The 72,089-nt window shown below is 36.7% G+C and overlaps 1 protein-coding gene across 1 annotated transcript; it reads right to left on the bottom strand.

Annotated features, from left to right (window-relative positions):
- Window positions 1-38,700: 38,700 nt before the first annotated feature.
- Window positions 38,701-60,313, bottom strand: C4H1orf115 (chromosome 4 C1orf115 homolog). Its single transcript, XM_053709363.1, has 2 exons — window positions 59,559-60,313; window positions 38,701-39,089 (listed from the first exon to the last, which is right to left on the bottom strand). Exons 1-2 carry the CDS (start codon window positions 60,237-60,239, stop codon window positions 38,967-38,969), a joined length of 804 nt encoding a protein of 267 aa, XP_053565338.1. The 5' UTR covers window positions 60,240-60,313; the 3' UTR covers window positions 38,701-38,966.
- Window positions 60,314-72,089: the final 11,776 nt, after the last annotated feature.

Here is a 72,089-nt window from a genome sequence, read left to right as displayed (position 1 = left end):
ACCAATGCACAAAATGTGCATTCTTGTAGGTACGTTTAATCATAGCCTGAACACCTGCATGCTGACCACTCATCACGCTTGCACCGTCGTAACTCTGGGATATCAATTTCTCTGGGTTGTCTAGAACTTTTTCCAAAGTAGCTTGAATACATGTAGCTATAGATTCTGCATCATGTCCAGCTGGATTAGTGAATTCCCAGAATCTCTCAACCGGTTGTCCGTTACCTATAATGTATCAAAAAACAACAACCAATTGGAAGGCAGATGAAACATCAGTAGTTTCATCTGCTATCACTGCTACAAAACTTGCATTTGAGATTTCCTTCTTTATTTGGTTCTGGCAAACAGTAAGCATACAGTCTAATAAATCGTTTTGAATTTCTTTTGACGTTCCTTTAAAAACAGTGGCACTAGCGAGATGTTCTTTTAGAGATGCATCAAGTTCTGCTGAGAAGTTCATAAGACCTCGGAAAATGCCTGGATTTAATGAATCATCGCGTTCGTCATGTCCTCGAAGTGCAAGCTCAAATGCGCCACAAATCAAAATACAAGTAATTATTTTTGAAAGAACATAACGATTTTTCGTTACTTGCTCATTATGTTTTTTAATATTCAAACGATATGCACTGTCAAGTTGTTGCCGAATATCAACCATTCCTAGCAAATTAAACTCTAATGTGGAGTTTAAATGTGATTGGGAGCAATTATGTTTATTTGTTTTTTGACTTAAATGTGATAAATCGCTCGGCGACACCATAACTCACCCAGCTTGAATCCCCACTTTGTTTTGCAAACAGGAGACAATAAAAACAAAAGTGCCTGTTAGATAATTCACAGCCACAAATCCATGGATATTTATCATATACCTCGGGTTTGAATTCTCTTTTGAAATCTCTAGTTTTACATTTTGTCACCTGGATAAGGTTAAGCCTAGGTGTTGGCCTGAGCATTTTAATTTCAATTTTTCTTTCCATGGGCAACGTTGAAAAATGTAATTGCTTTAGCTCAAACACACTAATTTTACTAAGTGCCATCTTAACTGTTAGTTTACACACAAAGAACAGTCCTTTGCTGTTATAAAATATATAACTTGTAGGTAAGTAGCTCTGCAGCTGTTAGAAAATATACAACTAGAACTAATAGGTAAGTAGTTTTGTGGTTGTTATCTAATATATAACTTGTACGTAAGTAGCTTTGCAGCTGTTATAAAATATTCAACTAGAACTAATAGGTAAGTAGTTGTGCGGTTGTTATCTAATATATAACTTGTAGGTAAGTAGCTCTGCAGCTGTTAGAAATTATACAACTAGTAGGCAAGTAGTTTTGCAGTGCCGGTTGTTATAAAATATATTGCAGCTGTTAGAAAATATCAACTAGAACTAATAGGTAAGTAGTTTTGCGGTTGTTATCTAATATATAACTTGTGGGTAAGTAGCTCTGCAGCTGTTACAAAATATACAACTAGTAGGCAAGTAGTTTTGCGGTGCCGGTTGTTATAAAATATATTGCAGCTGTTAGAAAATATCAACTAGAACTAATAGGTAATATCTTATAATAATTATAATAATATAGCTCACTAGAGATAAAATATAAAATGTTAAATATGCAGGTTTACTGTCTAATTTTAGTATCAGCAGCAGCACAGCAGTTACTGCTTTTGTAAAAAAAAATTTTTAACTTTTCTTGCAAAACTTCTACTTGCAATCTGCTAATTAATTAATCTGCTAAAACACTTACAGCTAGATTTAGAGTTTTGTCAGTAACGACCCGCATAGCTAACGCTGGCTTTTTTTCCCCCGCATCTTTTAAATACCACTGGTATTTAGAGTTCACAGAAGGGCTGCGTTAGGCTCCAAAAAGGGAGCGTAGAGCATAATTTACCGCCACTGCAACTCTCAATACCAGCGGTGCTTACGGACGCGGCCAGCTTCAAAAACGTGCTCGTGCACGATTCTCTCATAGGAAACAATGGGGCCATTTGAGCTGAAAAAAAAACCTAACACCTGCAAAAAAGCAGCGTTCAGCTCCTAACGCAGCCCCATTGTTTCCTATGGGGAAACACTTCCTAAGTCTGCACCTAACACTCTAACATGAACCCCGAGTCTAAACACCCCTAACCTTACACTTATTAACCCCTATTCTGCCGCCCCCACTATCGCTGACCCCTGCATATTTTTTTTAACCCCTAATCTGCCGCTCTGTACACCGCCGCAACCTACGTTATCCCTATGAACCCCTAATCTGCTGCCCCTAACACCGCCGACCCCTATATTGTATTTATTAACCCCTAATATGCCGCCCCCAACGTCGCCTCCACCTACCTACAATTATTAACCCCTAATCTGCCGACCGGACCTCGCCGCTACTCTAATAAATGTATTAACCCCTAAAGCTAAGTCTAACCCTAACCCTAACACCCCCCCTAAGTTAAATATAATTTAAATCTAACAAAATAAATTAACTCTTATTAAATAAATTAATCCTATTTAAAGATAAATACTTACCTGTAAAATAAATCCTAATATAGCTACAATATAAATTATAATTATATTGTAGCTATTTTAGGATTAATATTTATTTTACAGGCAACTTTGTATTTATTTTAACCAGGTACAATAGCTATTAAATAGTTAATAACTATTTAATAGTTACCTAGTTAAAATAATTACAAAATTACCTGGAAAATAAATCCTAACCTAAGTTACAATTAAACCTAACACTACACTATCAATAAATTAATTAAATACAATACCTACAATTATCTACAATTAAACCTAACACTACACTATCAATAAATTAATTAAATACAATACCTACAAATAAATACAATTAAATAAACTAACTAAAGTACAAAAAATAAAAAATAACTAAATTACAAAAAATAAAAAAATATTTACAAACATTAGAAAAATATTACAACAATTTTAAGCTAATTACACCTACTCTAAGCCCCCTAATAAAATAACAAAGCCCCCCAAAATAAAAAAATGCCCTACCCTATTCTAAAATAAAAATAGAAAAGCTCTTTTACCTTACCAGCCCTTAAAAGGGCCTTTTGCTGGGCATGCCCCAAAGAATTCAGCTCTTTTGCCTGGAAAAAAAAAACATACAATACCCCCCACCAACATTACAACCCACCACCCACATACCCCTAATCTAACCCAAACCCCCCTTAAATAAACCTAACACTAAGCCCCTGAAGATCTTCCTACCTTATCTTCACCACGCCGGGTATCACCGATCGGTCCAGGCTCCGATGTCTTGATCCAAGCCCAAGCGGGGGCTGAAGACGTCCATCCTCCGGCTGAAGTCTTGATCCAAGCCCAAGCGGGGGCTGTAGACGTCCATCCTCCGGCTGAAGTCTTGATCCAAGCGGCGGCTGAAGAAGTCCATCATCGGGCAGAAGTCTTCATCCTATCCCGGCAGAAGAGGAGATCCGGACCAGTAGACATCTTCATCCATCTAAAGAAAAGCTATTAAAAAGCGCAGGGTTAAAACACCAAACTCCTGATATACCTAAAAAGTCCCTAATCTAGGTGTATAAAAATCGATAAATTAATAATAATAAGCAGGAGCGCTATAGCTAAAGGTATAAAAATAAAAGTGAAGGAAGGTAGTATATAAAATTATATAAGTTTATAGGAAACTTAGGATATATGTGTATTACTAAGAGTGACTTAGTGAAAAAGTGATTAGTGCTGATTCTAAACAGTGTTAAAGTCTAATAGCTCAAAATTTATCACATAAGCTCAAGTAGGCTCAAAATGAGAAAAAACAGTGACATACAAAGTGGTTTGTATGTATTTAATGCAACATATACAGATTAAAAACACAATATCTATAAAAACGGACGTCTCCGTATGTGGCAAATTATACCGGTACTTTCATAGATTATCTCCTTATGGCCCGATAAGGGATCAAACAGTCCAAGTCTCTAGTATTTATGAATAGTTAATGCAGGCTTACCCCCGGATAGATGCAGTTCTCAGTGGGGGAAAAAAGGAAAAGTTACCGCCGTAGCGGAAGTGACGTCACTTGTAGGGGCGCTGGTCTGATTGAGTACTCTGATTGGTCCTTGTTCCGATCGTTCTCAGATGTCGGTTTGTTTGTTCCACAATAGCGAAGTATCCGCTCTTTATGTGCTCAAATGCACGCAGGATACTATTGGAGGCTATTATATGTGCAATAGAGCCATTAAATACAAAGTTCCATATGAAACCTTTATTCAAGCTTATAATAACGGTACAGCAGCAGGTACCAGGTAGTCGTACAATATTGAAAATCCACAGATGACAAGCAGCATCAATCTGATACAGCAACTGGAGGCTGTGAAATAATCCTTGTAGTTAAAAGTTGGCAACAAATATCAACGCGTTTCTCCCTCTGTTTGAAAAAGCCCTGCAGGTCTTGAAGATGGAGCCGCTCGTCGTCGGATGGAAGAAGATAGAAGATAACGCTTGGATGAAGATGTCTTCCGGTCCGGATCTCCTCTTCTGCCCGGATAGGATGAAGACTTCTGCCCGATGATGGACTTCTTCAGCCGCCGCTTGGATCAAGACTTCAGCCGGAGGATGGACGTCTTCAGCCCCAGCTTGGGCTTGGATCAAGACTTCAGCCGTAGGATGGACGTCTTCAGCCTCTGCTTGGGCTTGGATCAAGACATCGGAGCCTGGACCGATTGGTGATACCCGGCGTGGTGAAGATAAGGTAGGAAGATCTTCAGGGGCTTAGTGTTAGGTTTATTTAAGGGGGGTTTGGGTTAGATTAGGGGTATGTGGGTGGTGGGTTGTAATGTTGGGGGGGGTATTGTATGTTTTTTTTTCCAGGCAAAAGAGCTGAATTCTTTGGGGCATGCCCCGCAAAAGGCCCTTTTAAGGGCTGGTAAGGTAAAAGAGCTTTTCTATTTTTATTTTAGAATAGGATAGGGCATTTTTTTATTTTGGGGGGCTTTGTTATTTTATTAGGGGGCTTAGAGTAGGTGTAATTAGCTTAAAATTGTTGTAATATTTTTCTAATGTTTGTAAATATTTTTTTATTTTTTGTAACTTAGTTCTTTTTTATTTTTTGTACTTTAGTTAGTTTATTTAATTGTATTTATTTGTAGGTATTGTATTTAATTAATTTTTTGATAGTGTAGTGTTAGGTTTAATTGTAGATAATTGTAGGTATTGTTTTTAATTAATTTATTGATAGTGTAGTGTTAGGTTTAATTGTAGATAATTGTAGGTATTGTATTTAATTAATTTATTGATAGTGTAGTGTTAGGTTTAATTGTAACTTAGGTTAGGATTTATTTTCCAGGTAATTTTGTAATTATTTTAACTAGGTAACTATTAAATAGTTATTAACTATTTAATAGCTATTGTACCTGGTTAAAATAAATACAAAGTTGCCTGTAAAATAAATATTAATCCTAAAATAGCTACAATATAATTATAATTTATATTGTAGCTATTTTAGGATTTATTTTACAGGTAAGTATTTAGCTTTAAATAGGATTAATTTATTTAATAAGAGTTAATTTATTTCGTTAGATTTAAATTATATTTAACTTAGGGGGGAGTTAGGGTTAGACTTAGATTTAGGGGTTAATACATTTATTAGAGTAGCGGCGAGGTCCGGTCGGCAGATTAGGGGTTAATAATTGTAGGTAGGTGGAGGCGACATTGGGGGCGGCACATTAGGGGTTAATAAATATTATATAGGGGTCGGCGGTGTTAGGGGCAGCAGATTAGGGGTACATAGGGATAACATAGGTGGCGGCAGTGTGCGGTCGGCAGATTAGGGGTTAAAAAAATTTAATAGAGTGGCGGCGATGTGGGAGGACCTCGGTTTAGGGGTACATAGGTAGTTTATGGGTGTTAGTGTACTTTAGAGCACAGTAGTTAAGAGCTTTATGAACCGGCGTTAGCCCAGAAAGCTCTTAACTCCTGGCTTTTTGCTGCGGCTGGAGTTTTGTCGTTAGATTTCTAACGCTCACTTCAGCCAAGACTCTAAATACCAGCGTTAGAAAGATCCCATTGAAAAGATAGGAATACGCAAATGGCGTAGGGGGATCTGCGGTATGGAAAAGTCGCGGCTGCAAAATGAGCGTTAGACCCTTTCCTGACTGACTCTAAATACCAGCGGTAGCCCAAAACCAGCGTTAGGAGCCTCTAACGCTGGTTTTGACGGCTAACGCCAAACTCTAAATCTAGGCATTACATTTTTTAATAGTAAGCAGCCATGACAGCCGTCAACGGTCAACTAGTAAAATCAAAATGTCTCACAGTTTTCTGCTGGCCTGCTGTTCAGGCAGCCTCTCTCAGTCATAAAGAATCAGAAATTAATAAAGCAAATTGTTTTTAAAAAAAAAATTATTATTTTATTATTCCCAAATTACTCCACTCCCTGCTCTAATCTGTATCTGCTAAGTATTTTCTTGTTCAGGCAGCTGTTAGAAAATATACAACTAGTAGGCAAGTAGTTTTGTGGTGCCGGTTGTTATAGAATATATTGCAGCTGTTAGAAAATATCAGCTAGAACTAATAGGTAATATCTTATAATAATTATAATAATATAGCTCACTAAAGATAAAATATAAAATGTTAAATATGCAGGTTTACTGCCTAATTTTAGTATCAGCAGCAGCACAGCAGTTAACTGCTTTTTAAAAAAAAAAAAAAAAACTTTTAACTTTTTTTGCAAAATTTCTAATTGCAATCTGCTAATTAATCTGCTAAAGTACCTACATTTTTTAATAGTAAGCAGCCGTGACAGTCGTTACTATTTTATTATTCCCAAATTACTCCACTTAAAGCAAATTGTTTTAAGAGAACTCCCTAGTACTATTACCTAAGTACTCCTAATCTGTTAATTTAAAGTAAAAATAAAAATGAACAGTTTTTTTTCCACTGACATTCACTGTCTAAGCACTGTCTACTCTGTTCGCTCTCTGACTACTTCTTGTCTTAAACTGTCTCACTCTCTCTCAAGTCAACTAATAAGCTGCAGGCCTGCAGCAAAAAAATTATCTGCCCAAGTCAGATCTTCCTATCTCACACAGTCACTACACAGGCAGCAGTAGATAGATTGCTTGCTTGCTAATATGCAAAAAGCACAGCAGGGCTAGCAGCAGCAATATTATAGTATAATAGAAACAACACAGAGCTCTGTAAATTAGGCTCCTCTCCGCTCAACGGCTATCTCCACAATGAGATTTTCACGCCGTTGAGGGGGAGGAGCCTCGTGGGGGCCATGACATCACAGTGGCTGGTTCAGGCTGAAGTCCAACTCGCACACTTCAGCCTGTGCGATTAAGCCTCTATAGACAATGGCGGGCTGGGAGGAGCTACGCCTGCACAGTGAATGCATAGATCACTGTGCAGGCATAGGGGCTCTCTACCGCACGTGCGATGTGTGGATTAGCTTAGGTTAGCAGTGCACACAGCAGCCTGATGTTGGAGACGGAGTAAGAAACTAGTGATGCATGGTGACGTCAGCTGTCAGTGTCAGCCGAGCCAAATACTGTCTGTCATCTGCCCGGTCCTAGCTGCTGCCTTCTACTCCTTTTGCCTTTTGGCTTGTTTGGTTAATTGTAATTGTATATTTGTAGTGTACTATGTATACAATAATAAGTTAGTGTCTGAATTTCTTGGGGATAATAATAAAATATTATTTTTCAGATAGGAGGCTATTTGAAAAATTATATTTTATTCAACAAAATTTTTTTTTTTTTGCTCCTTACCCCATGGGGGTTCACGTGCGAAAGTGCACAAATGGAGGATCCTCCACTGCTCGTAATACTGGCGCTGTGGAAGTCCCATTGAAAAAGGACTTTTTGAAAGCTGCGGTAGTTACGTTGCATTCTGGCCAAAAAAGTGTGCGGTACAGTTGTACCTGCAAGACTCATAATACCAGCGGTAGTGAAAAAGAGCCTTAACGCTGCTTTTTCACACATAACGCAAAACTCGTAATCTAGCCAAAAGTATATTAACCCATAATCCGCCGAACCCCTACATCGCAATATGCCTAATTAAACTATCAACCCCTAATACGCCATTCACCTAAATCACAAACTACCTAATAAAGTATATTAACCCCTAAACTGCCAACCCCCAAAATGCAATTAACCTAATTAAGCTATTAACTCCTAAACCGCCAACCCCCCACAAAATAAATAGCTAATTAAATTACTAAGCCGCCTAACCTAACACCCCATAAATTAACCTAAATTACCTAAAATTAAAAAATACTAAATTACAATTACAATTAAAAAAACTAACAATTAAAAAAATAAGTTTCAATTAATCTAAAATTACAAAGAATAAAAAAGTTTAACATTACAGAAAGTAATAAAAAAAATTATCAAAAATAAAAAATTTAAACCTAATCCCTATGAAAATAACCCCCCCAATACCCCCCCTATTCTAAACTAAATTACCAATAGTCCTTAAATAAACTAAACTACCAATAACCACCAAACCCCCCCCCAAAATAAAAATAAAAACATAACACTAAAAAATCCTAAACTACTGATTGCCCCTAAAGGGGCATTTTTATGGGCATTGAGCTCTTTTTACAATTGCCCATTAAATCCCTAATAAAAAAAAAAAGCTTAAGGGGCCAATTTATCATGCTCCATATGGAGCTTGATGCCCCATGTTTCAGAAACACAAGATATGAAGCAGCGGTCTAAAGACCCCTGCTCCATAACCTGTCTGCCTGCTCTGAGGCAGCAGACAGACATCGCCAAAAATTAACCCGATCCAATACGATCGGGTTGATTGACACCCCCTGCTAGCGGCTGCGAATCTGCAGGGGCGGCATTGCACCAGCAGTTCACAAGAACTGCTTGTGCAATGCTGAATGAGGAGAGCGTAATGCTATCCGCATTCAGTGATGTCTGTCGGACATGATCCACTAATCGGATCATGTCGGACAGACATTTGATAAATCGGCCTCTAAGTCTAACCGCCAGATAGGTACTCACGGTTCCTGAAGTCCGACGGTGAACAGTTAATAGGATTTCAGTAGCTCTTATCCTATTGGCTGATTTGAATTTGAAGATTCAAATCAGCCAATAGGTAAGGAAGGTACGCCATATTTAAACGCGTAACTTGAATTCAATATTCAGTGTACAGCATTGATCGTACGAAGATGATCCTCCACGCTCCATGGCTCAGCGGTTGCCGGTCTTCAGTTCTGCGGTCCTGGATGAAGATAGAAGAGGTCACCACAATAGAAGAAGATGTCGCCGCTTGGAAGAAGACTTCACCGCAGGACTTCAGGAACCGTGAGTACCTATCTGGGGGTTAGAGTTAGGCTTTTTTTATTTTTTGGGGAACTTTACATTTTTTAGATTAGGGATTTAATGGCAATTGTAAAAGAGCTGAATGCCCTTTTAAGGGCAAAGCCCATACAAATGCCCCTTTAGGGGCAATGGGTAGTTTAGGACACGGCATGAGAACTAGCACAGTGAAGGGGGTAAGTCACGCAGCAATGGGCAGCAAATATAAATATATATGCATATGCTTATATACATATATATTTATGTGTTAATATGTGTATAAATATATATGTATATAAGCATATAAATATATATTTACAGAAATAACACAGTCCCCGTAAACCGCAATGTAAAGGCACTTTTCAGTGGCTTTTTTTCTAACACCCCACAAATTACACTTTTACCCTAATAACTGCTTTTAGAAGTTTAAAAAAAAAAATAAAGATGCTTATTTTATTATTTTTCTATTAAACTGAAACAGACCACTTTATTTTAGGGGCAATTGGGGGACATTTAAAAATTAACCAGAGATCTGATCCCTGGTTAATTTTCTGAGCACTAATTGCTACCATGAGCTCGCGGTAGCAATAACCAGTCACTTGTAATGGCTGGTTATTTATTGCTCGCCCGCAAACAGGCGAATTTTCCTGTTTGCGGGCGTGCAATAAATAGCGCTCCACTTGTAATCTAGCCATTAACCCATAGTAAAAAATGACTACAATATGCTTCTACTTTATCTTGCCCCATTCTATACAGTTTACCTTTTTCAGATGGCATTTTTTAGTCTATTGCGTTAAATATACACTGGGGTTCAAAAGCTTGGGGTCACTTAGACATTTCCTTGTTTTTTCCATTAAAATAATATCAAATTGATCAGAAATACAGTGCATACATTGTTATGTTGTAAATGACTATTGTAGCTGGAAACAACTAATTTTTAATGGAATATCTACATAGGCGTACAGAGGACCATTATCAGCAACCATCTGACGTGTTCCAATGGGACAATGTGTTTGCTAAACCAAGTTTATCATTAAAAAGGCTAATTAAGGGGGGAACTTTCGGGCAGTGGCCATGATAGGTCACAAGACTGTCTGCTGCTTCAGACCTTTACATTAATTTGCACAAAATCTTATCCCTAACACTTCAAGTATTGCTGTATTGCTTTCTACTAAATATTTTGTAGCAGAGAAAGCTCTTTTTGATGACATTTCACTTTTTCGATTTCTTACCAGATTCAGCCTACCGAAGCTCATCAAAGGTTGAGGCCTATTAACCCCCCGGCAGAGTGAGACACTGCTAGCCCTCTTCTGACAATATTTGCTAACACTTGCTTCTTGCATATTTGACCTACTTCAGGAAATGGAAGTCTACCTACTCACTGAGATCTGTAAACTGCCAGAATGAGTTTACCAAGGCCTTGAATGCAGCCTTCAGCTCATCTGATACACATACCTTTGTGCAGATCAATTGCAATGCCATGCACCTATGGGTGGGAATAACAACAGCGGCAGCGCTTTGGGGCCCCAGCAGCTGCCACCCACAAAAAGCAAACAAGAGTCTGCCCTATGGGAGCTTAGCAAGCTCTTGGAGAAAGCTTGGAACAATAGTGCAGGGGAGCCAATGAACGTGACTAGCTACAGTAAGCTAAAGAGCGACCAAGACCACACTAGAGTATAAAAAAAGTTTTTAATTCATCTGTCAGCCAAACATATTATGATACAAAAAAAATAGTAAAACATTTTAAAACCAAATACATAAATATGTGACAAAATGTCCTTGCAAATATCTTCAGTGGGAACAAGACCACAAATGCCTGGAAATGACAAAGGAGAACATTAGTGCAAAAGCACGCTCCCAGATTTGTATCCTTTATCCCTCTTGTGGAAAGTTAGTAGCAGTGAGACACACAGAGAAGCCGGTTATGACTTTCAAGTAATGCGTTAACCACAGTATATTCAGGCGTGCATGTAGAGGGAGAAACAGCCAGCAGCACAAGCCTGAATCACAGAAGCAGGTAAGGTATGGCTCCCCTCTCAATAGCAACTACTGCCCTCTATTAAAGCTGATCCCCATAACGCTTGCTCACCATCAGATGCTCCATCCCTCAAGGTGAGTACTTTACCGACTCTTAGTCCACCTTTTGCGGTCACCGATCAGGAAAAATTGCAGGGTAGTTTCATCACATACTACCGATCCACACCATGTGCCAAACAATTGCCAGGATGACGCGTTTTGACCCTCCCACTTTGGGTCTGGCCGGGGCTTCGTCAGATGTCTTGCAGTATAGCTGAGCCATCCTTAAAACAGGTACTCAGTCACACCTCCATTATCTGATTACAGGTGCCACACACTTTTTTAGAACCGCTGTAAGAGTGGTTTCATGATTATTACTTTGTTGCTCATATTTCACTATTGCAATGTATCTTAAATAGATCAGCATGGCATAACATCTAACCGGTTACTATATTACATCATAATAGGAACTTTTATACAAATATATACAAACATTAGAATGATGCATATTGTGATACATATGATTCATTAATTGATACATTCAATATACATTTCCACATCGAAAGATGTTATTAGGCAGTTTGTTTCCTGACTGCAGGGAATAAAATATGTATTTTCTTTAAAAGCAGGTGAAAAAAATGCTTAATTCATCTTCATAAGAAAATGTTGTGATTATTTATAAGAAGCATAAATATTCAATCTTTTCATTTAACCCTTTAAGAGTTATGGTCTCTAACAAATACATCCACCAGGTTTCATGTTGAAGTATCATTTTGTCTAAATTGCCACCTCGAAACTGAATGGACTTGATACCCGTACAGCGCTTCACATAGAGGAGTTGGCAGAGTACTACAGACTGATACTGGAGCTTAATAAATGGCAGGGTTTGTGATGAGATCTCGTTTACTGCCTTCGTTAAACTATCATAAAGATTTTTGTTCCTCTTTGAAGTCAATACAGCTGAACGGACCTGGCTGTCAATATACTGGGCCTTGTTCCTGTGACTCATTGAGAATTATTGCAGTAGCTTTAGTGTGACAGGGGTTGGGTGAATGTCTACTTGGGCATATTCCACTTTTATTTAAGGCCACTGTCTCAGTTTTCACACTTTATAATGTAGCTTCTATGTCTCTTTTTCCCCACATGATGGCTATTATGCTGGAAACTAGTGGATATATAGAGTCATAGAGTCTAAATAATTGTTAGATTTGTATAAGCTTATCATCAAGTTATCACTATGAAAGTGTTTTCTTGTCCAGCTCTCTAAGGTCCCCTTTATTAACTGTCACAACTTATGCTGCAGCCTCTATGCCCCTTGTTTTCCTTTTATGGGCTATGCTGCTAGAGATTGGAGAATTCTTAGAGCTATGGACTTCATGTGGTCATCTTATGTTTACAAGCTAATATCAGAAGACCTATTTTATTCCTTCCCTGTTTCTTTTATTAAGCAGTATTTGGTTCCACTGCTTACTCTCTCATGCATTAACTGTTGCGTGTGTTATGTTCCACTCTATAGTCTAGTGCATTATTTTATGAAGCATGCTGTCCACTATTGGAGAACTCCATTTGTTTATACCATGATTAGTGGTTAAAGTTAACATAGTAATTCAGATCATACAAGATCTTTGTCACCTATGCTTTGCTTTATATACTTACAGCAGCTATCTAGGGAATTGTCCCAATGGGATGAATATTGCAACAACCTCAGTAGCAAGGGAATTGTGTATCAGTCCGAATGTGTGGGGTTCACAGTGAGTTTAGTACCACATTCACTCAACACAAGGCAGTTCTGTCTGTTTTTTCCCCATTGTTTCCCACATATTACTTTCAATCTCACCACTATAGTTTTGTCCCCTTTGGTCAGTCATACTATGGATTTTTGTGGATATATAAGGACACTGATATTACCTAACCGTCAGAACTTTAGGGCTTCCGGATGATTACAAATTGTAAAGCTGTTTGGCTGTTTGATTTTGCCGGTTTGTCTTATGCCCATTTAGTATCTGACTAATACAGTCTGTTTTTCTGTCCTTGATTTTAATAACATATTTTAACTACTACATCGTGGGAGTATCCTTGTGAGCCGTGGGGCTTTAAAGTTACCTACTTTAAAGCTTAGTTATAGCTCTCTCCAATGTGAGTATTGTTCCCTGTGGGATTGGATTAGTTGATCCATACATACTTCACTATATTTGTCCTTTTCCTTCGTCTTCCTGTGATCCTGTGATTATCTGCAATCAAGCACATCTAACTGGTTACTATATAACATCTTTCCACATCGAAAGATGTTATTAGGCCGTTTGTTTCCTGACTGCAGGGAATAAAATATGTATTTTCTTTAAAAGCAGGTGAAAAAAAAGGTTAATTAATCTTCATAAGAAAATGTCATAATTATCTCTAAGAAGCATACATATTCAATCTTTTTATTTAACCCTTTAGGAGTTATGGTTCCTAACAAATACATCCATCGGGTTTCATGTTGAAGTAGCATTTTGTCTAAATTGCCACATCTTCTTTTTAGCTTCAAGAGCTCAATTCCAGTCACCCTCAGTCCTGAGTAGTCTGAATTATGATACTCCCTAAAGTGCCTCGCTACAGGACTGTCACAATCTTTACTTTTGATATAATTTCTGTGTTCCCGTACCCTCTCTTTCAATTCTCTTGTGGAAATGTATATTGAATGTATCAATTAATGAATCATATGTATCACAATATGCATCATTCTAATGTTTGTATATATTTGTATAAAAGTTCCTTTTATGAGGTAAGTAACCGGTTAGATGTTATGCCATGCTGATCTATTTAAGATACATTGCGATAGTGAAACATTAGCAACAAAGTAATAATCATGTAACCACTCTAAGGCCTAGATTTAGAGTTTGGCGGCCAAAGGGGTGCGTTAGCTACGCGTGCTTTTTTCCCCCGCACCTTTTAAATACCGCTGGTATTTAGAGTTCACAGAATGGCTGGGTTTTCAGTGCGTTAGGCTCCAAAAAGGGAGCATAATTTAACGCCACTGCAACTCTAGATACCACCGGTGCTTACGGACACGGCCAGCTTCAAAAACGTGCTCGTGCACGATTCCCCCATAGAAAACAATGGGGCCATTTGAGCTGAAAAAAAACCTAACACCTGCAAAAAAGCAGCGTTCAGCTCCTAACGCAGCCCCATTGTTTACTATGGGGAAACACTTCCTACGTCTGCACCTAACACCCTAACATGTACCCCGAGTCTAAACACCCCTAACCTTACACTTATTAACCCCTAATCTGCCACCCCCGCTATCGCTGACACCTGCATATTTTTTTTAACCCCTAATCTGCCGCTCCGTAAACCGCCGCTACCTATATTATCCCTATGTACCCCTAATCTGCTGCCCCTAACACAGCCGACCCCTATATTATATTTATTAACCCATAATCTGCCCCCCTCAACGTCGCCTCCACCTGCCTACACTTATTAACCCCTAATCTGCCGAGCGGACCGCACCGCTACTATAATAAAGTTATTAACCCCTAATCCGCCTCACTCCCGCCTCAATAACCCTATAATAAATAGTATTAACCCCTAATCTGCCCTCCCTAACATCGCCGACACCTAACTTCAATTATTAACCCCTAATCTGCCAACCGAATCTCGCCGCTACTGTAATAAATGGATTAACCCCTAAAGCTAAGTCTAACCCTAACCCTAACACCCCCCTAAATTAAATATAATTTAAATCTAACGAAATAAATTAACTCTTATTAAATAAATTATTCCTATTTAAAGCTAAATACTTACCTGTAAAATAAACCCTAATATAGCTACAATATAAATTATAATTATATTATAGCTATTTTAGGATTTATATTTATTTTACAGGTAACTTTGTATTTATTTTAACCAGGTACAATAGCTATTAAATAGTTATTAACTATTTAATAGCTACCTAGTTAAAATAATTACAAAATTACCTGTAAAATAAATCCTAACCTAAGTTACAATTAAACCTAACACTACACTATCAATAAATAAATTAAACTACCTACAATTATCTACAATTAAACCTAACACTACACTATCAATAAATAAATTAAATACAATTCCTACAAATAAATACAATTAAAGAAACTAACTAAAGTACAAAAAATAAAAAAGAACTAAGTTACAAAAAATATAAAAATATTTACAAACATTAGAAAAAAATTACAACAATTTTAAACTAATTACACCTACTCTAAGCCCCCTAATAAAATAACAAAGACCCCCAAAATAAAAAAATGCCCTACCCTATTCTAAATTACAAAAGTTCAAAGCTCTTTTACCTTACCAGCCCTGAAAAGGGCCATTTGCGGGGCATGCCCCAAAGAATTCAGCTCTTTTGCCTGTAAAAAAAACATACAATACGCCCCCAACATTACAACCCACCACCCACATACCCCTAATTTAACCCAAACCCCCCTTAAATAAACCTAACACTAAGTCCCTGAAGATCTTCCTACCTTGTCTTCACCATGCCAGGTATCACCAATTGTTCCAGGCTCCAAAATCTTCATCCAAGCCCAAGCGGGGGCTAGACATCCATCATCCGACGGCTGAAGAAGTCCAGAATAGGGTCCAAAGTCTTCATCTTATCCGGGAAGAAGAGTAGATCCGGACCGGCAACCATCTTCTTCCAAGCGGCATCTTCTATCTTCATCCGATGAGGACCGGCTCCATCTTGAAGACCTCCACCGCGGACCCATTTTCTTCTTCCGACGACTTCCCAATGAATGACGGTTCCTTTAAGGGACGTCATCCAAGATGGCGTCCCTCGAATTCCGATTGGCTGATAGGATTCTATCAGCCAATCGGAATTAAGGTAGGAAAATTCTGATTGGCTGATTCAATCAGCCAATCAGATTGAGCTTGCATTCTATTTGTTGTTCCGATCAGCCAATAGAATGCGAGCTCAATCTGATTGGCTGATCGGATCAGCCAATCGGATTGAACTTGATTCTGATTGGCTGATTCCATCAGCCAATCAGAATTTTCCTACCTTAATTCTGATTGGCTGATAGAATCCCATCAGCCAATCGGAATTCAAGGGACGCCATCTTGGATGACGTCCCTTAAAGGAACCGTCATTCGTCGGGAAGTCGTCGGAAGAAGATGGGTCCGCGGTGGAGGTCTTCAAGATGAAGCCGGTCCTCATCGGATGAAGATAGAAGATGCCGCTTGGAAGAAGATGGTTGCCGGTCCGGATCTACTCTTCTTCCCGGATAGGATGAAGACTTTGGACCCTCTTCTGGACTTCTTCAGCCATCGGATGATGGATGTCTAGCCCCCGCTTGGGCTTGGATGAAGATTTTGGAGCCTGGAACGATCGGTGATACCTGGCATGGTGAAGACAAGGTAGGAAGATCTTCAGGGGCTTAGTGTTAGGTTTATTTAAGGGGGGTTTGGGTTAGATTAGGGGTATGTGGGTGGTGGGTTGTAATGTTGGGGGGGGTATTGTATGTTTTTTTTTACAGGCAAAAGAGCTGAATTCCTTGGGGCATGCCATGCAAATGGCCCTTTTCAGGGCTGGTAAGGTAAAAGAGCTTTGAACTTCTGTAATTTAGAATAGGGTAGGGCATTTGTTTATTTTGGGGGTCTTTGTTATTTTATTAGGGGGCTTAGAGTAGGTGTAATTAGTTTAAAATTGTTGTAATTTTTTTCTAATGTTTGTAAATATTTTTTTATTTTTTGTAATTTAGTTCTTTTTTATTTTTTGTACTTTAGTTAGTTTATTTAATTGTATTTATTTGTAGGAATTGTATTTAATTTATTTATTGATAGTGTAGTGTTAGGTTTAATTGTAACTTAGGTTAGGATTTATTTTACAGGTAATTTTGTAATAATTTTAACTAGGTAGCTATTAAATAGTTATTAACTATTTAATATCTATTGTACCTGGTTAAAATAATTACAAAGTTGCCTGTAAAATAAATATTAATCCTAAAATAGCTAAGATATAATTATAATTTATATTGTAGCTATATTAGGATTTATTTTACAGGTAAGTATTTAGATTTAAATAGGAATAATTTATTTAATAAGACAATTTATTTCGTTAGATAAAAATGATATTTAACTTAGGGGGGTGTTAGTGTTAGGGTTAGAATTAGCTTAAGGGGTTAAACAATTTATTAGAGTAGCAGTGAGCTCCGATCAGCAGATTAGGGGTTAATACTTGAAGTTAGCTGTCGGCGATGTTAGGGAGGGCAGATTAGGGGTTAATACTATTTATTAGAGAGTTATTGAGGCGGGAGTGCGGCGGATTAGGGGTTAATACATTTATTATACTAGCGGTGAGCTCCGGTCGGCAGATTAGGGGTTAATAATTGTAGGTAGCTGGCGGTGACGTTGTGGGGGGCAGATTAGGGGTTAATAAATATAATATAGGGGTCGGCGGTGTAAGGGGCAGCAGATTAGGGGTACATAGGGATAACGTAGTTGGCGGCGGTATACGGAGCGGCAGATTAGGGGTTAAAAAAATTAAATATAGTGGCGGCGATGTAGGGGGACCTCGGTTTAGGGGTACATAGGTAGTTTATGGGTGTTAGTGTACTTTAGAGCACAGTAGTTAAGAGCTTTATGAACCGGCGTTAGCCCAGAAAGCTCTTAACTACTGACTTTTTTCTGCGGCTGGAGTTTTGTCGTTAGAGTTCTAACGCTCACTTCAGCCACGACTCTAAATACCAGCATTAGAAAGATCCCATTGAAAAGATAGGATACGCAATTGACGTAAGGGGATCTGCGGTATGGAAAAGTCGCGGCTGGAAAGTGAGCGTTAGACCCTTTAATGACTGGCTCCAAATACCAGAGGGCGGTTTTGACGGCTACCGCCCAACTCTAAATCTAGGCCTTAAAGAGGTTCTAAAAAAGTGTGTTGCACCTGTAATCAGATAATGGAGGTGTGACTGAGTACCTGTTTTAAGGATGGCTCAGCTATACTGCAAGACATCTGACGAAGCCCCGGCCAGTCTCAAAGTGGGAGGGGCGAAACGCGTCATCCTGGCAATTGTTTGGCACATGGTGTGGAGCGGTAGTATGTGACAAAACTACCCTGCAATTTTTCCTGATCGGTGGCCGCAAAAGGTGGACTGAGAGTCGGTAAAGTACTCACCTTGAGGGATAGAGCATCTGATGGTGAGCAAGATTTATGGGGATCAGCTTTAATAGAGGGCAGTAGTTGCTATTGAGAGGGGAGCCATACCTTACCTGCTTCTGTGATTCAGGCTTGTGGTAGCCTAGAAGAGGTTTTGTGCTGCTGGCTGTTTCTCCCTCTACATGCACGCCTGAATATACTGTGGTTAACGCATTACTTGAAAGTCATAACCGGCTTCTCTGTGTGTCTCACTGCTACTAACTTTCCACAAGAGGGATAAAGGATACAAATCTGGGAGCGTGCTTTTGCACTAATGTGCTCCTTTGTCATTTCCAGGCATTTGTGGTTTTGTTGCCACTGAAGATATTTGCAGGGACATTTTGTCACATATTTATGTATTTGGTTTTAATATGTTTTACTATTTTTGTGTATCATAATATGTTTGGCTGACAGATGAATTAAAAAAAAATTGTACTCTAGTGCGGTCTTTGTCACTCTTTAGCAGTTAAGCATTTTTCATTATTGCTCTTTCCCTTTTTAATTTGTTTCATAAATTATTAGTTACTATCAGCACATTGTTACATATTTACTATCAGCCTGAGTAATAGTGTGAGCTAACCTTTATATACATTTTTTTATAGCTACAGTAAACCCTACCGCCCCAGCTATAGTATTCTGATTGAAGACCCAACAGTGCTAATGCTGGTAGATCTGTCTAACAAATTTGTAATTAATAAGTACTCTCCATGGCCTGCTGCGATACCTGCCTGCGCACAACCTCACCAGAGTTCTTTTGCAGTAGCTATCTTTTCTAGAGATAGCGATAAGAAGCCGAATGGACTTGATGCCCGTACAGCACTTCACATAGAGGAAGTCCTACAGACTGATACTGGAGCTTAATAAATGGCAGGGTTTGTGATGAGGTCTCGTTTGCTGCCTTCGTTAAATTATCATGGAGATTTTTGTTCCTCTTGGAAGACATTGGAAGCCAATACAGATGAACGGACCTGGCTGTCAATATACTGGGCCTTGTTCCTGTGACTCATTGAGAATTATTGCAGTAGCTTTAGTGTGACAGGGGTTGGGTGAATGTATACTTGGGCATATTCCACTTTTATTTAAGGCCACTTCCTCAGTTTTCACACTTTATAATGTAGCTTATATGTCTCTTTTTCCCCACATGATGGCTATTATGCTGGAAACTAGTGGATACATAGAGTCATAGAGTCTAAATAATTGTTAGATTTGTATAAGCTTATCATCAAGTTATCACTATGAAAGAGTGTTTTCTTGTCCAGCTCTCTAAGGTCCCCTTTATTAACTGTCACAACTTATCTGCAGCCTCTATGTCCCTTGTTTTCCTTTTTAGGGCTATGCTGCTAGAGATTGGAGAATTCATAGAATTCATAGCTATGGACTTCATGTGGTCATCTTATGTATAGAAGCTAATAACAGAAGACCTATTTTATTCCTTCCCTGTTTCTTTTATTAAGCAGTATTTGGTTCCATTGCTTACTCTCTCATGCATTAACTGTTGCGTGTGTTATCTTCCACACTATAGTCTAGTGCATTATTTTTATGAAGCATGCTCTCCACTATTGGAGAACTCAATTTGTTTATACCATGATTAGTGGTTAAAGTTAACATAGTAATTCAGATCATACAAGATCTTTGTCACCTATGCTTTGCTTTATATACTACAGGACAAGCAATATTACTGGCACTCCGTAAATGACAAGGGTAAGGTAGGAAAAAGGACCCTAAATAAGGCACCGGTGCTGCCCCTTTAAATATAACTGGAAGATAAGGAAAAGAAAGAAAGAGTAAGAGGCTAATGTAGCACTCAAACCTACCTATAAGGTATTAACATAAAAATAAACTTTAATTGTAATTAGTTAAAATCAGAGAAAACTCTGCACTCCACACACTGAAGCCATTCCCCATAAAAAGCTGTGTGTCACTCCCCTGTTTCCTGGCCGATATCAGGAAGCGTCGGCTTCAGGTGACAGGAGTGACAACCACGTTAAAAATACAACAGACGCGTTTCAGCTGTTACCCGGCCTTTCTCAATGTTAACCATTGTGAAATTATTGTAAGCTGCCTTATCAATGCCCACGGAAAATGAGACACCTAATCCCGCTAGGTCTAGAAACACACACCCCTATGCACGTCATAGTGAATGGGTGTGCTAGTCTTACTGAGTGTCAATTGGTAAACAAACCTATGGGCTTCCTATGATCGCAGCATCACACTTACAGTGAAAATTTTAAATCCACACAGGAACAAAAGACAAGGGTGCCAGAGGATTTCTTCTAAGTGAGTAAATAATCAAACACTCATGCGGAGAATTACAATCCATCTGTATATCGATTCATTAATTATTAGATTCACTCCATACCATATTAACGTTAGACAAAAGAATAAACCCTTTACAGTTAGATTATAGAGTGGTGATAAATTGGGTAAACATAATTGTGAATAGGTTATTGCTAGACATAGGACAGAAAGCGATATTACTGACTGTGTTTGTACTTGCACTTCCCAATAATATAAAATGGTTACAGGGTTCTACAACATGTTAACATACACATCTATTTCACCTTACGTAAACCCTTCGCAATATATGTAGATAGAAAGTACAATTATCACAAATATTGTCCTGTCACAAAATTACCGTTAACATTACGTAGCCAGATAAATCACCAAGTAGCCTAAATTATAGAGTTGACAGATTATGGAGAGGGCATTATGTTATGTCCGTCTGTTGAGAGTTAAACTTATTAGATCCAGTACATCCCTATAACCATATAACAGTCTGATTTTAAAGTATATCTGCCCCAGTCTTGAAAGAAAATACACAGACCTTCATTTCAGCTGTCCCACTGCTATGCAAACAGGTAGCCTCTGGAAGATAGTAATAACATTATATTTTACCTACCCTTTTATTTTCTGATGTGTGTATTCTTTTATGTATTGGTTATTTTTTTGTTTGTTTCTATTATTTTAAATGCATATTTTATCACCATTATGTCTGACCATTATGTTAAAAGTTAGTTTAACCAGCTAACAGCTTCATTATATTTTACATACTAAGTTGTTTTATTGTATGTGTTTGTATATTTAGTGATAATTCCTTTTGTTTTGTTTTTATTTTAAATGTACATAATACAGGCTGTGCTAGTCATAGTTTGCATAGTTTAAGCAGCTCTTGTCCATTTATCTGTCTGTTTTAATGGTTTTATTTCACCCCTTGTATGTCTGTCTTTTCTCTGTAATATTTTTTTATGTGTTTTTTTGTTGGTTTGTGCATGATTGACCCTTAGCTTAAAATGTCCATAAATGTACCCTCCCACTCATTTTAACACACTTTCACTGGGCCATCATTAACCAATATATCTCTCTCCTTCAGACAAATTCTCTCTCAGAACACAGAGAAAAAACACAGACTTTTTCACTCAACTGCTTCAATTGCCCTCTAACTTACTACAGGTAGCCTTCTGGAAAACAGCTTCCCTCCCAACCTACCCCTCACCCCACCCACCCCAAGCTCATTTCCTCATTTATAGATAGTCTGCCACACAACTTTCACTCTCCTGAAATGACAAGTGCAAACACTGATCAGCACATCCTCCCATTCCCTTAACCCCATAAAATACACAGTACTTTTATTATATTATGTTTCATATACCTTTTGTTCCCTTATGCAATTGCTACAGTAATTCCGTGTCTTATGTTTTTAACTGGTTCCCAATTCAGTAAAAATGCTCAATATATTCATATTCCTTTTTGCTACCCTTTGTCTCTATAACAAACTACACTATTCAATTACTCCTTCTCCCTCTCCACCTGCACTGTTCATTAGCCCATCTCTCTTAAACTCACCTTACTTTTCTACTCATGAACTTTACCTATTCCTTTTTTTTTTTTTTTTTTATTGTAATAATAAAATAGGTATACAGGTTAGTGGAGACGCAGCTCCGGTAATACATAATAATACAATGGCTTTGAACTTTACCTATTCCTAAACACTCTCTCTACCCCCTGCAGCTCATCTCAAAAGCAGTCTCACTACTGCAAATCTGTATCTCATCTCATGTCACTCTCCCTCTTGCTTCTACTTACTGCTGGTGACATCTCCCCTAATCCTGGTCCCCAACCACTGACAAGCCGTGCACATCCATGTGTACCATCCCATAGACTCAGAAAACAAAACTCTGCACACCTTACTCACATTCCTCTTGCATCTAAAGCCACTACCCCTTTCACCTGTGCACTCTGGAACTCTCGCTCTGTTTGCAACAAACTCACTTCTATACATGACCTCTTCATCTCAACCTTCTGGCCCTAACAGAAACCTGGCTCTCTCTCCTAGACACAGCATCCACTGCTGCTCTGTCACATGGGGGTCTCCACTTCAGCCACACTCCTAGGTCTGGTAATAGACAAGGAGGTGGTGTAGGTATTTTACTTTCCTCTCGTTGCACCTTTCAACAAATACATCCTATCTCTTCCCTCACTTTTCCCTAATTCGAAACCCACATGATTCGCTTATTCTCCCCTCTCTCTGTACATGTTGCAGTCATATACCGACCCCCTGGCTCCTCAACTCAATTTCTAGATCACCTGGCTGCCTGGCTACCCTATTTCCTTTCCTCAGACACCCCTGCCCTCATTCTTGGCGACTTCAACATCCCCCTTAACAATTCCACTGACTCATCTGCTAAACAACTTCTGCAACTCACTTCCTCTTTTGGTCTGTCACAATGGACTGATTCTCCCACTCACAAAGATGGTCACTCTCTTGACCTGATATTTAGCTATTGTTCTGTCTATTATATGCTTATTCTGTTCATGTTGATGACATCTGGTGGTTTCATGTTGCAATTACAGCTTAGTTCCTCTCAAGAATAAAACAGGAAGTGTTAATAAAGTTGTTAATAGAAAGTTTACTTTCAGTTTCTCAGCAGCCATCTTAGCTTCAAGAAGCATGGAAATCAGCTCTTAATATTTGCCTCTAAACATACATATGCCTGTAAGTTATTGTTTGCTAAGAGTTCATTGTACATTTGAATTGCATTGCTATTTGCTGTAAGGATTAAATGTAAGCTCTCTGTGTTAGAAACATGTATTAGTGTATGTATTGCAAGCACCACGTGTAACTACATATTGTAATTTCAACTTTTCTTATTGTATTGCAGTTTTACAAAATAACTATTCAGAAGTAAAATCAGTTTGGAATAAACACAAAGCTATTTCTGTCTGGTTTGTTAACTAGCTGTCTAGTTATCAGTTACAGCTATTGATGCACTCTCTCAAACTTCTCAAACTCCCCTTTTCCTCTTTTTGACCACCATCTCCTTACCTGCAACATATCATCCCTTCCTACAACTCTCCCACCTTCTACTCCTCACACCAAACTTCACAGAAGCATTAGGTCTTTAGATCAGCAACAACTTGCTAATTCCCTTAAACCGCTCCTCTCATCCTTCTCCTCCTTTTCCTGCCCTGAACAATCTCTCTGCCACTATAATTCCACCCTTATATCCGTCCTTGACAATCTCGCTCCTCTTACCACTGCTCGGAAATCACTCACTCATCCCCAGCCCTGGCATACTCCTCTGACACGGTACCTGCGCAGATGTTCCCGTACTGCTGAACGGCATTGGAGAAAATCACGGAGTTCAGCTGATTTTCTTCATTACAAATTCATCTTGAACTCCTACTACTCTGCCCTTAATCTCCACAAGCAACACTACTTCTCTACTCTCATCTCTAATCTTTCTTCAAACCCAAAACGTCTGTTCTCCACTTTCAATACTCTCCTCCGCCCTCCCCCACTTCCTAATACAACTTCTCTGTCAGCTCAAGACTTTGCCAGTCACTTCATTAACAAAATTGACTCCATCAGACATGAAATCAGCTCTCAACATAATTCCATTCTCTCCCCCCCTCAAATACTCTCACTCAACCACAACCCTCTTAACCTGAAACTTAGTTCATTCTCCCCTGTTACTGAGGAAGACGTTTTGGGACTTATACTGCGCTCTCACCTCACTACCTGTCCCCTTGACCCTATCCCCTCACACCTGCTCCCCTCTCTCTCTGCTACCCTTACCCCTATACTAACACACTTTTTCAACCTCTCCCTCAGCACTGGTACATTTCCCTCATCGATAAAACATGCACTGGTCACACCTATCCTCAAAAAACCTTCCCTTGATCCTACCTCCCCATCCAACTACCACCCTATTTCCCTCCTCCCTCTCGCTTCAAAGCTTCTCTAAAAACTAGTATATGCACGCCTATCCCATTTCTTTATGTTAAACTCCCTTCTTGACCCACTGCAATCTGGATTTCGTCCCTATCACTCCACAGAGACAGCTATTGTTAAGGTCACCAACGACCTACTTACAGCTAAATCAAAAGGCCACTTCTCTTTGCTCATCCTCCTTGATCTGTCCGCAGCCTTTGACACTGTCAACCACCCTCTTTTGCTCCAAACCCTCCAATCCTTCGGCATCTGTGACACAGCCCTTTCATGGCTCTCTTCCTACCTGTCAAACCGTACCTTCAGTGTAGCCTTCTCTGGGGCCTCCTCTGCCCCGTCACCACTTTCTGTCGGAATACCGCAAGGCTCTGTCCTTGGTCCCCTTCTCTTCTCAATCTATATGTCATCACTAGGTTCCCTAATTAAGTCCCACGGTTTCCAATATCATTTGTATGCCGATGACACCCAAATCTACTTCTCTGCACCAGACCTATCTCCTTCCTTGCTAACCCATGTCCCTAACTGTCTTTCTCACATCTCTTCCTGGATGTCCTCTCACTACCTCAAGCTAAATCTCTCCAAAGCTGAGCTCCTCATTTTCCCTCCTTCTTCCAAAATCTCCACCCCCAATATCTCTATAACTGTCGACAACTCCATCATTACCCCTACCCCGCATGCCCGATGTCTCGGGGTCACATTTGACTCAGATCTTTCCTTCACTCCTCACATTCAGTCCCTGGCTAAAGCCTGTTGCTTCCACCTTAAAAACATCTCTAAAATTAGACACTTCCTTACACAAGACACAACTAAGATTTTAATCCACTCTCTCATTCTTTCCCGCCTTGATTACTGCAACTCTGTCCTCTCTGGTCTCCCCACCTGCCGCATAGCTCCTTTACAATCCATAATGAATGCCTCTGCCAGACTCATCTTCCTTACTCGTCGCTCTTCCTCTGCTGCGCCTCTCTGCCAATCCCTTCACTGGCTTCCTCTTGCCTCTAGGATCAAACACAAAACTCTCACTCTTACATACAAAGCCCTCAACTGCACTGCTCCCCCCTACATCTCAGACCTTGTCTCCAGATACTCTCCCTCCTGTCCTCTTCGCTCTACTCATGACCTCCTACTCTCCTCCTCTCTTGTCACCTCATCACACTCCCGTTTACAGGACTTCTCCAGACTGGCTCCTTTTAAAAGCTTCAAGTGCTCCCTAAAGACACTACTGTTCAGGGAAGCATACAACCTACACTAACCTTTCCTAATACCAGTTCCTCTCCTCCACTGCAATCCCCTGAACCCCCTTAGCATGTAAGCCTAAAAGTCCAGCTGTTTGTAGATCACATTCTTAAGAACTGACTACAACAGTGCAACTCTTGGCAGGGCCCTCTACCCTATAATTGTTTTGTTGTACTCCCCCTTTGTTTATAGCGCTGCGGAATCTGTTGGAGCTCTACAAATAACCGATAATAATAATAATAATAAGGCCCATATATCTTTTTTGTACTTTGTTTAATGGTTTTATTCCCCTACATGAATACCTCTGTCTTATCTCTGTAATTTTGAACTTTCCCTGTGTTTTTGCTTAAATGACCCTTAGCTCAAATGTCCATAGATATACCCTCCCCATTCCTTTAAATTTTTTGCAGGCCAATCTGACGCTAATATATCTCTCTGCTTCAGCCTGATTTTAAAGTATATCTGCCCCAGTCTTGAAAGAAAATACACAGACCTTCATTTCAGCTGTCCCACTGCTATGCAAACAGGTAGCCTCTGCTTAAGGTGAGAGTAAAAGGAGCACACTTGAATTGGATCACAGCTGACCTCATTCAAATGTACCAGTTTTGGGATTCATTGTGGTCAAAGTTCAAGCATACACGCTATATGAACGATCACTGTGTATATAGAAAATGGCGAAATATAGGCACTAAAGAAACAAAATTGGCCAAGGCCCAATATTTCTGTGAAAATCTGAACAATACCATATTAAATCCTAGAAAGTTTTGGAAACTCATAAATAACTTACAAAATCCACCAATCCACTCCCAACTCTCCACTGTCAATGTGGACAACCAAACCCTGCAACTCCCCTTAGAAGTAGCAAATGCCTTTAATAGTTTTTTTGTGGAATGCTCCACCACCCTGATTGACAAACTAATAAATTACACGCATCCTGAAACTACAAATGCGGATCAGGCCCTAGACCTGTGCCATCAATGACATTAAGAAACACCTTAATAATCTAAAAATGAAAAACCAGTCTGGACCTGATCAAATCCCAGCAATGCTGTTGAAGCTCAGTGCGCCGGCAATTGCTAAACCTGTCACAACCCTAATTAACTAATCCTTGGTGTCTGGATACATACCCAAACTTTGGAAAACTGCAAGAGTAGTGCCTATCCTATCCTATCCTAAAAGTGGGGAGTTAACCTTGGTTTCTAACTATCGCCCTATATCATTGCACCCAGTATTGTCAAAAATCTTAGAAAAATGCGTCCATACGCAACTATGTGAGTATTACCAACAATTTAACTATCTGACCCCTGATCAATCAAGTTTTCGCCCGAATCACTCCACTACAACTGCCCTCCTAAAAGTTTGCAACGACATCCAAACTGGCATGGAACAAGGAGACCTAACTGGAGCTATTTTTCTTGATTTTGCAAAGGCCTTTGACACAGTAGACCACAACATACTACTGCTCAAACTAAAAAACTCTGGTATTGCTGATCGTCCGTTAACCTGGTTTCGATCATAAGTATCAGATCGATCACAATATGTCTCCATTTCTGACAGCGACTCCCTCCCTCTCCCAGTCACATGTGGTGTTCCCCAGGGTTCCAATCTCGGCCCCCTACTATTCACATTATTTATAAATGGTTTGCCTAATGTCTGCAAATTGTCAACTGTACACATGTACGCAGATGACATGGTAATCTATGCAAACAATTCCAATTTGCCACAGCTTGAAGCAGTGCTCCAAGACCAGTTCACAGAGGTAGAAAAGTGGATCTCAAAAAACAAACTCTTCCTAAACACTGACAAAACTGTCACAATGATTTTTGGAGCGGGACCTAAATTACACAAATTACAAAATTCCCATGTATGCATCAAAACAAAATCCAATTGCACACTGACCGCAGTCCACTCTTTCAAATACTTGGGTATGTTGTTAGACCCCAATCTATCTTTTGGGCTCCACATAGAAAAACTTGCATCTAAACTTTATCCAAAACTAGGTGCCCTGTACAGAAACAAATCCTGCCTCAGTCCTACAGTAAAGGAAAAAATTGTACAGCAAATGCTGATGCCTATCATGGATTACGGGGACGTAGTATATGCACCTGCACCGCAAACTCACCTTAATAAACTTAATACATTGTATAACTCGTTCTGCCGCTTTGTGCTACAATGTAACTACAGGACCCACCATTGTGACATGCTAAAAGAACTAAACTGATGCACCAGATGCACCCTCCATCTTTCCTGCCTTGTCTTTAAGAGCCTTTCTGGGAAGCTCCCACCCTACCTAAGCAAAATGCTCTCCCCGGCTATTCCCACCTCCTATAACTTCTGATCCAATACCAGCACATTATTTAGCTTGCCTCAATACAAAAAGAAAGCAGCTCGATCCTCCTTTTCCTACAGAGCACCACAATTATGGAACGACCTCCCGCACACTTTCAAACCTTCTCCAAGCCTAATATCCTTTAAGAGATCCCTCTCTATGTATCTCAAAACAGAATGCACCTGTCATGGTTGATTAATTACCTGTTCTATGTTAAATTTTTGCATATATTGTGTATTATTATTGTTTTTGTATTTTATTGTACCCTATTGTATCAATGCAATGTTTTTGTGGACACAGGACATACTTGAAAACAAGAGAAATCTCAATGTATACTTCCTGGTAAAATATTTTATAAATAAATAAATATACAGTTATTATATTCCCAATGGTAAGGTTGTCCAATATTGCCTTTCAATTTAAGATGTATCACTACTACCAAATAGCTAAGAGTAAATTATGTTAAAACTGAAACTATGTATATATATCAACAGCTTGGCTCTATTCCACATTCTTGTTTCATGTGTGGACTAAACTTAGCATAAAATGTTGTAACATAAGAGCAATAACAGTAGTGAAAAAATAAAGGTATGCAGGGACCATAAATAATTAAGTCCATTTAGGTCATTGGATCTAACTACATACATATAACGTAAAAAAGGGGACCTCTTTCATATTTGTGAGTGCTCTATATAGACAGACATTCAAAATAGGCTTACTAAGTCTAAAAATTGGTCATGGTAAGATCTTAAGGTAATTATCCATACAAGGTAACATATGTCAGTCCAGTATCCTACTTCCACTCTTATATCCAATCGGTAAACAATTTTGTCTCTTAGTAAAGGATTACAACTAATTTTAATCTGTGTCGCAATTTAACATCTCACTGAAGAGCCTCTTAAACAAAGGACTCCTATGCTAGATGTGTGTGTATAACGGTTATGTAAGCTCCATGCAAGAGAACATATTACAAATACACCCAGTAATTGTTGTTCTCATTCATCCCATGAGGCATCACTGTGTTCAGATTAAAAACCCATTTAGTTTCCATTCTTAGAAGTCTCTGTTCAGTTGCTCTGCCCCCCCCCCCCCCCAATTCCTGGTTTTAGCTTTTCTAATCCCCAGAATCTGAACGCTTTAGTGTTCCCATTATGCGATTGTAGAAAATGTTTCTCCACACTAGTGATTTTTTTTTACCATTTTCTACATCTTTTTGTTCTGTTCTGATGTTGCTGAGATGTTCGGTCATATGGGTACCCATGCATCTAGTGGTCATTCCTACATAGTATAAATTACAACTGCAGGATAAACAATAAATCACATTGGTGCTTTTGCGATTAATATGATCTTTGATTTTCCAGACTTTACCGAATCTATCCACCATAGTCTGATTTTTAATCATATATTGGCAGACCTTACAATTGCCACAGGCAATGGAACCCTTATATATCGGTGCTTTGTTCACATTCCTATCAAAGTGACTTTATATTATTAGCACATCTGAAAGTAAATGACGGTGTATCAGGAATCAAGGGTCTTAGTTGTCTGTCTGCTCGAAGAACATGCCAATGTTTATTCACAATCTTGTTGATGTGATCACTAGCGGCTGAGTATGTGGACACAAATCTTAGGGTATTAGCTTGATTTTTGGCCTTAGGGGTCTCTTGTTAGTGCTTTATTATATGCTCTGGCAAGGGATTTTCTGGAATAACCTCTTTTCAGGAGTCTGGTTCTTAGATCAGATGCTGCTATCTTAAAAGTATCTACTAATTTCTCCTCAGACGTAGGTATTCCCCTACTGGTAACCCTTTGATTGTAGATGGGTGGTGATGGCTACTTGCGTGGAGTATATTGTTTGTAGCCGTGGGTTTTCTATAAGCGTCTGTCTCCAAGTGGTTCTCAACTCTACTTATAGAAAGATCAAGAAATTCCACTTTTTCTTTATTGTAAATGTCATACATTAAGTACTTGAATAAATTCTAGCAGCAGACTTCCAGGGCCATTCCACGCAAAGAATATATTGTCTATATATCTGGACCAGTGGGATATATGAGTAGTACAGTGTTTGAGTGACTAATGGAACACTAATGTTTCTTCCCACCAGCCAAGATATATATTTGTGTATGTGGGTGCACAAGAAGTGCCCATAGCAGTACCACATACTTGCAGGTAAAACCTGTCATCAAAAACAAAGAAGTTATGAGTTAATACAAACTCGTTGGACATACTGGATTCCTTAGATAGAAAATAAGAAATAGCTTTACAGCCCCAATGAGTTTGTATGTTGTAGAGCTATGGAATTCATGTAGTCATCTTATGTTTACAAGCTAATATCAGAAGACCTATTTTATTCCTTCCCTGTTTCTTTTATTAAGCAGTATTTGGTTCCACTGCTTACTCTCTCATGCATTAACTGTTGCGTGTGTTATCTTCCACACTATAGTCTAGTGCATTATTTTTATGGAGCATGCTCTCCACTATTGGAAAACTCAATTTGTTTATACCATGATTAGTGGTTAAAGTTATAGCAATTCAGATCATACAAGACCTTTGTCACCTATGCTTTGCTTTATATACTTACAGCAGCTCTCTAGGTAATTATCCCAATGGGATGAATATTGCAACAACCTCAGTAGCAAGGGAATTGTGTATCAGTCCGAATGTGTGGGATTTACTTTCACAGTGAGATTACTACTGCATTCACTCAATACAAGGCAGTTCTGTCTGTTTTTTCCCCATTGTTTCCCACATATTACTTTCAATCTCACCACTATAGTTTTGTCCCCTTTGGTCAGTCATACTATGGATTTTTGTGGACATATAAGGACACTGATATTACCTAACCATCAGAACTTTAGGGCTTCTGGATGATTGCAAATTGTAAAGCTGTTTGGCTGTTTGATTTTGCCGGTTTGTCTTATGCCCATTTAGTATCTGACTAATACAGTCTGTTTTTCTGTCCTTGATTTTAATAACATATTTTAACTACTACATCGTGGGAGTATCCTTGTGAGGCGTGGGGCTTTAAACCTACCTGCAACATTACTAAGAACTTAGTTATAGCTCTCTCCAATGAGAGTATTGTTCCCTGTGGGATTGGATTAGTTGATCCATACATACTTCACTATATTTGTCCTTTTCCTTCCTTGCATATCTTCCTGTGATTATTATTATTTATTATTATCGGTTATTTGTAGAGTGCCAACAGATTCCACAGCTCTATAAACATAGGTGGAATACAAGGAAACATTTATAGGGATCATACGGTGTCAGGGTTTTTCCCTGCTTTGTTTGCCATGTGCTGCTGGCAGCCATATTACTCACCTTTCTTGCTGAATCTAGTTCAGAGTGTGTGATGCTGCTCATTTCCTGTACGCCCTCTTATGGCCAGACTGTTGTACATCATCCGTGTGAGACAGGTTGTAGTCTCAGAATTGTGATGTCATCACTTATTATTTAAAGGGCCTCTGTTCAGTATGCTTTGCCCTTGCATTGTCTCATGCCTGTTTGTGAGTTCCTGTGTATTACCTGGCTAGTCTGACGTCTCTTCTGGTTCCTGATCCCTGGCTTGTTCCTGACTTTGTTGTTCTCCTTGTTCCTGATTCCGGCTCATCTGACTACTTGCTTTGGCTCCTGACTTGGCTCGTCAGACTACCAGCTCTGGTTTTGACTCCTGGCTTGTTATTTGACTTGTGTAATTTTTTATTATTTTTGTTATTAATAAAGGTGTGATTATATTTGCACTTCTTGTCTCAGTCTGATTCCTGGCACCCTGACATACAGGTAGAGTGCCCTGCCTGTGACCCTCTGCAATCAAGCACCTGAGGCAGATTTTCTGCCTATTTTGACTTTCTTTTCACATATCCTTGCTTATTTGCACTTTTGTTGCCTTGTATTATATGTATTTATATATTTTATTTATTTGAGTGCTAGCAGTTTATTAGTAATAACCTAATTTTGATGTTTTATTAGTCATTCTATGTGTATACTCAAAGAGGACACTTTGAGAGGCTCCCTTATGAGCCGCTCCATAACTAAGAACCTACCAGAGCAGTTATGATTTTACTATAGTTTAGAAAGAAGTCAGTTTATTTAGATTTTATAGTTTTATTGCAAGCAAGCGGGTTATCCACCTAGCTCCAGAATTTTTAAAAACTGAGCTTTACTTTGCAAGAGCCGAAAAATAGTCTCTTCCTTTAAACGAACCTTCTATTATCAGGATTATTTTGTAAGTATCTGAGGTCCAAGAGTGACTTTTGGAAGGTATTCGTGAAAGATAGGCTATTTATATCAATGTTGGCTATTATTTTCTACACCTTGTTTTAATTGTATGGTGCATAATGTCCTGAATTGCGTTTTCCTACTATTTTGTAATCATTTATTTGTCTAACTACTAGTATTGATCATTAGAAAACCCTTTTGCCATTATGTTAGCACAGCTGAAAACTGTTGTGCTGATTAAAGAAGCAATACAACTGGCCTTCATAAGACTAGTTGAGTATCTGGATCATCAGCAATTGTAAGTTCGATTACAGGCTAAAGATGGCCAGAAACAACTAAATTTCTTCTGAAACTCATGTCTATTCTTGTTCTGAGAAATGAAGGCTATTCCATTCGAGAAATTGCCAAGAAACTAAAGATTTCATACAACGTTATGTACTACTCCCTTCACAAACTGTCTCTAACCAAAATAGCGCTGCGGAATCTGTTGGCGCTCTACAAATAACCGATAATAATAATAGAAAGAGGAGTGGGAGGCCCTGGTGCACAACTGAGCAAAAGGACAATTACATTAGAGTGTTTAGTTTGAGAAACACAATCCTCACAGGTCCTCAACTGGCAGCTTCATTAACTCATACCTGCAAAACACCGGTCTGGCCAGAGTTGCAAAGAAAAAGTCATATCTCAGACCGGCCAATAAAAAAGAAAAGATTAAAAAAAGTGTTATGGACTTACTAATCTAAGTTTGAGGTGTTTGTATCACAAAGAAGAACATTAGTGAAAAGTAGACCAAATTGATGAGTGCTTGACGACATCTATCAAGCATGGTGGAGGCAATGTGATGGTCTGGGGGTGCTTGGATGTAGTATAGTGGGAGATTTATACAGACAACTGGGCAACAGCAGACTCTGAGTGTTAGGTGCCAGTGCAGACAGAAATACCACCAGATCTCCAACTTATATGAAAAGAAATAGATGTCCACAGCACTCTGTATGCAATTATTTTTTTGTTAAAAAAACAGACATGTACAGCGACGTTTCGGGTATCAACCCTTTATCATGGGAGATTTATACAGGGTAAAAGGGACATTGAAGAAGGATGGCTATCACTCCATTTTGCAACGTCATGTCATTCCCTGTGTACTGTGCTTGATTGGACACACAACATCACTTAAAAAAACAGCAATAATTTATCAAAAATTACTTTATTTACACAGATAGTAAAAAATATTAGCACATTTCAATTTTTTCTCAGTACTAGAGACACATTAATATTGAAAATAAAGTTCATACACAGTATACATAGCACTACTTAAATATATATGTTTTGAAATGCTTATTTTGAATTTCTGTTTAACATGGATAACAATTTTTCAAATCAAGATATTAACAGAATATTTGAATGTTAAAAGTAGCAGCAAAACTCAGGGCTTACAAAATATATAAAAAGAAGAGTTACACAGTCAAACTTGCATTTTATTTGAGGATTCTATATTCAGTTTTAATTTAGATATTCCTATAAAATCAAAGGTTAGTAAATACACAAAAAAGTATCTTAAAGTTGTTCCCATATCAATATTAAATTTGAAAAGATACAATGTTATATTTTGAATATATTTGTTTAGTTTGTTATTTTAAAAGATATACAATTAAATATTCATGTAAGATCTAGAGCAGCCTTGTCATGTTTAGAAAAATGTTTCACTACAGTATTCACTAGACCAGTGAATACAAATGCAAAACAGTCTGAACTTCAAATGAGAAGTAGATTTTTTTTATGACAGATTTCAGTTATGTCTGGTCACACTCCCCCTGTATCATGTGACAGCCATCAGCCAATCACAAATGTACATACATATATTCTGTGAATTCTTGCACATGCTCAGTAGGAGCTGGTGACTCAAAAAGTGTAAATATAAAACGACTGTGCACATTTTGTTAATGGAAGTAAATAGGAAAGTTGTTTTAAATTGTTGTTTTAAATCATGAAAGTTTAATTTTGACTTGAGTGTCCCTTTAAATCTGTGCAGCTAATCTTGTCTTAAAATGTACTAATGAAAATATTTTATATCTATTTTGTCATAATACTTGGTAATTTACTGAAGACTATGGAGTAATTTACTGACATTTTATTTCTAGAAACAATAAACAATGACACACCTCCAGGGCTGGGCAGCTGGACGTTCTATGAGCTAGGGCTAAATGACATAGGGGAGGAGTTTGGAGAACAGGGAGGGGCCGGACAATCTGGGGGCAACATCTAGAAAGTGACACAGAGTTCTACATTTTGATAATACTGAAATGGCAGCTACACCCACATAATTCGGAGCTTGATACATATGTCCCTGTGTCTGTTTTGCTCATGCTCAGAAGTGGCAGAATGAAACTTCAGTTCCAAAAATATCTCCTCTCTTATCTCCCTGAGGGCAGGGGCTACAATGAAAAATTCTAAGAGTTCAGTTTTCAAGAAAACAAGTACATTGCTTTCTGGGTTTCTTTCACAATCTGTTTCTCTTCCTGTTTAATTTGATTTGACATATTTGTTTTTACTAAAGGAGCACTTTTTAATATCCCTTTAACATGTTTTTATACCAAAGACTATTACAATTTGCTTCACCAAATGTAATATTTGATTATTGAATGTGACATTTCTATTATCAATTGTAATTATCTCTAATACAACTGTGTGGGGGATTTACAATTAAAAGTAATAATTAAATATTACATTTGAATATTCAAATGATGAATTCAATATTAAAATGTTTAACATTCATTCTGCAGAAAGATTACAACGGTAGAAAGACTAATAAAGTGAACATTAATTATGTCGTTCTAATGTAAGGCATTTGCCCACTTCTAATAATGACCACAATTTTCTCAAAGTTCCTGTATAAATTATTCTACAACATTTACCTCCATACCAATGACCTAATAAATTACATTTATTTAAAAGGTTTACCTTTCTTATCAGTTTCCTTCTTCTTATATGCGGCTTATATATTAGTTCATATTCATGCAAGACTACACACAAACATGTTAGTCAGATAGACAGACAGACAGACAGACAGACAGATAGATAGATAGATAGATTTCATCAGTTTATTATACACAGGGCACATTTCTAAAAGTATGATATGCAAAGCAAACTTATTTGCCACTTAACTGTAATGCCTTAGATTTCATGGTAATTATATTTGTTTGATTGATCATAATTTTGTATTTTAATCATGTCATAATCACGCTCTCACATACAGTTTTTCCTTTAATAGATGCTGCCTTAAAGGGCTATTTTAGGAGAAAATTAACATGCTACTTATTCGTTAGAGAAGGCAATTTGAAGATAAGTGACCATGCACCTCTAATTTTTAAACTCTGCAAAGGGTTTAAGCACAAAGTAGAAGTACAGTTTGTGGCTCACAGAGCACTGCAGTTAAATGGAAACTGCCACTGATCCAATCACACGCCGGGATTCAGGTCACTTGTCTTAAAATCACATGCTCTAACAAAAATCAGCATTACATTTTTTAACTATTATGGCCCTTTAAAACAAATCAGATTCTTACTGAAGCCTCACCCACAGAAATGCTCAGGACATAGATTACAGGATTTTACAAAACAGCATTAAATCAGATCAGTATGGACAGTGTGTATAGATATAGTCTTGTATATGAACTAACACATAAGACGCATGTTACAGACATTTGTATGGTCATATTAGTGCCAACCACCAAACAATGCCTAAACACTTTGCTATGTCCTTCCACAACATACCATTACCCTTTTTGGCTTCATACTTTTTTTTATTCAAGATAAAATGTGGCCAATGATTTAAGGGACATTAATATCCATTAAAAGTATTACAAATGTAGTATATTGGCTGTGACCGGCTAAGGAAGTCCTAAACCAATCAACCAATCACAGTAGAGAATATTGCAGGGTCAATTTTCTTAAACCTGCATTAAGTCCTCCAGCCACAGGGGAAACCATGCTATTTTTAGAGGTACAAATAAATATATAAGTACATTGCATGGTTTTATTTTTGTTTTGTTAATAAAGATTTTAATGGATAATCTAATTCTAGGTTTAAAGGGACATTTCATTACCATTACAGAATGTTTACTACTAACTAGACGTGTGTATTTAGGATCTGAATGCGAAAGACGGCAGTCGCTCGTGGCATTTTGCTTTTTTCGGATCCTGATTTATTCTTCTGAAAGTTCAACTCAATAAGATCTGGATTTGCACATGTCTTCTACTCACTATGCTAGTATTTTTTTCCCTCTGCCTGCAGCTCTCTCTTTAAAGCGATTCACTTGTTTTAACCTTTTATTGGTACCAGTTAGTGAATCTCAGAATTGTCATACTGGGTGCCGCCATCTTGGAGCTGACGTATCCTTGCATCATATGACAGAAAGCTATATTGCGAGCTTCAGCTTAGCACACACAATACAGAGACAGAGGGTTACATTTCTGCAAGTTTTATGCACAGTAATATACTTATAAAAGGCCACACAAATAATATAGAGCAGTTCCACCACTACAACATGTAAAACGTCTACTCTGTAGCATGCATGCTATCCCAAAGTGCACAATACTGCTGCTACTGTCACAGAGTGCAAGAAAACCTAAGTTTCAAGATGGCAGCGTCCAGCATAAAAATGCAGAGCTTCACCAGCTGGCTCCTGTAAGTGGTTAAAGTAAGATAAGGCTTTAAAAAGAGCTTCAGACACAGCAAGAAAAATGATTAGATGAAAGTAGTAACCATGTTACTGAAATGCCCAGCGGTTTAATATCCCTTTAACATCTTTTTAAAGGGACAGTCAACACCAGAATTTTTGTTGTTTAAAAAGATAGATAATCCCTTTATTACCCATTCCCCAGTTTTGCATAACCAACACTGTTATATTAATACACTTTTTACTTCTGTGACTAACTTGTATCTAAGCATATTCTGACCGCCCCTAATCACATGACTTTTAGTTATTTTGCATATAGTTGCATTTTAGCCAATTAGTGCAGTGTCTGCCACTAGCCACGGGCGTGATCACAATACTATCTATATGGCCTACATGAGCTTGCTCTCCCCTGCTGTGAAAAGTAAATAAAATAGAGGTGGCCTTCAAGAGCTTATAAATTATATGTGCCTTCCTAGGTTTGCTTTCAACTAGAATACCAAGAGGACAAAGCAAAATTGTTGATAAAAGTAAATTTGAAAGTTGTTTAAAATTACATGCCCTATTTGAAAAATGAAAGGTTTTTTTGGACTTGACTGTCCCTTTAACTGACATGTAGGCTACAGTTTGTTCTGGCAGAAAACTAAGAACATAGAGAAGTAATTATGCAGATTTTCCAAAATTAAATAGGTTAGCACATGTTAAAAACAAACACTAGTAATTATCTAGTTAAGTTCACAGTCTGAGCGGATAACATTTTGATAATATCTAGTAGTGGAAACAGGTGGGGACACATAGCGTATTCCCAACAGACAGGAAAACTCCCACATCCTGCACATATTTGTTTATATATGAGGCAGTTTTTACTTCATTTTCTGGTTCAGTCATTGTATCTCTTATGTGGCCGTATATAATGAAACTGTATCATTGTGAAAAAGCCTATAAAATACTATAAATGTCATCACAGAAACAAGACAGATTTCACAACCCACAAATACAATGAAAATGAGTAGGGATTATAATTTACCAACAAAAAATAAAACTTTACTGGAGGACAAATATATACCAACAACCATAAAGTTTAAAATATAAAATTCATAAAACCAACGGGTAGTAGTTGCAAACTAGACTTAAAAACAGATACCATTCCTGCTGCTGTCATCATCCACATAAATTTGTTAATTATAAATTACTTATTTTTTCCCTTTAGATTTGCAACAACATACCCATATCTTTAATTATCACATTTCTTCACATTTTTGCTTTGGATTGTGTACGTCCCACATATAATTTCTGCAGGAGGAAATAAATAGTGTTTGATTTTGTAGTTAATATGATAATGAAAGACAGCACCTATTTTCCTTGTGGGGCACGGGAAAAGGGTTAGCCAGACCCCAATGTATATCCAAGAAGAAGTATTTTTCCAGCCACCAGTTGAATTTAAAAAAGACCTTTATTCATTTCTTACAGGGTCCATCATATCAACAACGTTTCAAACCTATGCCAGGTTCTTAATCATGATTAAGAACCTGGCATAGGTTTGAAACGTTGTTGATATGATGGACCCTGTAAGAAATGAATAAAGGTCTTTTTTAAATTCAACTGGTGGCTGGAAAAATACTTCTTCTTTGATTTTGTAGTTAGGCATTCTGTTTAGCTTTGTTTTTTTCACCGGGATCCAGTAGGTCACACTGACTGGTTTAATAGGCTTTAAATAAAATTCACAGATTCTGCACTGATGTTACATTACAATGGCCTTCTCAGAAGCCCTGAAAACACTGATGTTTATGATTTAAGGTAGTTATTTTAGTTGAAATGCTGGGACCCAATCTAAAGCGGAGGTTAACGAGCCATTGTTGATAAAACAATAGTGGTTGCACCGAAAGGAGCTGCATATGCATTTGCCAGTTGCTGAAATCCAATCAACATGTAGCGGCATCCAGTCAACATAGCTTTACCAACGTTCTGCAAAGACAAAAAGCAAATGGTTATTGGTGGGTACAGGCATTGAATACAAAATGCTAATCCCTAGGATCCTTTAGCAGAGGAAATGGGACCGGTATTGGAGGTACAGCGCCGAGTCACAAAGGGACAACTACAGACGGTATCTGTGGTCTATTCTTACTGCTAATGCCATTGTGATTTATGTGAGTGTATTACCACTGTGTGAGAGAAGAGATATTTGTATGAAATTAAACTCTTGAATTGGAGTTGCGCTTGAGCTCTTGTCTTTCAGAATTTTTTTGTTGACAGCCTGTGAAAGGCACATGAAACCCAAATTTATTTCATGATTCAGATAGAGAATACCATTTTAAACAACTTTTTAATGTACTTCTATTATCTAATCTGTTTCATTCTCTTGGTATCATTTGTTGAAGGGGCAGCAATCCACTACTGGTTTCTAACTGAACACATGGGTGAGCAAATCACAATTAATATATATATATGCAACCACCAATCAACAGCTAGAACCTAGGTTCTCTGCTGCTCATGAGCTTGCCTATATAAACCTTTCAGCAAAGGATAACAAGAGAAGGAAGCAAATTAAAAAATAAAAGTAAATTGGAAAGTTGTTTGAAATTGTATTCTCCATCTGAATGATGAAATAAAAAATTTGGGTTTCATGTCCCTTGAAGCAGAACTGTCAAAGAACCAGCTGCGCTCCATACAATACACAAAAGACTTGTAAAAAAGAAAAATATTGCATTTTCTTTCTATAAGGCATTTGTTGATTATGAAATGCTACTATATTTAATGTCCCTTTGAGATACAGTGTGCTAGGAGTCCATATCTAGTTGCTCCCGTCACCCTTGAGAAGACAAAATTCATCAAGGTAATTTGCATGAACAAAAAAAGAAAGGAGAAGCGCTTATCTGGGGACAGACAGAGCTCAGTAACTTGCCCTAAGGGATAATTAAATAATTTATAAATACACCAATAAAAGACAATGCAATAAGCACTTTAAAATGAGCACTAGAATATTTTCTGGCAAATTTCAAAGTTAAAATTCAACTTTCCCAATACCTGTATCATGTGACAGCCATCAGCCAATCACAGAAAGTGTATGTCTAAACGAATGTGCACATTTTGATAATGGCAGTATATTGGATTTTTGTAAATTGCATGTTTTATCTGAATCATGAAACTTTAATTTGACTTTAGTGGCCATTTAAGGCCCTTATTCAGATGCAGTATGTAATACGGAACACAAAATGTTGACTTTGATGTCCTTTTAATAATTTACACTTCTGATTTAAGAAGGTATTTAAATATGTTTGTTACACTCACAGCCTGAATGGCAATACCATTATTTTTGTACAAAGTTCTGATATTAGATGAGATGAGAATGATGTCATCCAAGAGTAATCACTGCTGTTTGTGCACACGCTACATTTATCAACTAATTGTACAACCTTCAACCCTATTTAATCAGTAATTATCACACAAGATTGCTAGAAATGTTATTTAAGAAAAAAGCTAGTCAGTTGCCAAAACAATCTGAAATTTCCAATATTTGTATATCAGTATGACTCAGATTTAACCTTTAACCGATGATGCAGGCAATCAAGGCAATGCAATGAGAGAGTTAAAGAGCCATTATATGCTTTTATGCATTAGTGCATATCATTTTAGCACTATTGACTCTGCACATCGATGTGTTTAACCCCCTGCAAAGTAGTTAAACACATAGGTAAAGTATCACTTGCGAGTAGCAGAGAACTGCTGGTCCAAATTGGAAACTGCTGCTGACACAATGAGAAGTGGTAGTTGCATAACCCACCTGACTGACTGAGCTGCAGTTTGACCAGAAGTTCTTTGTGGCTCCAGAGCAGTACTGTACTTATGTGTTTCACATGTGTTGGAGTTAAAAACCTTTTCAGAGTCGATCTTAATAACATTCTCTAACGAATGAGAGCGTCTCATTTTTTCACTATAAAAAATGTATTTTGTGGAGAAAACCTGTCTGAAAATATAGATCTTATACACCATATAAAAATCTCACTAGTGTCCTAGTAATGCAAACATGTTAATGGTTATTACATAGTTAAAGATAAGAAAAAGCCTAATTGGTATTTTGCTGGAATTTATTACAAGTCTGGGATGCAAAAAATATATATTATAGCCAAATGGAGCATCCAATTATAAACAAGTATAACTACGTGGCGCATCCAATTAAAAATAAGAATAGCCATGCAGAGCATCCAATTAGACATAAGTATAGCCAAGTAGAGCACCCAGTCCAATTATAGCCTAATTTATTGCATAAAAAAATAGTTAAATAACTCCCCATCACCCTTCAAACTGGACCCCACAACCTTATGTGCACAATAAGAGCAAAATTACAAGTGGAGCCCAACCGATTTAACGCAAGCGATAAGGCATTGATTGCAGGGGTTTAAGCTTGATGGGCTTACCGCTGGTGTTGCGAGTTAAAAGTAAGCACAATCACTTGAACACAATCGCGATTTACGCTAGTTTGATTGCCGAGACTTCAGAGCTCTGGTTAAAGGACCACTAAATGCAGTAGGATTGCATAAATAACATGTGCATAATAAAAAGACAACGTAATAACACCTCTGTATTTAAAATAAGCAGTAGTTTTTTTCTGACAAATTTATTTTTTCTCCCACTTTCCGGCTCTCTGTATCATATGACAGACATCAGCCAATCACAGACTAGTAAACGTATACCCTGTGAGCTTGTGCACATGCTGTCTGATTGTATATACAGTATTTGTATATATTTATATTGTATTGATTTTGCATTTATATTAATAAATACTATTAGTACATATATCTCTAATTGAGTCTTTTTGCATATGTTGCTATTCTGACATCCACACATTATAAAGCTATTTAGCTTGCGCATATTATATTATTTGATTTTAACCAGCTTACTTTGTTGCGCCCTCTCCTTTTGCTGTTTTCTTATCTATACCTGACAAATGTTTTTGAGAGCATTTGTTATTTTTACTGAGCAGCAGTGTTGAGTACACTTAAAGGGACAGTCAAGTCCAAAAGAAACTTTCATAATTTAAATAGGGCGAGTAATTTTAAACAACTTCCCAATTTACTTTTATCAGCAATTTTGCTTTGTTCTCTTGGTATTCTTAGTTGAAAGCTAAACCTAGGAGGTTCATATGCTAATTTATTAGACCTTGAAGGCTGCCTCTTATGTGAATGCATTTTGACAGTTTTTTACCACTAGAGGGTGATAGTTCATGTGTGTCATATAGATAACATTGAGCTCACGCACATGAAGTTACCTAGGAGTCAGCACTGATTGGCTAAAATGCAAGTCTGTCAAAAGAACTGAAATAAGGGGGCAGGAGCGCCAAAGTTGGCTAAAGTATATATAAAACAGGATAAATCAGGAACAAAGCTGACTGAAAAGGAGGGTGATATTGACAATGGTATATCTAATAATGTATAATATATAATATAACACCTACAGTTGGTCTTTCTATATAGGCAAATAATAGGCAAGTACTGTGATCGTAAAACTGTCAAACGAAGACAGAGACAAATCCATCCCACATTTTTTAGGAACCTATCAGTAATGAAGGATAATAAGGTGTGTAACTTCAAACAAGATTCGATTGGACACTTGAATCACCAATGAATACAAGGAAACAATACGTAATAAAGGGGTGTGTGAAAAATAAACCCTAATGATTGGACTAAGACACTTTTCATAGCATACATAAGAGCGCTAAAATTAGGCTTCGGCTTGACCACTTTGATACTACCAGGCATTGAGAAAGGCAGTGAAATCGGCTGAAACACGTTTGCCTTCACTTTATTTACTATAACATTAGTTTATTTTAGATACTTACGTGTTTTCACCTCTGTCACCTGAAGCTGATGCTTCCAGATATCGGCCAGGAAACAGGGAGGTGAAACACGTTAGTTTTTAGGTGTAGGGTATTGTATATAGTGTGGATATTATTAATTACTTAACATTTTATTATAACTAATAAAGTTGATATGTTTTAAATATATATTACAGGACAGGAAGGAGTGCTAATCAAGTCCCTATATTTTTCTCTTTCTTTCTTTCTAATCCCAGTTCATTTAAAGGGGCAGCACCAATACCAAATTGTTTAGCGGCATTTTTTCCTACCTGTTGACATATGTAGTGCCAGTATTTTACCACTCTCCCTTTAAAATGCAAGTCTGTCAAAAGAACTGAAATAAGGGGGCAGGAGCGCCAAAGTTGGCTAAAGTATATATAAAACAGGATAAATCAGGAACAAAGCTGACTGAAAAGGAGGGTGATATTGACAATGGTATATCTAATAATGTATAATATATAATATAACACCTACAGTTGGTCTTTCTATATAGGCAAATAAGTATAGAAACTGGTAGTTTCAAAATGCTTAAAACAATTTATTTATATTAAAAACTTATATAAAAAATGTTTTAATAAAAAAGAGTGACTCAGGATTGGTCCCTCTCACATATAATATTACGTCAGGTCAAAAACTGTTCAGATAAAATACAATACAATCGGATTCAATGTTATAAAAATACATATAATACAATTGGTATACAATGTAATAGATATAAAGTGCAAATAATGAATACACTAACAGAAGAGACAATCTCAGAAGATCAAAATAGTGCAATGTCTGGATAGATCTCCGGTAAGGATACTGGTTGGTTACCTATACAAACGTCCGGTCTTCAAAAACTGTAAGTGGATCTTCGGGGGTTATTTTTAGCTTAGGGACTTTGAGCACCGAAAAAGAGCTAAATGCCCTTTTAAGGGCAATGCCCATCCAAATGCCCTTTTCAGGGCAATGGAGAGCTTAGGATTTTTAGGTAGGTTTTTTTTGGAGGGGTTGGTTGTGAGGGTGGTGGGTTTTACTGTTGGGGGTTGTTTGTATTTTTTTTTTTACAGGTAAAAGAGCTGATTTCTTTGAGGCAATGCCCTGCAAAAGGCCCTTTTAAGGGCTATTGGCAGTTTAGTTTATGCTAGGGGTTTTTTATTTTGGGGGGCCTTTTTATTTTGATAGGGCTATTTGATTAGGTGTAATAAGTTTAAATATTTGATCATTTCTTTTTGTAATTTAGTGTTTATTTTTTTTTGTAATTTAGTTAATTGTATTTAATGTAATTTATTTAATTGTAGTGTAAAGTTAGGTGTTAGTGTAAGACAGGTTAGGTTTTATTTTACAAATAAATTTGTATTTATTTTTACTAGGTAGTAAGTACATAGTTAATAACTATTTACTAAATATTCTACCTAGTTAAAATAAATACAAACTTAGCTGTGAAATAAAAATAAAACCTAAGATAGCTACAATGTAACTATTAGTTATATTGTAGCTAGCTTAGGGTTTATTTTATAGGTAAGTATTTCGTTTTAAATAGGAATTAGCTAGGTAATGATAGTAATTTTTATTTTTATTTATTTTAATTATATTTAAGTTAGGGGTGTTAGGGTTAGGGTTAGACTTAGGGTTAGGTTTAGGGGTTAATAACTTTAGTATAGTGGCGGCGGTGACGTTGGGGGCAGCAGATTAGGGGTTAATAATATTTAACTAGTGTTTGCGATGCGGGAGTGCAGCGGTTTAGGGGTTAATATGTTTATTATAGTGGCGGCGATATCCGAAGCAGCAGATTAGGGGTTAATATTTTTATTATAGTGTTTGTGATGCAGGAGGGCCTCGGTTTAGGGGTTAATAGGTAGTTTATGGGTGTTAGTGTACTTTGTAACACTTTAGTTATGAGTTTTATGCTATAGCTTTGTAGCGCAAAACCCATAACTACTGACTTTAGATGGCGGAACGAATCTTGTCGGTATAGGCTGTACCGCTCATTTTTTGGCCTCCCAGGCAAAACGTGTAATACCGGCGCTATGGAAGTCCCATTGAAAATGGACTTTTTGAAAGGTGAGTTAGTTACGTTGCGTTACGGCCAAAAAGGTGTGCGGTACAGCTATATCTACAAGACTTGTAATAGCAGCAGTAGTGAAAAAGTGTTCACTCTAACATTAAAGGGATAGAAAGTTCAAAATTAAAATGTGCATGGGTATATTTCAATTTTCAATAGAAGTATTTTTGCCGTATATTTCAATTAGCAAAAATGCTTTTAGTGAAAATGATTACTGTTTTTCTGTGGCATACACACATATCCTTTGAGGGCACGTGCACCAGTATTCAGGCTCAGAATGCTGGCAGTGGTGTGTATTATGCCTGTGAAGGCTTAATTTGTGTCATACAAGCCTCTCTGAGAAAGTATAGTGTTTGAATACCGGTACATGAGTTCTCACAAGATATGTGCATATGCCAATTAAAAACAGTAATACCTTTTACTAGAAGCATTTTTGTTAATGGAAATATATTGCTTCTATTTAAAGGGACAGTCTACACCAGAATTTTTATTGTTTGAAAAGATAGATAATCCCTTTATTACCCATTCCCTAGTTTTGCATACCGCTGTGATTACCTTGTAACTAAGCCTCTGCAAACTGCCCCCTTATTTCAGTTCTTTTGACAGACATCTATTTTCAGAGCTGGCTCACTGGAACTCCACGTGCGTGAGCACAGTGTTATCTATATGACAAACGTGAACTAACACCCTCTAGTGGTGAAAAACTGTCAAAATGCCCTGAGAGAAGAGGCGGCCTTCAAGGGCTTAAAAATTAGCATATCAACCTCCTAGGTTTAGCTTTCAGCTAAGAATACCAAGAGAACAAAGCAAAATTGGACATGAAAGTAAATTGGAAAATTGTTTAAAATTACAATCTCTTTCTGAATCATGAAAGTTTATTTTGGACTAGACTGTCCCTTTAAAATTGAAATTCACATTTTAATTTAAAGTTACACTAAACCCAAAAAAATTATTTCATGATCCAGGTGGAGAATACAATTTTAAATAACTATCGGCAAGATTACGACTTTTGCGTTATGGCTCATAACGCTGCTTTTTCACTACTGCTGCTATTACGAGTCTTGTAGGTAAAACTGTACCGCACACCGTTTTGGCCGTAACGCATGTTAATTACCGCACCTTTCAAAAAGTCCTTTTTCAATGGGACTTCCATAGCGCCAGTAATACGAGTTTTGCCTGGGAGGCCAAAAAGTGAGCGGTACAGCCTATAACTACAAGCTGTAGCATAAAACTCATAACTAAAGTGTTACAAAGTACACTAACACCCATAAACTACCTATTAACCCCTAAACCGAGGCCCTCTCACATCTCAAACACTAAAATAAAATTATTAACCCCTAATCTGCCACTCCGGACATCGCCGCCACTATAATAAACATATTAACCCCTAAACCGCCGCACTCCCGCATCGCAAACACTAGTTAAATATTATTAACCCCTAATCTGCTGCCCCAATGTCATCGCCACCTACATAAAGTTATTAACCCCTAATATGCTACCCCCAACGTCACCGCCACCACTATACTAACGTTATTAACCCCTCAACCTCTGGCCTCCCACATCACTAACACTAAATAAATATATTAACCCCCAACCTTAAGTCTAACCCTAACACCCCTAACTTTAATATAATTAAAATAAATCGAAATAAAACTTACTATTATTACCTAAATAATTCCTATTTAAAACTAAATACTTACCTATAAAATAAACCCTAAACTAGCTACAATATACAATAAGTTTGTATTTATTTTAACTAGGTAAACTAGTTAGTAAATAGTTATTAACTATTTACTATCTAGTTAAAATAAATACAAATTTATCTGTAAAATAAAACCTAACCTAAGTTACACTAACACCTAACATTACACTAACATTAAATAAATTACATTAATTAAATACAATTAACTAAATTACACAAATAAAAAAGAAATGATCAAATATTTAAACTAATCACACCTAATCTAATAGCCCTATCAAAATAAAAAAGCCCCCCCCAAAATAAAAAACCCTAGCCTACACTAAACTGCCAATAGCCCTTAAAAGGGCCTTTTGCGGGGCATTGCCGCAAAGAAATCAGCTATTTTTTTATTTTGGGGGAGCTTTTTTATTTTGATAGGGCTATTAGATTAGGTGTAATTAGTTTAAATATTTGATAATTTCTTTTTTATTTTGTGTAATTTAGTGTTTATTTTTTTTTGTAATTTAGTTAATTGTATTTAATTAATGTAATTTATTTAATTTTAGTGTAATGTTAGGTGTTAGTGTAACTTAGGTTTGGTTTTATTTTACAGGTAAATTTGTATTTATTTTAACTAGATAGTTAGTAAATAACTATTTACTAACTAGTCTACCTAGTTAAAATAAATACAAACTTAGCTGTGAAATAAAAAATAAAACCTAAGATAGCTACAATGTAACTATTAGATATATTGTAGCTAGCTTAGGGTTTATTTTATAGGTATTTAGTTTTAAATAGGAATTATTTAGGTAATAATAGTAAGTTTTATTTTGATTTATTTTAATTATATTAAAGTTAGGGGTGTTAAGGTTAGGGTTAGAGGGTTAGACTTAGGGTTAGGTTTAGAGGTTAATATATTTATTTAGTGTTAGTGATGTGGGAGGCCAGAGGTTTAGGGGTTAATAACTTTAGTATAGTGGTGGCGGCAACATTGGGGGAGGCAGATTAGGGGTTAATAAATTTATGTAGATGGAAACGACATTGGGGGTAGCAGATTAGGGGTTAATAAGTGTAATGTAGGTGCCGGCGATGTCAGGGGTGGCAGATTAGGGGTTAATAAGTGTAATGTAGGTGTCGGCGATGTCAGGGGCAGCAGATTAGGGGTGTTTAGACTCAGGGTTTATGTTAGGGTGTTAGGTTTAAACATAAATTTTCTTTACCCATAGGAATCAATGGGGCTTTGTTACGGTGCTTTACGCTCCTTTATTGCAGGTGTTAGGCTTTTTTTTAGCCGGCTCTCCCCATTGATGTCTATGGGTAAATCGTGCACGAGCACGTAAAACAAGCTCAAAGCAACGCTGCCATATTGCCCACAAACGCAGGTTTTTGGAAAACCTGTAATAGCAGCGCTATTAAAGGTGAGCGGTGGAAATAACTTGCAAGTTATTACTGAGCCGCTCATAACGCAAAACTCGTAATCTGGCTGATTGTAATTTACTTCTATTATCTAATTTGATTTATTTTTTAGATATCCTTTGTTGAAGAAATAGCAATGAACATGGGTGAGCCAATCACGAGGCATCTATGTTTAGACACCAATGAGCAGCTACTGAACCTATCTAGATATGCTTTTCAGCAAAGAATATCAAGAGAATGAAGTAAATAAGATAATAGATGTAAATTAGAAAGTTGTTTAAAATTGCATGCTCTTTCTAAATCATGAAAGAAAAAATGTGGGTTGCATGTCCCTTTAACCTTTCTGTCCCTTTAAGAGGCAAACGATAAGAAACAAGAAGTTCACAGACTAATGACACGATGTTGTCAGAAACAATTGTGTGCTGCTGAGCGAGTTTTCCTGCATTCCGTGATTCTCAAAGCATTTAGATGCTCCTGTTTTCCTCTCAGATCAGTGACATATGTAAAAGGCAGGTGTAGTCTATGATGAATACTTTCAGCATTTCCGACTAGCCCAAATAACTAAAATACACTCATTCTCTTAAAGGGACACTATATTATTTGTATATGTGTGTAGTTCAGTATAAATCAGCAATCAATCTCTATATTGCATAATATCTACATAAAAAATAAATGATTTAAACTGTGTTTTTGTTAGCAAATTGTGCGTTAGTTTGTAGTGAAGAGACACATCCCTTTCCAATTCCTGTTAGAAGTGAAGGTGTGGACTCAAGACTTAACAAAATCATTGGTTGCACACTTTAGTGTCCCAGGTATAACTATACCTAACTGGCCTCAGCAGAGAAGAAAACTTAGGTTACAACATGGCAGCACACTTTGCTTTATGGGGCCTAAATATTGCCACTTATTTTTTCAATATTTAAAGAACTACCGGTAATATGATTTAAAAAAAAAATTGTATATTATTCTGCTGCTAATCTTTGCTTTAAATACAACGTTCCATCTAGCATTAATGGGGCTGTCACAGCCAGTCTATACATAGGCAAGAGCAAAATGTATGTAACCCTAATGCAAGGGAGCCGTTTATCTATCTGTCTATCTATCAATCTGTCTGTCTGTATTTCTGTCAACCTATCTTTTCAAAATCGTTATACAGAGCAGCAAGTATATTATGACTATTGCTTACTAATGAGTTACCTTTGGGGGCCAAAAAATAGTGCACCAGGGCCCTCTGTTGAGTAGGCCTGCTACTGGTGGATACATAAGTACACATTTCCTGATTTTCTCACTGGCTGTGTCTTTCCCACCCTTAACTGCACCAGATGTCCAGTATTCAATGACACAGTCTAGTATTGTATCAGGCTGTCCAGTAAAATCTATACAAAAATAAAGGACGCTTAAATGTGCAGTTGTTTTAAAGTCTCTCGAATTTTAAAGACTTCTTATGTCCATGTGCATTAAAAATATGTCCCAGAAAGAAGTGACACTGCACATGCATTATTATGTGTGTTACTGGCAACAAAGGAGGGTACAAAAAGACAGCAAAAATAAATATTTTAAAAAAAATATTGCACACAAAAGTTATAAGGGCTCAAAGATATGAGGTCTCAGGTGTTAGAAAAAAAAGGCAGCGAAATGGCTTTAACATAGAAATACATACATATACTTCTCTAAATCTGTATATATATGTAGATATAAATGTATATATGTGTGTACATATGTATTTATGTCAAATGTACATGTGTATATATGTATTTACAGACATATATACACATATAAACACAAATACATATGTACACACATATATAAGTGCATTGGAGCTCTTTGCAGTTAAGAAGATGAAAACATGTAAAAACATATTTATGCAGTATTCGTATACTGTGTATTTACTGTAAATATGTCACATTCCAATGTTCTGCACATAGCAGAATATGCTGTATGTATTTATAAATAGATATTCCTTTACATCTCTGTATAAATCTACACCTATATATAATCATATATATATATATATATATATATATAGGTATAGATATATATTGTACCAAAATACTATATATATATATATATATATATGTATTTATAAATAAATACAATATATTCTGCTATGTGAAGAACAATGGAATATGAAATATTCATATTTTCATGTTGGGTTAGCGCAAATGAAGAATACTCGATCGGGTTTGCACGCGAGTTTGGCGCTAAGTAACACTCCACTCCTAATCTATCCTATAGTCAATAAAGAAACACAATAGAGAATTGTATACTTTCACATTTATGTCACTGTAAACAGCTTTGTATAATTAAACATAGTAATGTCACATTATAGCACTGAATGAAGTTATATTTAATCCTGTTTGTCAGAGCACAAAAGGATTGTTCAAGCAGATGAGTTCCGTTATTACATAAATGTTTAGTCCCAGGGGTTTGTTTTGGCTCCACATTAGTTTTGGTTATACATCAAATGTCATTTCCTTTTTAGCTTGCTTTGTACATAAATCAAACGTCTTTTCCCTTTTGCAGTATGTCTGAGACAGGCAACACACATAGAACCGATTAAAGCACACTTGACAACAGTGCATATTTTTATAAATGTCCTGTATGTCCTCTTGAAGCGGGAGGTGTAGACTGAGTTAGGGATTTTTAAGGGTGGAGTCATGTGAGCTATGTGGGTGGAGCCAAAACATGCAGGGGAGAGTGATGTTTAGTGAGTGATTTGGGAACGGTTGTGCAGTCTGTGGGCAGAGATAGACAGTATTTAAAAAGCTATGGGCAGACAAGTTCCCATTGGCCCACAAGCACCATCAGTGATGCAGCATCGTCTCAGGAAATATAAGACAGCACAAGACCCATCTTGTGCAATCCATCCCTCTGTTCTTGCGCTAATGGCTATCAATCACTCAGTCTAAACAGTCCTGAGTGATTTTAATCAGCCAACTCTACAGTGTCAGGCAGGTTAGGAAGCAGCCGTATGTCTGATGTTTATAAAATTGCAGTTGCAGGTTCACATGTGCAAATGCAGCTTCATAAATGAGCCCTTTAAAAATTATCAGAGGCTACAACTACTCTCTTGTCTCTCTACCTTTTATTAAAAGTTTCAATACTGAAGTATTGGATAAAGAAAAGCTACGTAAACAGCAACAGCAGAAATCAACATCTCAATGGGGAAAAAGAGCCCAACATATTTGAAATTGTGTTCTTGCAGCAACTTTTTTAATGCAATGTTAGCTGCAAGCCTTAGTAAGTTATCCTATTAAATTGTTTGTATATAATGTTTTCTCAAAATCTGCAATATATGTGCATTACAAAATTTACTTTACTTTTAGTCACTATGAAATACTTCCCCCCCCCCCATATGCAGGCCGCATGCCTATAGGTCAATGGGCATGCCACTAACCTCATTCAAAGTGTCCCTTTTAAAGGACATACAAAGCAAACTAATATTTTGTTTTAAATAATACAAGTCCTTTTATTAACCTACCAAATTACCATTTGTATTTGTTAAAAAAAACATTTTATGTTACATGTTATTGCTTTTATAAAATGCCACACCTTATTCAGGGACAAAAGCATAAAGCATGTTGGAGATGTAATGATTATGAGCATTGATTGCTTATGACTTTATATCTCTTTTATGTTGTTTTAAAAACAGCATTAAATAAAAGTGGTTGATTTTATTTTTGCTGTGAGATTAAAATTAGTAAGGATTTTTTTAATATAAATTTTTTTGTGAAATGCTGTGCTCATCCAATTAGTGTGAGCCTAGTATTCCTAAATTTCGGCTAGATTACGAGTTTTGAGGTATGAGTGAAAAAGCAGCATTATGGCTCTTTTTCACTACCGCTGGTATTACGAGTCTTGCAGGTATAGCTGTACCGCACACTTTTTTGGCAGTAACGCAACGTAACTACCGCAGCTTTCAAAAAATCCTTTTCAATGGGACTTCCTTTGTGCCGGTATTACGAGTTTGCCTGGGAGGCCAAAAAGTGAGCGGTACAGCCTAAAACTACAAGATTCGTACCGTAAACTGAAAGTCAGTAGTTATGAGTTTTATGCTACAACGCCGTAACATAAAACTCATAACTAAAGTGCTAAAAAGTACACTAACACCCATAAAATACCTATTAGCCCCTAAACCGAGGCCCTCCCGCATCGCAAACACTAAAATAAAATTATTAACCCCTAATCTGCCGCTCCCGACATCGCCGCCACTGGAATAAACAAATTAACCCCTAAACCGTTGCACTCCCGCATCATAAACACTAGTTAAATATTATTAACCCCTAATCTGCCAACCCTAACATCGCCACCATCTACCTACATTTATTAACCCCTAATCTTCTGCCCCCAACGTTGCTGCAACTATACTAAAGTTATTAACCCTTAACCCTAACACCCAGTAACTTTAATGTAATTAAAATAGTCTAAATAAAACTTACTAATAATAACTAAATAATTCCTATTTAAAACTAAATACTTACCTGTAAAATAAACCCTAAGCTAGCTACAATATAACTAATAGTAACATTGTATCTATCTTAGGTTTTATTTTTATTTCACAGCTAACTTTGTATTTATTTAACTAGGTAGACTAGTTAGTAAATAGTTATTAACTATTTACAAGCTACCTAGTTAAAATAAATGCAAAGTTACCTGTAAAATAAAACCTGACCTGAGTTACACTAACACCTAACCTTACACTATAATTAAATAAATTACATTTATTAAATACAATTAACTAAATTACAAAAAAAAACAAAAAAAAACACTAAATTACACAAAATAAAAAATAAATTATCAAAAATTTAAACTAATTACATCTAATTTAATAGCCCTATCAAAATAAAAAAGCCCCTCCAAAATAAAAAAAAAAACCTAACCTAAACTAAACTGCCATTAGCCCTTAAAATGGCCTTTTGCAGGGCATTGCCCCAAAGAAATCAGCTCTTTTACCTGTAAAAAAAAAAATACAAACACGCCCCAACAGTAAAACCCACCACCCACACAACCAACCCCCCAAATAAAACCCTATCTAAACACCTAAGCTCCCCATTGCCCTGAAAAGGGCATTTGTATGGGCATTGCCCTTAAAAGGTTTTTTAGCTCTTGTTCCGCCCAAACCCTAAGCTAAAAATAAAACCCACCCAATAAACCCTTAAAAAAGCCTAACACTAACCCCCGAAGATGCACTTACAGTTTTTGAAGACCCGACATCCATCCTCAACGAAGCGGCAGAAGTCTTCATCCAACCGGGCAGAAGTCTTCATCCAGATGGCATCTTCTATCTTCATCCATCCGGCGCGGAGCGGGTCCATTTTCAAGACATCCGGCGCGGAGCATCCTCTTCAATCGACGTCTTCTTGAACAATGAATTCTCCTTTAAATGATGTCATCCAAGATGGCGTCCCTTTAATTTCCGATTGGCTGATAGAATTCTATGATGAAGATAGAAGATGCCGTCTGGATGAAGACTTCTGCCCGGTTGGATGAAGACTTCTGCTGCTTCGTTGAGGACTTCTGCCGGCTTCGTTAAGGATGGATGTCGGGTCTTCAAAAACTGTAAATGGATCTTCAGGGGTTAGTGTTAGGCTTTTCTAAGGGTTTATTGGGTGTGTTTTATTTTAGATTAGGGTTTTAACAGAAATAGAGCTAAATGCCCTTTTAAGGGCAATGCCCATACAAATGCCCTTTTCAGGGCAATGGGGAGCTTAGGTTTTTTAGTTAGGATTTTATTTGGGGGGTTGGTTATGTGGGTGGTGGGTTTTACTGTTGGGGGGTTGTTTGTATTTTTTTTTTACAGGTAAAAGAGCTGATTTATTTGGGGCAATGCCCTGCAAAAGGCCCTTTTAAGGGCTATTGGTAGTTTAGTTTAGGCTAGGGTTTTTTCTATTTGGGGGGGGGTTATTTTGATAGGGCTATTAGATTAGGTGTAACTAGTTTAAATATCTGATAATTTCTTTTTTTATTTTGAGTAATTTAGTGTTTGTTTTTTAATAACTATTTACTAACTAATCTACCTAGTTAAAATAAATACAAACTTGCCTGTGAAATAAAAATAAAACCTAAGCTAGCTACAATTTAACTATTAGTTATATTGTAGCTATCTTAGGGTTTATTTTACAGGTAAGTATTTAGTTTTAAATAGGAATAATTTAGTTATTAATAGTAGGTTTTATTTAGATTTATTTTAATTACATTAAAGTTAGTGGGTGTTAGGGTTAGGGTTAGACTTAGGGTTAGGTTTAGGGGTTAATAAATTTAGTATAGTGGCAGCGATGTTGGGGGCGGCAGATTAGGGGTTAATAAGTGTAGGTAGGTTGCGGCGACATGGGGGCGGGAGATTAGGGGTTAATAACATTATGTAGGTGTTGGCGATGTATAATGTATAAAGTATAATGTAGGTGTCGGCTATGTCTGGGGCGGCAGATTAGGGGTTAATAAGTGTAAGATTAGGGATGTTTAGACTCGGGGTTCATGTTAGGGTGTTAGGTGTAAACATAACTTTTCTTTCCCCATAGGAATCAATAGGGCTGTGTTACGGAGCTTTACGCTGCTTTTTTGCAGGTGTTAGACTTTTTTTCAGCCGGCTCTCCCTATTGATGTCTATGGGGAAATCGTGCATGAGCACATAAAACCAGCTTACCGCAGCGCTGGTATTGGAGTGTGGTATGGAGCTCAATTTTGCTCTACGCTCACTTTTTGGCTGCTAATGCCGGGTTTTTGCAAACCTGTAATAGCAGCGCTGTAGGAAGGTGAGCGGTGCAAATAACTTGCAAGTTAGTACCGCACCGCTCATAACGCAAAACTCGTAATCTAGCCGTTTGATAATTATCTGCATGTTGCTGCCGATGAGACCTTTCCAATGTCAATGCATTTACAATCAGTCATTTTTATTACCTGCACCACTTTACATTAACGGATTGTTGAGAAATGTCCCTGTACTTAAAGGGAACCTCAAGTCAAAATTAAACTTTGATGATTCAGATAGAACAGACAATTTTTAACATCTTTCCAATTTACTTCCATTAACAAAATGTGTGCAGTCTTTTTCTATTTATACTTTTTGAGTCCCCAGCTCCTACTTAGCATGTGCAAGAATTCACACTATATATATATGTATATGCATTTATGATTGGCTGATGGCTGTCACATGATACAGGAAGAGTGGAAAGAGACATAACTGAAATTTGTCAGAAAAAAATCAACTCCTCATTCACAGACTAAGTGCTATTGCATTGTCTTTTTATCATGCATTTGTTGATTGTGCAAATCTACTGTATTTACTGGTCCTTTAACATGTGCCAGTCATGTTTTACTGATCACAATCCAAATTCTAAAAACATTTACAGGGCTATTTCTCACTTACTAAATTATAAAAAAAAAAATGTAGCTTTATTTTGTCAAATGAGCATATAGTTTTATGTTTATTTATTTATTTAACTAATTTACCTGTCCCGCAGAACAAAAAAATGCTTGCTAACCAATCACAAACTAATATTTATATATAGCACAAAATTTGCACATGTGCAGTTGAGAGAGACTGGGGAAACCTGGCCTTATCTCTTCCCTTAAAGGATTACAAACTTTTATCTTTTTTTGGTATATTAAAACACATATTTACGATCACTTGGATGTAATAAAAATTAGCAACCTCAAATTCATTCAAAACGAAGCATCAGAAACTTTTAATTCTGTTTTTTAATTTTCGTCTATAACGTCATCTAATCCAGCCCACTTTTTTAGCCTCTACGTGTATATAACTCTCAACCAATAGTTTTCTCCGCTTTCGCATGTAATAATAATATTAATAGGTAGACAATCGCATGCGCACCAAACCGAGACCAAATAGCGCTTGCGCAGTGTGTGTTACTGACGCCGCAAATTCCTGGACATCATAGGGTATAACGCATGCGCATTGTCAATAGCAATAGATGCTATTGTTGTGGATGACGTTGCACAATGTCGCGCATGCGCAACTGAGATTTCAGCCGCCATCTTCAAACTGCGGTTTGCACAGCGGATTGGCTAGGAGCCTCAGCTACCCATGGAGTGGGTTCGGAAACAAAAAAAGATTGCAGAAATCAGGTAGGGAACTGAAAAAGACATGCTATGACAAATATGTTTGGAAAGGTTTAAAAAACGAAAAAGAGCGCGATCAGTTCTACTTACAGTGTTCCTTTAATGTGGTTTAGCACTGATTCAACTTAGTTACTATTGCAAAAAATGCTTCTCCTATCATAATTGTTGATGCAAAACTGATAATCCACCTATTACAAACAAGTGACTGTGAGAATCTTAGGGGGGGAGGGTGAAGTAAACAAAAGCTTACATAAATTGTCTAAAAGTATTAACCCAAACCTCCCTGGGAGAAAGTGAAACAAGCACAATTTTTAGATGTATTTTACAGCAAAAGGCATCAAAATAATAAATTTATATTGCAATAATGTTTCACTTGCAATAATGAAACATTGTATTACGTTTATGAAATGTCAAGTTTAATGGTCCTTTAGGATTTGCTTAACACTCAGATAACACTTTTGTGTTTACAATTGCTTTTTTTACCAACTGCAGAGTAAAAAATGTATGAAAATTAGCTTTTTAATGTTTATTTCTGTATATTAAAGCTCTGATTTTGTGTTTTGAAGCCACAACCTAATAAAATGGGTTGAGCTTGTAGGTATAATCAGATCTCATTACTTTATCACATTGTGCACATATACCTGCTTCTTTATCTTATATCTGTCCTTAAAACAATCACCAATACTTTGAGAGAACAATGGAAAATCAACATTTTATTACCTTATCTCTGCTTTATCACACTGGGAGTGTAATTTCTTCTGCTGGCTGTGTTTACAAAGCTTATCTATAGCTGGTACGCGCGGCCACAAACTTTCAGAATAGGTGGGGATACCACATGCTAAATTAACAATTTCAAATGCCAATATAAGGGTAAAGGAGCTACTTGTAAACAATTTAAAACACTCCAGCAGGTAAAGTGGATCATTGGGAACAAATTAAAGGGGAGAAAATTTTTGAGTAAACTGTCCCTTTAATATACTTATTTCCAAGTACCCCATAAAAGGACCATTCACACGCTGCTATTGTGTGCAGTTTTCTGCATTTCCTCTCTCTCACCCAACACAAAACGCACATCACATGGTGTTAGTGCACAGGAGGAATTTCTGTCAGCTGATGGGGCACATTCTTTCTTTTAGGTCAGCGATTTTATTTTCGAGGCAAAGCAACATAATCTTATAACATTTTGCAATCTGAGACACTCCGTAAAATGAAGACGGGCTCGTTCTCTAAGCATTTTTCCTCACTTATTTCAGTGGGCTTGCTGTGTTTTCTGTGGTTAGGGATTGTGTCTGATGCAGGTATTTAATATATATAAATATATATCAATTCAATTTGCTGCCCATCTCTGTGCGTCTTACCCTCCTCGCTAAGCTTCTATGCCGCATATGACGGCATCAGAATGAGGCTCCCATTGGAGCCTATGGACTCTTTTTTTGTGCAAAACTTCCATGCAATGCAAAGGCGAAGTTGCGTTTGCTTTGCGGGTTACTTCTAATACCAGTGCACAATTATGAGTGGAACGTAAATATCACGCTTGCGAAAGCGCAATTTTGCTCTCCACTCGTAATCTGGCCCTTAATGGGCTTTGGTTCCAGAGAACAACAATAGCTATTTCTTAAACAAAAATAAACAAAGGGGAACATAATCTGCAGCTGGTATTACAAGTCATTGGAAACAAATTTATGGGGAAGACAATTTTACAGCACACTATCTGTACTATCTATTATGTTCACAACATTTGCTCAATATCATTTAAAAAAAAAAAAGAAAACAATGCCTGGCTATTTAGTGCGGGGAGATATAGAATTTCCAAAAAAGCGCAAGTTTGCTCATTACTAACGTTTAAATATCAGTGAACTGGAAACTGCTAAATATTGTGCAAAGTTCTTCGGTTAGTGGAACAGCACAACAGTTTACTGCTTCCTTACAGAATCATCACCACTATACAGAACATGTGCAGGCTGACAATACACAGACGCTGTTTACTGCAATATCAGCACCAGGTTGCATGCATGATTAAAGCGACAATCTGGAGTAAAAATAAAATGTTCTATTTCTTTAGAGCATTTTATTTTTAAACAAATTAGTTTATTTTGCAATGCAATTAAAATCTAAAAGGGAAGTAAATAGAAAGTCAATTTTTGCTAACGTGCCAATCCAGATGAGACTACAGCTGGCAAGTCAATTAGAAGCAGGCATACATGGATATGCTAAATCAACAGGCATAATAAGCAGCCGTGTCTGTTTTGTGACAAAAGTTCACAATACATTTTTGGACTTGTGAAAAAAAAAGTAAAATCAGCTAGCATCAAACCCTGTCCAACATTTTGATATGTTTGTTTGTAACCTAAATTTACAATAAAGCTTTGGACTTGTGAATATGTGATATGCACTGTTGATATAATACTTGTGCATATTCTAATTACTGATTGTATCGTCTGGGCCAGAATGGGGGTGTTCCAATAGGCCGACTTTGACTCCATATTTAATCCATTTAAATAAATAGTAAAAGAAAGAATTTTGTTTAAAAATAAAATAATCTGACTAAAAAAAAACATGTCTTAAATAAGAATGTCCCTTTAAAATGACCAATTATACAGTTATCACATTTAAAGGAAACTTTATTTAACAAATACAAGTGTAAAAACAGTTTAATTGAATTTAAAATGCTTTTGTGGTGAAATGAAATATTTTCCATCAAGAAAATTAAAAATAATGTTCCTTGCATCTGCTTGAAGTTCTTAAAGGGATTCTGAACCAATTTTTCTTTCTTTCGTGATTCAGATAGAACATGCAATTTTAAGCAATTTTCTAATTTAGCCACCAATCAGCAAGCACTACCCAGGTTCTGAACAAAAAATGGCCAGCTCCTAAGCTTACATTCCTGCTTTTTTTTTAAATAAAGATACCAAGAGAACAAAGAAAAATTGATAATTTGAGTAAATTAGAAAGTTGTTTAAAAGTTCATGCTCTATCTGAATCATTAAAAAAAAAGTTTGGTTCAGTATCCCTTTAAGGCTAGATAAATGTTCAAGCACACCAAAGACATTCATGTGCGCCTCTTCAATTACAAAACTAACTTGTAATATTAATAGATGTGGTCACTCAGTTATATTTATGTAGTACACCATCCTTGCAGTTTGTCATGACAAAAAGGCATAGAAGTCAAATATAAAACATGCAGTTGCTGATTTATTGCAGTTGCTTATTTATTGCAAGTCTATAGTTTTCAGGTAATTATAGGCTAATGAAAGTCAAGTTATACTGAGGTGTGTTGTGTCCATTTCAATTATTTTTAATTCCATGCAATATAATAATAATAATTGCTAATGATAATAATTCTAATAATACTCTCACCTTTGCATATTTCTTTGCTTTCTGTTTCCTCTTGTACTGCTTCTCAGCCCTGCACTCTGCATCCTCAGCCCCCTCCTCCAGGGGCTCATACCGATCAGGCAGGGGGGCAATGTGCACCTTTTTGCTGTTACCCTTTGTGTCGCTGGAGAGTTTGTTGTTCTGGTCCTGGTGTGATTTGTTCTTTTTGCCCCAGGGGACTTTGATCTTTTTGTTTTTGCTTTTTGTGTTCTGCTGCCTGCTTGGGGAACTTTTATTTTGTGTGAGCTTGGGATCTGTTTTCTGTTTGTCCACTGAGTCTAGGGATTGTTTGTTCTGGGGGTCTGTGCCCTGTGTGCCCAGGGGCTCTTCACTCTGCTCGTTAATATGATCTGTGCCTAGGGGCACATTACTCCACTTGTGAAGAGGATCTGTGCCCTGTGTGCCCAGGGGCTCTTCACTTTGCTCGTTAATATGATCTGTACCCTGCGTGCCTAGGGGCACTTTGCTCCTCTCTTGTAGAGGATCTGTGCCCAGGGGCTTTATATCCTGTTGGTTTAGATCATCCCGTTTGTCTGCTATGGTCTCCTGTCTACTGTTGAAACTCTGTGATTCCTCCACTATTACAGACTTCCGAGCATCACTATGGTGCAGCTTCTTGTACTTGTTTTTCCTCCTGATTTTGAGTTTATATCTCCCAGCCATACTGCGTTATATTCTCTCTTCTCCCTGATCAGCTGGTTGTGGCTTCAGCACGTACATAACTCCCAATAAACACACACTGGACTTTGCTCCCTTTACCATAGGAATGCTCGTGCTCTCTGTTGCCATCTAGTGTTGACTATGAAGCATTACAGCTCTGCTCCTCAAATCCCCAGTGTCCGACAGGCTCTGTCCCACGCTGGTCTTGTAACACGGATCATTGTTCTGGAGCAGCTGGGGGCCTCCGCTCATTGTGTTCGTTCCTAATTAAAGAAGCATTGGTTTATTTACAATAGACTCAGGATGTGCCCACCCTGTATGTTTTATCCGTTTAATGTATGACAATGGCACCATTGTACAACAAAGTAGTAAAGTCAGTCTTCTGCTGCAGAAATAATGTCGTAAAGATCTACTCAATAGCAAATAAATGTTACATGTAATTGCCTATGCAAAGCAAAGATAACAAGAATGTCCATCAAGTCTGGTCAAAATTTCCTGTATATCCTTCAAGGGTTAAAATATAAACAGTATATATATATAAAGGACCGCACTCTCTGGATTTCAAACAGTTACAATACAGTTTTATATGTGACGTTTCGGGGATTTGTTCTACTTCCTCAGACCAAGTCAGAGGAAGTGGAGCAAGTCCCAGAAACATCACATATAAAACTGTGTTTTCACTTTTTTGATATCTAGAGTGCTGCCCTTTTTTGATATAAATATATATATATATATATATAAATATATATATATATATATATATATATATATATATATATATATATATATATATATATATATTCGGCTCCAAACCACCATAATAAAGCTAATATAGCAATAAAGCGAGTCACACTAATTTTATTGTTACAATGCATATAAAAGTTATATTTACACTATACTGTAATCTATTAAGTGTGCAATAGCCGTATGTCTAAAAAAAAAAAAAATGATGACATATCTTCATTTAAAAAAAATCTTTATTGCTAACAAAAAATGCTAACCATCATCTGAGCCTTCCGTGGGTCATAATCTATTTGCTGGTGGTTTGTAAATATAGGTGTTTATATATGTATATTTATGTGTTTATTTATATGTGTATATATGTTGGAAAAATAGTGCTGATAGATTTGCTCGACACAGGGTTGCCACAACCTTCAATTTGTAAAAAGAGCATTATCTGTGAAGCGCAATAAAACAAGCTATGCCTCTGTGTGTGTGTGTGTGTGTGTGTGTGTGTGTGTGTGTGTGTGTGTGTGTGTGTGTGTGTGTGTGTGTGTGTGTGTGTGTGTGTGTGTGTGTGTGTGTGTGTGTGTGTGTGTGTGTGTATATATATATATATATATATATATATATATATATATACACAGGTAGCCATCAGTTTACGCCGGGGTTAGGTTCCAGAAGGAATGGTTGTAAATCGAAACCGTTGTAAATTGAAACCCAGTTTATAATGTAAGTCAATGGGAAGTGAGGGAGATAGGTTCCAGGCCCCTCTCAAATTTGTCATAAGTAACACCTAATACATTATTTTTAAAGCTTTGAAATGAAGACTTTAAATGCTAAACAGCATTATAAACCTAATAAATTAATCATACAACACAGAATATATAATTAAACTAAGTTAAATGAACAAAAACATTTGCTAAACAGCATTATAAACCTAATAAAATAATCACACAACACAGACTTCACTTGCATTTTTCTGCAAACAGTTCTTTCTATGCATTCCAATCTGGACTGATTTATAGACAGGAAGATCTTGTTCCTTTGAAATCTGCTTGATAGCTCAGGTCTGGTTAAACTGATTAATTTCAGCTTGCTTGGCTTTGCTGCAACACAAGCGGACAGCTCCACCTACTGGCTATTTTAATAAATGCACTGCTTCTCAATGCTTTTCAATAGCAGTCACATGACTGGAAAAAAAGTTTGTTATTCTGAAACGGTGTAAATTGAACCATTGTAAAACGAGGGGCCCCTATATATATATATATATATATATATATATATATATATATATATATATATATATATATATATATGTGCCTTGGCTTGAACAGCAAGGGCTTGTTTGAGCAGAGCAAAAGAACAATAATGTCTTACAGCATTGATTGTTGCATTATTTCTTGTGTATAACAATGTGTTAAACTCTCTGCAAAGGTGTTAAATAGTCAGATACTGGGAGCTAGTTGATCACCCCTGGTGAATCAATGACAGGAGACATGCATGTAGCTAGCTCTCAGTAGTGCATTGCTGCTCATGAGCCTAGTTTTAAACAAAGGATAACTAAGAAAACACAGTATATTTGATTTAATACTGCATATAATTCAACATTTTATATTACAATTTAAAAGTGTTTATGGTCCTTTTAAGAGTGAAGAATATTTGCATGTAACCCAGCACCGTACAAATCTCTTATCACAGCTGTTTATGAAATGTAGGTATTTCTATAAGTATATAAAAAAATAAAAAAATGTTACTGTATTTTCCTGAGTTTGGCGAATGTAAATAAAAATGCCAGCAATCTGCCATGCTGAACTGCTGAACTGCTGAACTAGAGAGTGGAAAAAATATAATATAATATAAAACTTACCCTTCTGGACCTAGAGTTTACAGCTGTTTGAACAACTAATCTATTCATTGTGCTTGGGTATGTGTAAGTGGTACATTGGTAAATAGGTCTATCCTTGCAGTACAATTGGGGATTTGAGAGAATATACAATAAATGCCCCCTAGCTGGAACCAGTTTACAAATCTTATAGATCTCTGTTCCTCTACTCTAAAGAAGTCAAGGGACATCACCTTTGTAACAAAAAAATAGTAATATTGCATATAATGTTGACTTTATATGTTCAGATTGATAGCCAACCAGAAGGGGATGACTGGTAAATATTCAGTGGCAAAAACATTAAATGGACATTAAAGTCAAATTTAAACTTTCATCAAACAAGTTTCCAATTTACTTCTATTATCAAATTTGTTCTCTTGGTAACCTTTGTTGAAAAGCATATGTACATACTGTATCATCAGCACTACTGGGAGCTAGCTAATGATTGGTGTATGCACATATATTCCTCTTGATTTTGGCTCATTAGATGTGTTCAGCTTGCTCTCAGTAGTGTATTATTTACTACTGAGCTAACCTAGGTTTACTCTTCAGCAAATGGTGCCAAAAGAACAAAGTAAATTAGAAAGTTATTTAAAATTGTATGCTCTATCTGAATCATAAGTTTAATGTTGACTCTACTGTCCCTACAGCATCAGAATTGAAGTTTACAATCTGACATTAACTTCCCCAATAAAAAAATATATTACATTTTATTTTATTATATTATTACATTTTGTGGAGTTTTGGAAATTTCCAAGTTTTCAACATTTTATTTGGGATTTTAAGTTCTGAAATGAATGTAATTTCTTTGTTATGGCATTTCCTAGGTTGTTGTAAAACATATATATGTGTGCATGATGTGTATGTGTAAGACATGTAGTGTGCATGATGTGTATGTGTAAGACATGTAGTGTGCATGATGTGTATGTGTAAGACATGTAGTGTGCATGATGTGTATGTGTAAGACATGTAGTGTTCATGTAGTGTGCATGATGTGTATGTGTAAGACATGTAGTGTTCATGTAGTGTGCATGATGTGTATGTGTAAGACATGTAGTGTTCATGTAGTGTGCATGATGTGTATGTGTAAGACATGTAGTGTGCATTATGTGTATGTGTAAGACATGTAGTGTGCATTATGTGTATGTGTAAGACATGTAGTGTTCATGTAGTGTGCATGATGTGTATGTGTAAGACATGTAGTGTTCATGTAGTGTGTGTGATGTGAGTGTAAAGATGATAAAAACTTACTAGGGCACATACCTTAAAGGGACCATAAATACCTTGAGGGTTTTATATAAAATGTTTATATGTAATGAAACAACTTTTCAATATACTTTCATTTTTAATTTGCCCTCTTTTCATGAAAGTTAGCTCTAGTCGAGGATCTTCCAATTGTTAGAATTTAAATGTAGTTCCAAAACATCTAGGGTGCGAAGGTTAGCCATTACTGTTCTACAGCAACAAAACAGAAAGTAATTACAAGCTTTTTGCTGTCCCTTTAATGCAAACATTAGTCTCACTATGGAACAATAGAGCAATGTTTACCTAGTCTCTGTTGTAAAATACTTGAGATTATTATAGCCTTGGTGACAAAAAAATAACGGGTGTCTCTGGTGGAGTGCACTACTGACCCTTCATTGTGTCTAGCTCACCACTCACTGTATATTTGGTTAAAATGTAGGAAAAGGACATCCTAATCTATCTATGAACTGATAAAGAGACTTCATGAAGTAAAAAGAAGAAGACATACACACCCTAAGATCTGACATTGGAAAATCTGCTGGTCATGTGACTATCACTCAAGAGTCCTCTACTGCAGATAACTAAATTAAGCAAGAGATACAAAGTTGCTCCTGGATAGTAAATTAAACTAAATAATCATTTGTCACTCAATATATGTACTAATATAGGCCATAATGCACATTAATCCATGCACCTCTTCTAGCATAAACAGCACACGTAACCAATGGTGTTCATGCACATGGTACCCCCCTTATAGGGCACCGACCAGTAGTATTTGCATCATATAATAAAGAAATAGCAGAAAATAACACATATTAAACTTTGTCTTCCACTATAAATGCTGCATTACAATAACTCCATGAGAGCTGGAACCATGAATGTAACAGACAGAGTGATGTTACAACTAACACCTGGACCCTCAATCTCTGAACACATAGCATCACTTGTGGGATCATCAAGAAGAGGGGGAATAATAGTCCCTGTGGGATGGCCATGATACAAGAAAGTTGTCCACCACTAGAACTTTAAAACTGAGATAGTTGATAGTTTATCCTAGATGCAAATAAATATATTGAGAACTTTCCCAGCATGCACTGCAAGGGGACAAAAACCTATCTGTCCAGTCTCTAATTATTGGTATCTTCTTTCTAGAATTTTTAGACCCAAATCTGTCATCTGATTGGAGTGGCCTGAAAGGTATGCTGCCACCACCGAAATGTTGTGGTTGGGGAAAAAATAAATTATTTAGTAAGCTCTGTCAGTTTCATGGACCAACTTTATGTACTTGATTACCAAAATGCAGTTAATTAAGAGATGCAGCAGTTTACTGAACTCTTGGCAAAGGACTGGATTGAGAAGAATTCCACATCCAGCTCTAAGCAGTTTGTTTAAAGGGAAAAGTCACTGTAAAATAGTTTTTCCCTGAATGTGTTCCCCATGACTTTTAAGAGCTGCAGCGTATAACATATTACTGGGAAGACATAACTCACAGTGAGTGAGTATGTAAAACAATTATGCTTCTATGCACTAATTGTAGAAATAGTTTGAAGTATATTGCAAAAGAAAATATAAAAAAAATACCTTTTATTTAGTTCTTATTAAAAGACAGCAAATAAGTAATGTAGTTCTGCTGCCCACAATTATTAAAAACGCTTCTCCTATGTATTGACATATTAATTCATGTATATTGATTATAATACAGATATCCTGGGGATCAAATTGGAATCCAAATACCTTTTTATATATATGTAACGTGTTGTACTTTATTAGTCCATAGCCTGGCTTGTTTATAAAGTACAACTGGGGAATTTACCTGCTGTTTGTGCAAGGGTAATTCCACTGTATTTATCTTCTACTTGGATTTTAATCCCTGTAGTACTTAGTTATAGTGTTGGTTTGAGGTGTAAAATAAATTAATTTACTTGGCTGAATGTAGATTGTATATCTTAAGGTTTGCAACAATAGTATTTATTCTGCTGTGCTTACTTAGATAAAGTGTGTCAGTATGCTTGATATATGTCGTAAAGCAACAGATTCTTTATAATGTGTTAAAGAAAAAATACAGAAGTAAAAAGCTTATTATTCTTCTACTCCGGTTTCTTTATGGATTTATAAACTTGTCATAGCACTCTCATATTTTATTAGAATATGTAGCTCTATCTGGGTAGTATTTATACAATGAACAATAGCTGTATATTGCTACTTGTAATAGAATCAGAGGTGATACCGCTATATTATGTATTCAACATGTGACAAAGGTCAGACAAACATTAGATACTTGAATGCATAAATTGTACAGAGTGCCATGACTTTAAATTGTATCCGCTATTGTACATAGCTCTTAAACAGTACTTATATTTGCTTAGAATTTTAAGCACAAGTTAGATTGTCTATATACAATGAGCAGTAGTTGTATATTGCTGCTTGTAGTTGTATTAGCAGTGATTCTGCAATGTTCCGTATATAGTTTTAAGACCCAGGTGGAGCAATCATTAGGTGCTTGAGTGCATATGAGCCGTGACTAAAGATCAATAGTCTTGTTTGTATTTCGCAGTCTTTAATTACTTAACTTATCAAAGGTTTAAATAGATTGATGCACAACTTATACAGCTGATAGTTAACACAGCATATGCTAATTTATATAAAGATATCGCTGTTTGAAATATACAACCATTAACTTAGAGAAGATATCACTCAACGCTAAACTATAAGTTAGGATACCTGATTTTAAATTTCAACATTACATAGTCTATTATTATACAACTAAGAGCAACATTAAAACAAAAAACCCTGACGCTGCGTTTCACTAACGCTTCCTCAGAGGGAGTGAGGCAGCGTATAACGTATGAGAAATTGCTCATTTATGCTTCTTTTTGCAAAACAAATAGCTGGATTTGCTCTTTGAAACCAAAGCCCACAGGCTAAGCTTGCAGACAGATCAGATCTCGTTATGTTATCACGCAAATGCTTCCCTTTCTTATCTCTGTCTCTTTACAATATTTAGAAAGAACAATTGAAAATGAACATTTTAGAGCTGTATCTTTCCACCTCCCACTGTGAGTGTATTTTCTTCTGCTGGCTGTGTTTACATAATTTCTCAATAGCCTATACCTAGGTATAGAAACTTTCAGTATAGGTAGGGAGACTACAGGCTAAATCAGATATTTCAAATACCAATGTAGAGGTAAAGGAGCTATTTGAAAACAATTTAATATACTCCAGCAGGTAAAATGGATCGTTGGGAACAAATTAAAGAAGATAATTTTTTGGGTAAACTGCCACCTTTAAAAAAGCTTCCTAATCCGTCCATCGACCACCTGCAGAGATTTCATTATATGATGCACACCAACCAAAACAAACAAACAGAAGAATGCCACAATAGTGCAGTTAACACCTAAATGATCAGTGGGTATCAACAGAAAAGAAACTCACAAGTACAATGCAGCTGATTTCAAGGTTCTATATCTGGCAAGCAAGGATTTTGTGTGAGTATCCTAGGTAACTTTAGGATCAGATGATTCTATATATAAAAATAACAAGGAGGAAAATACTACAATCATGCAGTTAATTCTTATCAGTTGCTCCAAACAACCCAAATGATAAGAATAACTCACACACAAATAATGGGACATGAAGGTAAAAATTAAATTTTCACGATTTAGAGAGAGCACACAGTTTTACAAGACTTTCCAATTTACTTAAATTATCAAATAGTGCACAGTCTTTTTATATGCACACTCTCTAAGGCACCAACTACTACTGAGCATGTGCCATAGTTTTCAGCGTATTCATATATGAGACTGTGATTGGCAGATGGCTGTCACATGCTACAGGGAGCCGGCAAATTAAAGTAAATGTTGAAATTTGTCAGAAAAAAAATCTACTGCTCATTTAAAATGCAGATGCTATTGCATTGTCTTTTTATTATTCTGCAATTTTACTTTGATTCCAAAGCGCTAATTACTGAAAACCAGGATCTTTTCATCAGCCCCCTAGATGACTCTCAGATAGATCTAGCTTCCCAGGTATTCAGAAATTCACTCCTTGTTTATAACTTCAATATTCTTTTCAGTGTGAAAAATAATAAAACAAGTATATAAAATATGTAAAAACAGATGTTTATAAAAAATAAAATTAAAAAAAATGTAAAACAAAGGTTTTATTGAGATAAAATGTTTAAAATTTGAACAAACCATTTCTTAGCTGTATTGCAATAGCTGTTTCACCAAAACAAAACTACTGGCATCTGTCTCTAGGATGAAATCTGGGATGCATCCAAAAAATGTCTTCTCATTCCATAACTCCATGTTTATGAGCCACCATGTTATTTCCATGTAGACCTTGATAGTCAGCCAGGACACATTTGTTGTGTGTGGATGTGTTTCTGGTGTCAAAGTATTGTCTAGAGAACCCTCAAAGCTGCTTTGAAGACAGCCCCTTTATTTCCCAGCCCTTGTGAAAAATGTCATCATTAAAGGGACACTGAACCCAATTTTTTTCTTTCATGATTCAGATAGAGCATGACATTTTAAGCAACTTTCGAATTTACTCCTAATATCAAATTTTCTTCATTCTCTTGGTATCTTTATTTGAAATGCAAGAATGTAAGTTTAAATGCCGGCCCATTTTTGGTGAACAACCTGGGTTGTTCTTGCTGATTGGTGGTTAAATTCATCCACCAATAAAAAAAAGTGCTGTCCAGAGTTCTGAACCTAAAAAAAAGCTTAGATGCATTCTTTATCAAATAAAGATAGCAAGAGAACGAAGAAAATTGATAATATGAGTAAATTAGAAAGTTGCTTAAAATTGCATGCTCTATCTGAATCACGAAAGAAAAAAATTGGGTTCAGTGTCCCTTTAAAGGGACACTAAACACAATTTTTTTCTTTAATGATTCAGATAGAGCATGCAATTCGAAGCAACTTTCTAGTTTACTCCTATTATCAATTTTTCTTCCTTCTCTTGCTATCTTTATTGAAAAAATAGGAATGGGATGTATAGGAGCTGGCCCATTTTTGGTTGAGAACCTGGGTTATTGTTGCTTATTAGTGGGTAAACGTCAGTCTCCAATAAGCAAGCGCTATCCATGGTGCTGAACCGAAAATGGGTTGGCTGCTAAGATTTAAATTCATGATTTTCAAATAAAGATAGCAATAGAACAAAGAAAAAATGATAATAGGAGTAAATTAGAAAGTTGCTTAAAATTGCATGCTCTATCTGAATCCTAAAAGAAAAAAAAATGGGTTCAGTGTTCCTTAAAATTAAAGGACCAATATAAAATTTGATTGGGCTTTGACCAAGAAAGTAAAAGTAGCTACATTAGTTGCTTCTGACCCTGCTACAGTCTACAGCCATAAGGGCAACAATGAGCTATTTCAAGTGGGGTCCAGGCTACAGTAGATTAGTGCATTGCAGAATCAAGCAGGGACCCAGCCAATCAGTGGTTTGAGCGGTTATAACTAGTGACAAATCTGCTTTACCTCTGTATAACATTGTTTTAAATATTCTTGCAAAAACTGCTGCCAGATAGCTAAAGACACATGCACACTCCGGAACTCACCTAGGATTACTCTTTAACAAAGGATACCAAAAGAACTAAACATAAATGATAATAGAAGTAAATTGGAAAGTTGTTTAAAATTGTATAGTCTCTCTGAATAATGACTGTTTAACTTTGACTTTACTGTCCCTTTAACAAACATATTCATTCAGTTCATAGATCAGCTATACTTAGAGCCATTACTTGGATTACTCACTGTTAGTCCATTTTAGCAATGAGCTATGGTAATCAAGTAATAGAAATATCACATAAGACAAATATACCCAATGATAGAACAAATGTTGATAATACAAAGAAAATCACCTGTATGTCGCAGAGAGCAACAGTAAAAAAGGAGTTATTGGATTTTATTAAAGGCACAGAAACAATTTTATATTGAACAAAGTAAGGATACATAAGTAAATCCAATGGATCAGAGGTTATGTGACTCCAGTGTTGTTTAGAAGAAAAAGGTCTCTTGTTTTTTGATGGTGATCTGGAATGAGACTTTGATCTTGATCCAGTTGCCTGTCAGGGCCCTATTCAGAATGAGAAGAACTACAAGGTTCAGCAAATGTAACTGAGAGATTCTTTAAAAAAAAGAGAATCAGTAGGGAAAATTAACCTCAGTCTCTTCTGGCCCACACAAAAACTCTTTGTTTGTACAGTATATTTAGAGAGAGCATCTAAAACACACTCTCTGTTTGTATATTAGAGAGAGCATCTAAAACACACTCTTTGTTTGTAGCTATATTTAAATTATGAGATATAGGGATATATCTCACCAAAGTGTTGCATCTCTTAAGGGCTATCTTTGTGCTTTACTTTTATGCTAAAAAAAGGTCCCAAATAATTATTTGACTCTTTTATGAGCTCATGTGCAAACAAGAACCCTTTGGTATCTGCTCCAAGTTCAGTATGTGCCAAATCTATTTCAGATCAGTGCTTTTAGGACTGCCCTCTTCTTTTAATTGATAAAGAGTTGCCAGCATTGCCAGTAAGATACACATTCATGGACTACAAAAGGACCTAAAGTAAGTTGTTGGCCATGGTTGCTCCGACAATGCAAATATCAGTTGTCCTGATCTTTTACAAATTGGCAGAACCTCACCTGATTTTAGGTTTAAGTCCATGAGTTGAGATGGAATTATTTGGATAAATGTGGTGTGGACACCTCTGTCATTAGTGTTCTCTTGAAACAAATCCAAAAATAAATGTAAACATCCTTTGCCCAGAGTGATACCATTTAGAGGAAGTGATTAATGCCATCTGGGTTTAGGACTACTGCAAATCTATAAGAAGATGTTTGAGTCACCATAACAAGAAATGTTTTATCTTTTGTGTTTCTTGGGTATAATTATCTCATTAGAATAACTTGATTATCTGGATATAAGCCTGAATCACTATCTACCATGCTATATTGTATTGATTCCAATAATAAATCTGTCAGTTTTTAGTTAGTGTTGCTTCGACTTATTGTAGTTAAGGGCATCATGTTTTATTGCATAACAGAGGCAGATGTGATGCAATTAATTTAACTTTTTTTTTTTACATTTACTTTAAATCAATAGAGGGGAAAAAGACAGGCAGTTAAATTAAAATCAACAATGTAATTAAATTAAAGGGATTTAAAAGTGAAACATGAAAATGCACTACTAGGTTAGAACATTTTGTTATTGCACTATTTCTTGCTTATAAATATGTAACCTCTGCAATGAGGTCCAACTCATAGTTAACGTCAGTTCCAGAGCAATAATTGCACTACTGGGAGCTAGCTAAACACATCTGGTGAGCCAATGGCAAGATATAAATGTGTGTAGCCAACAATCACCAGCTAGCTCCAAGTATTGCATTGCTGATGCTGAGGATATGTACATCAAACAAATGATACCAAGAGAACAAAGTAAATACATTTGATAATAGAAGTCAAATTAAAGTGTCTTAAAGGGAAAGTCTATTCAAAATTAAACTTTCATGATTCAGATAGGGTATGTCATTTTAAACAACTTTCTAATTTACTTTTATCATCAAATTTGCTTTGTTCTCTTGGTATTTTTAGTTAAAAGCTAAACCTAGGTAGGCTCATATGCTAATTTCTTAGCCCTTGAACGCCACCTCTTATCTGAATGCATTTTACAGTTTTTCACAACTAGACAGTGCTAGTTCATGTGTTTCATATAGATAACATTGTGCTCACACCCGTGGAGTTACTTATGCGAGGGCACCGATTGGCTAAAATGGAAGTTTGTGAAAATAACTGAAATAAGGGTCAGTCTGCAGAGGCTTAGATACAAGGTAATTACAGAGGTAAAAAGTGTATTAATATAACAGTGTTGGTTATGAAAAACTGGGGAATAGGTAATAAAGGGATTATCTATCTTTTTAAACAATAACATTTCTGGAGTAAACTGTCCCTTTAAAAAAATGTATGGTCTATCTCAGTCATAAGAGTTTAATTTTGACT

Source organism: Bombina bombina, chromosome 4 (assembly GCF_027579735.1).
Source record: "Bombina bombina isolate aBomBom1 chromosome 4, aBomBom1.pri, whole genome shotgun sequence".
NCBI classification, from domain to species: domain Eukaryota; kingdom Metazoa; phylum Chordata; class Amphibia; order Anura; family Bombinatoridae; genus Bombina; species Bombina bombina.
Note: the sequence above shows the minus strand (reverse complement) of the source record. Positions and strands in the feature narration are given on the sequence as shown.

Bases quoted from the DNA above. Each gene is read 5' to 3' on its own strand.
- C4H1orf115 (XM_053709363.1), bottom strand. From the start codon at position 60,239: ATGGCTGGGAGATATAAACTCAAAATCAGGAGGAAAAACAAGTACAAG. The intron at 39,090-59,558 runs GTGAGAGTATTA...TTGTCTTTGCAG, and splicing joins AAGCAAAGAAATATGCAAAG to AACGTTGGTAAAGCTATGTT.